At 55.7% G+C, this 53221-nt stretch overlaps 2 protein-coding genes across 4 annotated transcripts in view; one reads left to right on the plus strand and one right to left on the minus strand.

Moving 5' to 3' along the window:
* Positions 1-11204, plus strand: part of PCGF3 (polycomb group ring finger 3) — a 45389-nt gene extending 34185 nt beyond the window's left edge. The window contains exons 9-11 of one of the 3 annotated variants that reach the window (XR_008617946.1): positions 3681-3761; positions 4304-10342; positions 10409-11204. Coding sequence is in view for 1 of the 3 variants with exons in the window: in XM_028492460.2 (XP_028348261.1) it covers positions 3681-3761; positions 4304-4351 (129 nt within the window). In the remaining 2 variants the exon portion in view is untranslated. Of the gene's footprint in view, positions 1-3680; positions 3762-4303 lie in introns of all 3 variants that reach the window. The other 2 variants (XR_008617947.1, XM_028492460.2) reach the window with 2 other exon arrangements.
* An 11611-nt stretch (positions 11205-22815) lies between these two features.
* CPLX1 (complexin 1) lies at positions 22816-29965 on the minus strand. The gene is made up of 2 exons (XM_024119278.2): positions 29798-29965; positions 22816-23013 (listed from the first exon to the last, which is right to left on the minus strand). The coding sequence occupies exons 1-2, from the start codon at positions 29957-29959 to the stop codon at positions 22816-22818; spliced, it is 360 nt and encodes a 119-aa protein (XP_023975046.2). The 5' UTR covers positions 29960-29965.
* Positions 29966-53221: the final 23256 nt, after the last annotated feature.

Here is a 53221-nt window from a genome sequence, read left to right on the forward strand (position 1 = left end):
TGGGGATATATGTATATGTATAGCTGATACACTTTGTTGTAAAGCAGAAACTAACACACCATTGTAAAGCAATTATACTCCAATGAAGATGTCAAAAAAAAATCAGATGCATTTTTGTACATGAGCAATGAACAATCTGAAAAGGAAATTACAAAACTCATTCCATTTATAGTAGCATCATAAAGAATAAAATACTTAGGAATTAACCAAGGAGGTGAAAGACTTGTACAATGAAAGTTACGAAAATTGCTGAAAGAAAGACAAGCACGTGGAAACACATCCCACATTCATGGATTGGAAGACTTAATACTGTTAAAATGTCAATATTACCCAAGTAATCTACAGATTCAATGCAATTCCTATCAAAATCCCAAAGATGTTTCTTGCGGGAAAAAAAAAAAATTCCATCCTAAATTTTTTATGGACTCTCAAGGGACCCAAATAGCCAAAACAGTCTTGAAAAAGAGCCAAACTGGAGGACTTAGAACTTACTCTAAAGATAACACTAATCAAAACAGTGTGGTGTTGGCGTAAAGACAAACAGACTAATGGAGCAGAATAGAGAGCTCAAAAATAAACCCTCACATGTGTGGGCAACTGACTTCTGACAAGGGTGCCAAGACCCTTCAATGGGGAAAGGACAGTCTTTTCAACAAATGGTGCTGAGAAAACTGGATATCCACGTGCAAAATAATGCAGTTTGACCCTTACCTAACACAGTATACAAAAATTAATTCAAGGGACTTCTCTGGTGGTCCAGTGGTTAAGACTCCGTGCTCCCAATGCAGGGGGCCCAGGTTCGATCCCTAGTCAGGGAACTAGATCTCACATGCCGCAACTAAAGATCCTTGCGTGCCGCAATGAAGATCCCACATGCCTCATCTAAGACCCAGCACAGCCAAATAAGTAAATAAATATTTTTTAAAAATTAACTCAAAATGTATCAGGGATATAAATGTAAAACCTAAAACAATAAAACTCTTAAAAGAAAACATAGGACAAAAACTTAATGACATTGAATCTGGCAGTGATTGCTTGGATAGAATACCCAAGGTACGGGCAACAAAAGAAAATATAGACAATTTGGACTGCCTCGAAATTAAAAAAAAAAAATTGTACGAAATGGAAGAAAGTATTTGCAAGTCATATTTCTGACAAGTAATTACTATCCAGAATATATAGACAGTTCCTAAAATTCAACACAAAACTCAAACAACTTGAGTAGACGTTTCTCCAAAGAAGATATCTGAATGGCTGATAAGCACATGAAAACATGCTCAACATCACTAATCATAGGGGAGATGCAAGTCAGAACTGTAATGAGACCCACCCCATACCCAGTAGGGTGGCTACTGTAAAAATTAAGCAAACAAGTCCCGGTGAGGATGTGGAGAAATTGTAACCCTTGTGCACTGTTGATGGGATCTGAAATGGTGCAGCCGCTCTGGAAAACGGTACAGAGGTTTCTCAAAAAATGAAACCGAGAACCCCCATGAGCACCAGCAGTACCCCAAAGAATTGAAAACAGGATCCCAGGGAGATATTTGTACCCCCATGTTCGTAGCAGCGTTATTGACAGTAGGCAAAAGGTGGAAGCAACCCAGGTGTCCATCAGTGGGCGATACATGAACAAAACGCGGTCCCTTCGCACAATAGAATACTCAGCCTTACACAGGAAGGAGATTCTGACACCTGCTACAACATGGATTAACCTTGAGGACACTATGCTAAATGGAATAAGCTGGTCACAAAAGGGCAAATACTGTCTGATGCCACTATACAAGGTCCCTAGAGTCATAATCATAAAGACAGAAGGTAGAATCAGGGTTTCCAGGGGCTGGGAACAGGGGGATGGGAAGTTATAACGGGGACAGAGTTACAGTTTTACAAGATGAAAAGTCTGTGGATGGATGTGGTGACAGTTACACGTTATGAACGTATTTAATACCACTGAGCTGTGCACTTAAAAATGGTTAAGATGGTAAATTTTATGTGTATTTTACCACAATTTTTTTTAACAATAAAAAGGAATGAACTGTTGATACCCACAGAGAAAAGAGTAGAGAGAGTTTTGAGACACAGCATGGAAGGGTCACCTGAGGGTGGAAGCAGAGGTTGGCGGGAACCCTGGAGACTCCAGAGGGTGTGAGCCTGTGGGCTCCCAGACCAAACTCTGAGGCTGCGTTTCTGGAGTTACACGTCCCAAAGTTAAGCTGTTTCCATGGCAGCCACAGGAGACACAGATGCCGGACCCTTCTTCCCTTGCCCTGAGGGAGAAGTTTAGAAGACCGTCTGGGGACTTCCCTGGCGGTCCGGTGGTTGGGACTCTGCACTTTCACTGAGGTGGCCCGGGTTCAGTCCCTGGTCGGGAACTAAGATCCCACAAGCCGTGCGGTGCTGCCAAAAAAAACTAGATAATATAAAAATAAAAGACCATCTGGGTCAACAGCGTTTGTCAACAGGGAAATGCACATTAAAACAACAAGATCCCACTCCACACCTGTCAGAATGGCCAAAATGCAGAGCACTGGCAACCCCGGATGCTGAGCAGCGGGGACCCTCGTCACCGCCGCTGGGAACGCCGAATGCTGCAGCCGCTTTGGGGGGCAGCGCGTGGTCTCCCACAACCTGAGCCCACTCTCACCACGCGATTCAGCCATCAAGCCCCTTGGTACTTACCCAGAGGAGTTGAAAACTTACGTCCACACAGAAACGTGCACGCAGATGTTTATAGCAGCTTTAATCATGGTTGTCAAAACTTGGAAACAGCTAAGGTGTCCTTCGGAAAGTGAATGGATACATAAACAGTGGTCCATCCAGACAGAGAAATATTACTCAGCACTAAAAAGAAAGGACCTATCAAACCATGAAAAGACATGGAGGAACCTTCAGTGCGTATGACTGAGTGAAAGAAGCCAGTCTAGAAGGCCTACCCACTGTGTGCTCCAGTTCTGTGACATTCTGGAAAAGGTAAAACTGTGGAGACAGTGAAAGGGTCACTGGTTGCTGGGGGTTGACGGGGAGGGATGAACAGGCAGAGCCGAGGATTTTTAGGGCAGGGAGACTACTCTATGTGACGCTGTCATGGAGGACACACGTCGTCATACGTTTGTCCAGACCCCCAGAAGGCACAGCACGGAGCGTGAGCCCTCGTGTAAACTACAGGCTGTGGGTGGTGATGGGGGTCATCGGTTGTAATGAACGTTTTCATCGGGGACGTTGATGGTGGAGGAGGCTGTGAGGTGGGGGCAAGAGATACGTGAGAACTCTACCTTCTGTGAAGTTTTGCACAAACCTAAAACTGCTCTAAAAAGTCTTTTAAAACTGAAAAGGAAAAAGCTGTGTGTGGAGCCCGTTACCTTTTTCCACTGAGGTGAAAGGGACAAATCTGGCCAAGAGTGGACTGATGTTGGGGGACAGCGTGCTCTTTAATGAAGGCAGTCTGGGCGCCAAAGCCTCGTGACGGGGGCGCTGCCTTGTTGTGTGCGGACGGAGGCCCCCCGGTGCTCTGGGCCCTCTGGGGGGGATGGGCCTTCCAGGCACTGCTTCCCATCTGTGCTGCCCCGAAAGGAGGGCAGATGGCCCTTCAGCGACTGGCGTGACTGCTGCGGCACCAGAGACCATGTGTCCTGAGCGCCGAGCCCTTGGCCCCACTGACCGAGGTCTTGTTCTCCCACCAGCTGGACATTTTATGCAACGAGGAGATCCTTGGCAAGGACCACACGCTCAAATTCGTCGTTGTCACAAGGTGGAGATTCAAGGTGAGACTTTGACATGATACGTTGTATGTGATTTTCAGAATCTGCTCAGAATAGCAGCTGCTTTTGTGGGCACATTTGTTTCCTGGAGCTTAGGAATAACGACCAGACCAGGCACGGGGTTGTCGGGAATGCAGCCGTTGTGAAGTCGTCGGCCTCAGAGTTGTGTGGTCGGGGAAGGCATGGTCTCCAGGCCCTGACTCGCCCCACCCCTCCTGGTTGAGGTGACCGATGTTCTGGGAGGGAGTGGCCACTGCAGTCAGAGGACACGTCCCCTCGAGCCGCAGCGCCTCTCTCTGGAACAGGAGGCAGATGAGTGGGACCCCATCTTCAGGGGCTGCCTGGGAGCAGGGGAGAGACAGCCCGGCCGACACCCCCAGCTGGAGCCGAGGTCTGAGAGCGAGTGGGGCACAGAGAGAAAGGGCAGGGGCAGGTGTGGGAACCGGGCGTGGAGCTCACCCTCGGCCGCTGACGAGTGTGGGACCGTCGCCAGCCTGTCCCCTTTGGGGTCACCGGTGCCGTTCCCTCGCCCCCTTGTCTTGCAGAAAGCACCGCTCCTGCTGCACTACAGACCCAAGATGGACCTGCTGTGAGCCGCGGCACAGCAGAGACTCAGCTGCCCGGGTGCCCCGCGAGTACGCAGCCAGGCGGGGCCACCAACGCGTAGGATGCTGCCCTGGGCACCGTTTGGACTGGATGCCGAACAGAGAATATTTATCACTTTTGTATGAGAATCGCACTCGCGAGGCGCTGCGGCACAGGGCTACGGACGTGCCGCGCCTCGCGGCCGGGGCCGCCTCTGCTCCAGCGGGAGGGGGTGGCGACGGCCTCCATCCCGACCCGTGACCTTTGCTTGCTTTCCAGGTCTTGAAAATCTCGGTCACTTCCGTTCCGTTTATGAATTAGGTTTCACGATAAGCCCCCAAAATACTTGTACGTTTACTGAATCCTTCCTAAGTTATTGACAAAATGTCTTTTCACGGTGAATGACGATATTTATGTTGCCTTTAGCTTCCTGAAGACGTAGAAGATATATAAAAATTTAATTTAAAAGCATACCAAAAGAGGCTTCCATGAGTATCGTGAGTTAACCATGGTATTTCATTTTCCCCGTCAGGGAACGTGAAGCCGAGGGCCGCCCCGACTCCCGGGGGCCCGCAGCCCGGCTGGGGGGCTGCACCCTGACCCCGATGCGGCTGCCCCGCCCGGTCGGCAGGGCGGACCGTGAGACGACAGTTCGCAGAACGATTCTCGTTCTCAAAAATTGCTTCTTTTAAATAGGGCACAAGTTGTTCAGTGCCGTCGTTTAACTTCCCGCTTATTCTTTCCCGTTTTTGTTTTGCTGAAGAGATTGATGGTGGTGGCGGGGGGCCTTTCCCGAGACGGCGCCCCCGTCCGCGGCGGGGCTGGTACCCAGGGGGCGTGTCTCCACCAGAGCCCCCCGTGTGCAGACCCCGGGTCCCACCACGCCCGCCTTCAGAGGTGGGCACGTCACCGTGCTCTCGTGGAGCAGCTGGCACACTCTGGCCGCTGTTGGCGGGGACGCTCGAGCCACAGAGGGCGGGCGGGCGGGCCCCTACGCGGCTGAAGCTGCTTTTCCGGTGACTTAATGACCTACAGCGCGAGCAGACGCAGCACACCCTCTGTTAGCCCTTTCTCCTCCCAAATGTTAATATTTTTGTGGAATTGGAGAATAAACTCTTTGCCAGCACATCCATTTTTGTTCCTTTAAGATAGTAACTTGGAATGTGTAAAGACAGGAGCAAGGAGACGGGCCTTCTCCGGGTGGTAAGCCGGTCCCCACTCCATGGCCGTCCCTGTCCGCATCCGCTGGCTTCTGCCTGACCTTTGGGCTCCTCCCCCTCTGTCACCTCCTGCATCACCGGGGCCCTGGGGTCCTGGGGCCGCCTCATTTGGTAGGTGGTCCTGACGGTGGCTTGAGAGCCGGTTTTTCCATGAAGAACTTCACCTTGGTGACTAGAATTTTTCTTGAACTTGCTTTGGAAGTGGTGGTTGAGCTCATCGACATTCAAGTTAGTTTGTTTGTTTTCTGCTTCCTGTCCCATACTTAGAAGTGTCAGGAGCAGCTCCTTAGTGATGGGGAAAACAAATGAACTCAGTCCGAGTGGTCTTACTGTGAGGCCTTTCAAAAACATAAAACCGAGTTTTTGTTAGGGATTGGTCAAAATTCATCTCTTTATTTAAGCCCGTTATTCCCGGGACTGTTGGAGTTATTCAGTTACCTGAGCTTGCTATTCATCCAGATCATTTTTTAGGGTTACTATTCAAGGGTTCAGTGAGTAGATGTGTATGACTAAGTATTACCTGTCTACCTCAAATACACATTTCTGCTGAAGCGTTCTGTAAAACCGTGTGTTCTCAATGCAGTTGAAGTGTAACATTAGAATTTAGGTATTTTCCTGTGTGATGAAAGTAAGGAAGGATTAAACAGTATGAGCGTCCAAATTCAAATAAAATTAATTCACAGGTCAGATTAAAATGAACCTGGCTGTATAATCTCATAGTATATATTTGTAACTTTGCAGCTATCTTTGCAATCACTTGAATTTGCTATGGTGCTAAGCTGACGTACTTATTAATACACAGAGAGGTGGAGATGAGTCAGGGCTGGCGCCACCGTCCGCACTGGGCCCTGGCCACCTGCTGACCCCGCGTTGGTATCCGTGTTACCCTGATGAAACCTCAGCAGTACCCATTTTTCTAAGAAGTCCTCGTGCAGACCGTCTTCACCTGCAGGAGACCCCTGTTCCCACCACCGCTGGTCTGACCGCAGCCTTACGGGGACGGAGTGGGGGCCCTGCCCTCAGAGAGAAACTTTCACTTTTCTCTCGTGTCCGTTGAACATCAAAGGCAGAATTTTATCTTTTCCAGCATGAAAGCCAGGATCAGTTAGTGATTGAATCCTATTAAGTTGTTTTTTTTTTTTAACAGATGGAGTTACTGTGAAGTAGTTTTCACAACTATTTTTGCTGGTAAAACGAGTGCTGTCAGTTACCCCGCGGCACCCTCAGCAGCACAGGGTCTCACTAGGTACAGGTGTCATGAAAATAGAAGATTCAGATAGAATATATAATATTGAATTTAAGATTTGGGGGGTTAAAAAGAAGAAAACCTAACTTTATAAAATTATTTATTCTATTTTAAGCCTTCTATCATATTTTCCCATCCAATTGTTTGGTTTCAGTGGTCCAGCTTTATTTACAGGCATATAAGATAAAATTGTGAGGTGTTTTGCAAGCTTCTTCTTTTTACTTTGAGTAGCTTTTAATTTGTGTGTTGTGTGTTACGTGGATGAGGAGCGGTTTATGCTTCTGTGCAATAGGCTCCAGCGTGCGTTCACTAGACTTAGGGTGAATCGTCCGTAGCATCTGTTCTGCTGGATTGAGGCAGCGTAGGCGGACTCTCAGAACGTGTACGTTCAGCTCTTTGGTTTTCCTTTTCCGTCGTTGTTCTCATGAAAACACTGTTGCTGGGAGTGTACGTGGGCCTGTGCAAGGGGCCTCGGCCATCGGTAAGAAAGAGTGAGTGACCGGCCAGCGGCCGCAAGTTGACGTGTGGCCTAGACTGGCCACGTGCCTCAGACCCCGCCTGCTGGTGGCCCAGGACGCACCCCCGTGTCGACCGCAGATATGACGGTGCTACTTTCCCAGGCTCCTGAGCCCGCCAGGGCGTGCGGCCTTGATGCCTCCTCATGGCATTTGAGGTCTTTAGAAATTCGTTTGTTTTTTCTTCAAAGCCCACAGGATGGATTTTACAGTGATTTTGAAGTGTGTCATTGGATTGAGTATTATAGGAACAAGCCAGCTGATTTCTACTTTGTACGTGAATATTTGATGTGCTCTCAAAACACTGAAAACACATTTAGTACAGATAAATCACAAAAAGTTCAGTTTCTCTGTTTCCTCAGGAAATCGTTTACACTCCAGCACAGCACGTGTGACCTTAGCGTAATAAACCAATGTGTTTCTCTGCCTTGGTATTTAAACAAACTAAATAGGTTGGGATAAGTCGATTAGAAAACGATTCAAGCGACACCGAAATCATCACTAAGATTCTGTCCCTTCCTGGGGACTGCCAGGCCCCTCACCAGCTCACTGGAGTCTCCGCATCCATGGGTGCATCTGAAGGGGGCCTGAAGTTTACATGTCCCCTAGAACGTGTGTAGCATTAGCGTAATTGTCTATTTCAACAGCTTCATTGGGTGCAAGAAAACCATTTTTCCCATATGATGCAGCGTTCAGGGGTGAGAGCCCTTGCCGACCCTGGCATCCCGCGTGGAGATCGGGGGCTCTGGGGGATTGTGGAGGTGACGCTGCAGACACACGTTTTTGACTGTTTAGTTTGGAAGTTTACATTTTTTATGCTTTGTGTTGGTGTGTAATTTTTTGTACTCTTGGTGGCTAGTTTTTATCTAAAATCTTTTTTGGAATATTGCTTAACTGTTTTGATTTTATGATAGTGAAGCTTGTATTCAGTGTTTTGCCAATTGCTATTATATGCTTGTAATAAAAGCAAAAGGAAAACCTACCTAGTTCTCTGAGGCTGGACATTTGTTACCTAAGATGTTTGTAAGAGCGTGAGATAGGTTCCCTGTTAGGGTGATACAGCGTAAGGAAGAGTGCCGTGGTATTGGTGAGGGCGCATGCGCGCCACACCAGGCTCCCTCCCCCGCCCCCCGCCCCGGTCTGGACCCTCACAGGTTAATGACTCTGCCCCACATGGCGCTCGTGGCTGTGACCTTGGATGCAGAACTTCATTAAGCTGGTCCAGTGTTGGCACCAGAGGTTTGATGGGAGCTCTGGGAGCCCACACTCATCTGTTTGCTTGGAGAGAGAACTGTCTTTGGTTTGCAGCTGTGTGTGCCAGGGAACCTGTGTTAAAGAAAACCTCTGATTCCCATGAGCGGTGGACCGCCGGTAGGAATTGCACCCTCTCTTGGCGTGTTGGGACGCGTGTGCATACACGTTTCTCGTGCGGGTGCCCTCTGCCTCCCTCCTCCCTTTTGTTCTGTCCAGGCCTTGGTGGGGGGCGGTGAGCGATGCCCTCCCACACGGGAGGTTCTAAGACTCATCTCTTCCGGGAACACCCGCACACACACACCAGCGTAATTTTAATCTCGGCACTGGGGCCCTGTCAGGTTGACACATGCAATCAGCTATCGCAGACAATTTACTGTACCCAAAACTTTTAATTTTTAAAGGTTAAGTAATTTACAGCAATCTTGAAAATCTGAGGAAACTAGGATTGAAAAAATGGGAGAATATGTTGACCAAAATTATGCGCTCGTGGGTTTCAGATCATTAAACTTTAAAGATAAATTTAGTCTTAAGAAACTAATGTTACCTATTTTACTTATTTTTAGTAAGTCGTTTACTCCACCTAACGAATGTCAAGCTGCCGAAGCCACGTGTAAATGTCCGTGTTCACCGAGGCGCTGGGTGAACTGCAGGGATGGCAGGAAGCAGGCTTCATCAGGTCCCGTTCGCTGGGCTCCACGTGGGCAACGAGCCGGGGCCCCGGATGCCAGGAAAAGGCAACTCCAGGAAAGAGTGAGAAGGAGATTAGCCAGGCCCAAGTCTCCCCTGCCCCTCAGCCCCTGAGCCTGGGAGGAAGGGCTGCGAGGGACAGTTGGCTGCGCCCGCCTGTAGCTCTCACAGGAGATTTGCTTCTCCAGCGAGACTCCATTTGCATGAAACATGCAAGTCGCGCTTTAACCGGCAGCGCTGTTACGGATGTGATCGTGCATCCCCTGCCGTGAGACAGAGGCTTTGGAGGCCGCAGGAAAGGAGCACACAGCACGCACAGCCAGGGGCCTCTGCCATACCTGCTGCCTGGCTGAGGATAAACGTCTCCCTTTGACTTTTGGTTCTTACGGATAAAACCCCCAGTGGGGCCAGCAGTCCTCGTTGGGGCAGCTGTGGCCAGGCCCGGGGGATGGGGCCCTCCTGCTAGGTCGGTAACCTCGCGACGCCCACTCCCAGTTGCGCTGGAGTGCAGCCGTGCTCCTGTAAGTAACAGGCTCCTGCAGGGTGCACAGGCAACCGTTCCGTCCAGGCGGCAGGCAACACCCCATGCATTTGGTGTGTTTTTGTTTTACGTGGCGGGTGGCCATGAGATGCTTCCCCAGTGCCTGAGGGCTGTCAGCCTCAACCACCAGCAGGCTGACTGTCTCTGGATTTTATTTGAATGTGAAAATATAAATCATTTGACAATGAATCCTGTGGGCTGTTTTTTTTTTAATGTGTATTGGGTACTATAATAACAAAGTTGCTTCTTTAGGAACATTTTTAGTCAAAAATCTTTTGAAGCATAAACAGATCTGGCCTTTATAACAAACAGACCAAGTATGAAAATGCACCAACTAAGTACGTATTCTTGTTGGTGGCAAATGGCTTTTTCCACTAACATCTCAGGAAGCACGAAGCAGGCATTAATTCCAGCTCAGTCCTGGGAGGCGTTTCTGGTGATTCTACTGTTTACAGGCTGTTGTCTGTAGGACCCCAGGGCTCTGGGGCTGGGGTTGGTGCGGGGGAGTCCTGGGACCCCAGGGCTTGGGCGGGGAGGTCCTGGGGCCCCAGGGCTCTGGAGGGAGGGGTGTGGTCCTGGGACCCCAGGGCTTGGGCGGGGAGGTCCTGGGGCCCCAGGGCTCTGGAGAGATATGGGGAATGGTCCCAGGACAGCCCGGGCTCCTGAGGGTCAGGCGTCCCGGGATCCACACTTCTCTGCCCGGTCCTGCGTGGTGCTTTGGCTGTGCAGGTGTTACAGGTGTTAGTCCTCCTAACCCTCGGCTGTCTCCGACCCCACACCTGGGGCAGCGGAGGGGCCCGGAGCCCATCTCTGGCGAACGCAGCCAACACGGCTGGAAATACCGCCTGATGGAGCTGCGGCTGGTCGGTCCGCCTGCTCCCCCAACGCCCGGTTGGCCCCGTGAGGGTTCCTTTCGGGAGCTTGCTTAGTGACGCTCCCAAGGGTGAAGTGGGGCCCCCGGGACCCACCAGAACCGCAGGGTGTGTGTTCTGTTGGTCGTCCAGCGTGGAGAGCACTTCCTCGCACTGTGGCAGGGTTGCCTTTCACCTGTGACGCTCGTGCGCTCAGACCCCCTTCAGGGACTTGCAGAGGGGCTTCCGGGTTTGCCCTCCCACAGGTCTCACGTATTTCTAGTTTGGCTTCTTTCTTGTATTTCCTCAGGGAGGCGGGGCACCTGCTTCTGTGGAATGGAGAAGACGCTGGTGTTTGTACCGAATCTGCTGGTTCAGAGAGTGGCGGTTGGGTGTCCTGGACGCCCGCCCAGGCAGCAGTGTCACAGCAAACACATGGACCCCTTTGCTCCTCCGCGGGCTGCATCTGCGCGGCTGCATCTCGAAGAATACTGACGGTGAAGGAAGCTTGCTGTGCATTCCGACTGGAGTGGGAAGATGCTTAACGTCTCCATTTAAGCGCAGTTGTGGAGTTTGGATAAATACCGTTGACTAAGTCGAGAAATTTCCTTCTGTTAAAGCTCACTAGACATTTTAGTCTAGAATGTGTAATTTCCATTTTTTAAATTACAAATTTTAAGTAAAAAAAAAAAAATTTAACACTAGACATTTTAGTCTAGAATGTGTAATTTCCATTTTTTAAATTACAAATTTTAAGTAAAAAAAAAAAATTTAACCTGTTTTGTTTTTGGATTTTTAACACATACACAGATTCATGCAGCCACCACTACAATCAGGACACAGAACGGCTCCATCATTCCAAAGACCTCCTGAGTGCAGGTCCTTTTCTGCCACCACCCCCATAACTCCTGGCAACCACTGATCTCTCCGGCATTATAATCTTGCCTTTACCAAGGCCAAGGCGGCTCCAGCTCCCGGTCAGGTCCCCACAGAGGCTCCCGAGTAGAGACCTTTATCTGCCCATGTGAGGACAGAAGGACTAGTGTGCGCCCCGGGCTGCTGTCTGCATGGGGCTGGTGTCCTGTGCTATTTGTACAAATAAACCTGAGGCAGGATCTGTCAAAAAAAAAAAAATGTCGTGTAAATAGAATTGTACACGTCACCTTTGAGACTGCATTCCTTGACTCAGCATACTGCCTTTGACATCCATCCGAGTGGCCAAATAGTTCATACTTCCTGTGATATGGATGGACCACAGTTTGCCAGTTCACCTGATGAAAGGCTTTTGCATTTTCAATTTTTGATGATTGTGAACCTCATGTACAGGTTTGCATGTGGACGTAAGGTTTGTTTCTCTACAAAGTAGGATTTCTGGGTCGTGTGGTGAGTGTATGTTTAAGAAACTGCTGAACAGGATTTCCCTGGTAGTCCAGTGGTTAAAATCTGCCTTCCAATGCAGCGGGCGCGGGTTCTATCCGTGGTTGGAGAACTAAGATGCCACGTGCCATGTGTTGTGGCCAAAAAAAAGAAAAAGAGAAAAGAAACCTCTGAGCAACAGTTTCCAGACTGGCTGCCTGAATTTGCATTGCATTTCCAACTGGGGTTTTCTCCACCCTCTCAAGCTTCCGTGCCCTGTTCTGCCCGCCTTGATGCCACGGGCCAGTGGGATGTCCTGCAGGGTGTCCAGGGGACCTGGGCACTCTTCAGACGACATGGCCACCAGGAGGAGGGTCCGCGCTGAGTGCAACTGCTGGCTGTTGCAGGAAGTGCAGGCTGCCCAGCCCGAGACACACTGACCAACGGCTGCGCACCAGGTGCGGGGGCCTCGCTGACCCCTGGGGAGGAGGCCGCCTCCAGCACGGCGGCCGCTCGGCTTAAACTGTTGGTGCCTCCGGCACCTGTGAGGTCACAGGCTTGGTGAGGGTGCGGTGAAGTAAAGGGGCGTTGGGGACCACCGGCCGCATCATTCTGGAATCTGTTCTGGAATCCGCACCCTGCAGCTTGGGGTTGGGAGGGGCCCTCGCGGTGTTTACTGGGGTCAGCTGCAGCGTCTCCATCCCATCCACGGAAGGGCACTGTTTTCTCCACACTGCACTTTAGGACCAGCTGCAGAGTCCTTGCCGGGACTCAAATCTCGGAGCCGCAGGAGAGCACCCGCCTTGTGCCCTGCCCGCTGCCCGGCACCCTCGGACCCAGATGGCAGAGCTCGGGGTCCTGTGGCCCTGCCCCTCCGACCCAGCCCAGTCTGGCTGAGGCAGGACCCTACTCTCTGGGCAGCAGCTGCAAGAGGAGGGCGACAGCTTGCGCGGAGGCCGCCCTTCACGCTCAGGCCTCCAAGGGAATGGGGTTCAAGATGGCCCCGGGCTCCCTCCAGGCACTTCCACCAGGCGAGCTTCGTCCCCAGCAAGGCCCAACTCAGCGCGGGAGACCTGGTGGCTGCCGCCGTCACAGCCCTGTCCTGGGCAGCTGTAGCCGGACAAACAGGGTCTCTGGATAGGCTGCCCGAGGCCCCTTGAGTCAGGGTGTCAACGCCCTTTAGGACCCTGGTGGCACCAACAGTGCCCAGCTGCCTTGCAGCCTTGCTGTGGCTGTTATGGCCTTGGTGCCGGGCACATCACCAGGTGACAGGTGTGGTCACTGGGTGTAAGCCTCCCCACTGGCCAAAAGCCACCCCTTCCGATCGCATCCTGAGGGCCTGCTTTCTCGGTCCACTTTTGGTGTGGACAGTTCACCCAGAAGTCACCCCAAAGACAAAGGCTGGTATCCAACTCCTTCACCTGGAGGTGCGGGGATTACCACGTGAGCAGCAGGGATGAGATTCGGGGATGGAAAGAAGCCAGTGAGAAAGCAAAGCAGCCCTGACGTCCAGGAACTGAGCCCTCACCCACCCCCAGGTGCTGGCGTCCCCCTTGGAACAGAAGCAATTTCACACGACACACCACCAGGCAGAGCCGTCCTGATGGATCAAGACATAAACAGAGCACGTAGTAACTGCATCTGAACACAGACAAAATGTAAACTTTGACCACAGAAACGACCCAGCATCCCTGCCCTGGCCGTGTTTAGCAACCACAGTGTCACCCACTAGCCCTCTCCCCTCCAGATAAGATGTACCGAGAAGCCCCATCACAGAAAGTCTCCCAGTTCCTGACAGCACCTGATCCAGGGCGAAGCCCGCTTCCTCAAACTCTCCACCCAAATCACCCACCGTCCCCCAAATCCTAGAGGTCCCTTCTCACTGAGACGCCCATCGTGTGTTTTCTCTCCCTAACTTGTTCTGCTGCAGGGCACTGCTGCAGGACGTTGGCGCAGAAGAGGCCGCTTCTTGAGCCAGCCTCACGGTGACCAAAGGTTACTCCAGTGGGGGGAGCTTGGGACTTGGGGGACACATGTGCCTTGGAGCTGTTCCCTGTCTGGTTCCAGGTGGAAGGAGCTGGGGTAGCTCACCTGCATCCCCCCGCCGCGCCCCTGCCAGTGCTACAGCATCAGCTCCCTGGGACTTCTGGCTGCCCACAAAGGCAGAGCCGCCGTCTGGAAAAAGGCGCCAGACGAAGCAGCGGATGCGGGCAGCTGGGAGGTGACCAGAGTGACCAGCAGAGAGTCCCGGGACACAGGCGGCCACCCCGTCAGCTGCTCTGATGGCTGACGTAACTGGATATATTGGGACTCGGATTTGCCACCTTTTTTGTACTTTCTACTTGCTTCTCTTCCCACCTCGTTTCTATCCCCTATTAGATTAATCAAGGTTTTTTCCATTGATTCTTCTACAAGTTGGTGAGTTAAATATACATATTTATATTCTATTCTTTCAGTTTTTTAACCAATTTATAATGACATACTAAAAACACAATCGTCTATTTTTATGTCTTCTCTGTCTTATGGATAATTTAGAAGTTTAATTTCCAAACATGGGGGTTTCTGAATCTCTCTTTGTTGTTAATCTCTAGACTAGCTGCCCTGAGGCTAGGCCACATGTTTGGTTTTGGGGTTTTTTTTTTTTTCATTTTGCCATGCTGAGCGGCTTGTGGGATTCTTAACTGCCCGCCCAGAGATTGAACCCGGGCCGCCGGCAGTGAAAGCACCGAGTCCTAACCGCTGGACCGCCAGGGAAGTCCCCCATGCGTTCTGCTTTATGCCAGCTCCATGATTTGTTGGGACTATAGCTTTATGGCCCGGTCAGCAGTTAATTTTTGTCAATATTCGTGGGACTTGAAAAGAATATGTATTTTTCTGTAGTTTTCAGTTGAGTGCAAAGTTCTATGTATGTTCAATAAGCCGTTTGCTAATTGCACTCTGAATCTTCTGTATCTCTTCCTGATTTCAGCTGCTTGTTCTGTGTTCTGTTTGTTACTGAAGGGATGTGTGAAATGCTTTCCCACAGAACTTGATGGTGATTGAATTCATGTTCTTACGTTGTGTTTCCTGAGTTATTTTTCGTCCAGGGGAGGCCCGGTAGCCGCTTGTTTGTAGCCTGGCTGCCCCTGGCCCTGCGGGCTCCCCCCGTTTTGCTCCTGCCGGGCCGGCTCTGTCGGGAATTAGGTTCCAGCTTAGACGCAGGAGAGGTTCTGCTCTCTCCCCGTCTCTGAGGCCGGTTTGCTTTTCCATCTGCGTTGGGAAGGAGGGCTGCTGGGCTTTCAAGGACCCTGCACACCTCAGTGGCCTGAGAGGTTGGCAGGGGCCAGGCCGATCAGGCGAACCTGTGCTGGACCAGGATGGTGTCAGGCCACCTGGCCCGGTTCACCCCACGGGGCGGGGCTGGGAGGCGTCATCCAGAGCCGGGAAGCAGCCAGGACTGCCCTGTGGCTTCAGGCTGTGCGGGTGCGTGAACTGGCTCGGGGCTGAACCCGCGCTTCCCTCTCCTGGGTCGGTCTTTCATTCAGGGGCTGGTTTTAATGTTAACTGAATCGGATTATGCCTTTTTCAGTAAACTTTTAGAACAGCTTTAGATTTACAGGAAAATTATGAAGATCGTGTGGAGTGTTCCCCACAGCCCGCCCCCAGTCTCCTCTGAACATCTTGTCACAATGAATGAACCAACACTGATACATTTGTATTAACTAAAGTCCATTCTGTGTTCAGATTCCCTTAGTTGTTTTACTTGATGTCCTTTTTCTGTTCCAGGATACTGTGAAGGAACCAAACGTGGGTCCACTCGCCTGCACACAGTAAAGCCAGTCTACTGACACCAGGCCGTGGTGAAGGAAAGGGCAGAGATCGTGGCAGGCGCCGAGCAAGGGGTACAGGCAGCTAGTGCTCGGAAGACCCAAACTCCCCGATGGCTTTCAGGGAAGGGTTTTTGAAGACAGGGTGATCGAGGGGGCGTGGTCGGGTTCCTGATCAGCGGGTGGACATTCTTCTGATTGGCTGGTGGTGAGGTAACTGGAGGCAACACCACCAGCCTCTGGTTCTGACTGGTCTGGAGTCTGCGTGCTGGTGGGCAGCACACGTAGCTTCTCCCACCTGGCGGAGGTTTCAGTATCAGCCAAGCAGCTCAAAGACACGGCTCAGAGCATTACCCATAGCCCTTGAGGAGGAACTGCAGGTGCCTGACTTTGTTTAACGGCTAAACTATTATTACTTTGCCTTGCTTGACTATTTTTGTTTGTCTCTGCATTTTCTCACTTATCTGATTAAAAGTATATTCTTTGGCACTCAGGGAAGGCCTAGGAGGCTAAAGTTTTTCTACAAACAAGAGGCAGGTGGAGGACATGGGGTGGGGGGGGGTCTGTCCCAGGAAGGCCCCCCAGGGTCCTGCTCGTTACGATGGCACATCTCATTAGTCCTCACGTCCCCTCAGGTTCCTCTGGGCTGTGACAGTTTCTCAGACATTCTTTGTTTTTGATGACCTTGACAGTTTTGAGCAGCGCTGGTCAGGTGTTGTATGATGGCCCTCAAATGGGGTTAGTCTGATGTTCTCCTCAGGGTTAGACTGGGGTTACGGGTTTGGGGAGGAGGACCCCAGAGGTAGGCTTCCTCTCTCATCTCATCACATCACAGCCTGGGCACCTGCTACCAACTCGACCTGTCGCTGCTGCAAGTGACCTCGATTCCCTGGGACCTCCATGCCCTGGGGGGGCGGGGTCAGTCGGCCTCCCCTACTGTGCTTACTCCTTTAACTCCTGTTCATACTGTGTTCTTCGACAGGAAGTCACTAGGTGGAGCCCACGCTGAGAGAGTGGGGAGTTCGCTCCATCTCCTTATGTGGACCCCTCTGCATGGCAGATTTGTCTCTTCCCGCCCCCCCCCGACTTACTTATGAGTTTAAACCGTGTGCCCTAGCGGGGACTCATGGGTTATTCTCCAGCACGACTTTATTTCATTGCTCACGTTGGGCCAGGTTTGGGAGCTCAGTCAGTGGCTGCTACGTCCCTTTCTCATGCCCCATCATTGTGGGGTTCGGTTTCTTATTTAGCATTTCCTTATTTCCAGGCTCATCTTGTATATTTCCTGCCCCAGCCATCGGTGAATTCCTCCTGATTGGTGAATTTTGCTTACTTATTGAACTTTATTTCTGCTCACTGTATGAGGAATTAACTGCAGGAGACAGAACCCGTGCAGAGTGTCAATCTCCCATCTGAGCCTGGAAGTTCTGGCCAGGTGCAGCCCCTACTGTCTGGCCCCAGTCCTGGGCGGGTGAGAGAGGGGGCCAGGAGGTGTGATGGGGAGTCCCTGCCCCCCCGTTCTTGGGCCCCAAGGCCCGTGCCTCGTGGACATGTGTGGACAGAGGCTGACTTCTGGCTGACAGACCCTAGAATCTAGGACTCCTTTGAGAGAATCAGAGGTTTGGCCGCCTGGACACAGAGCCCAGGGCCCTCCTGTGGGCAAGCTCTCTCTGCAGCAGCTCTGCTCAGCTGCCGGTGGAACCCACAGACTGAAGCAAATTAAAGGTCAGCACTTGGGCCGGGCTCGACGGCCAGTCGACAACACATTAACATTTGCCTTTCCAAGAAGCCATCTTTGCACTGGGCACTTGGGAGAGAGCGAGGGAGAGGGAACGGCAGGAGCCGTGCGCAGGATCTCCCCCAGCTCCTGGGTCTCCTGCTGCAGCAGGGCGGCAGCCAGGAGCTTCTGCCAGGGCCTCACCCTGTCCCAGCCTCAGGCCTCTCCCCAGCCAGGCCGGGCCCTCCTCTCTTTCCTGGCATCATCGTGCTTTGCCCTCTCCGCAGCATAAATCTCAATGCACTCACTCAAGGGTGCAAGAAACATTGTTTGCTCTGTAGAAATCAAATTCAACTTCACCTCCCATGCCTCATCTTCGGAGCTGAGAAAAGTCACCCTGGGCACCATTGGGGCCTGGGGGCTGGTGCTTAGCCCTGAGTGGGGACCCTGGGGCAGAGCCAGGCCCCACCCTCAGGGACAAGCTATGTAACAGTGCAGGATTCTGGGTGCCCAGGACTCTGATTCTTCCCCAAGCCTCAAGCAGCAGAGTGAAGACCCGCTAACGGCCAGCATTGCCACTGGAGCCTACTCCGTCCCCGAGCCCCCTCAGCTCCAGCTCCCACGGTGCTGCAAGGACCACTGTGTGGGCCTCCCCCAGCTCTGTCCTTAGACAGGCATAAACCTCTGCTTAGCCAGCTTGGGACCACCCGGGCCTCACACCCTCACCTCGGGGGGCCAGTCTGGGGGCAGGGCCGGTGGGCGGGAGGGATGACCCCACCGAAAGCTGGCTTCAGCTCCCCGGGCGAGGGTGGAGACCCTCTGCTGTTCGTCCCAGGACAAGCTGTGCTCACCAGGCTGGGCGCGTCTCCTCTCCAGCGCTGGGCCTCCTAAGCACTGGGTCAGTGCCCCGCCTCGACCTCGCTGCCCCCCACCCCAACAGGCGGTCCTCTGGGACACGGGCGTTCCCCTCTTTGCCGCAGCTCAGCCTGGCCCGGGGAGGGCTCGGAGGACGCGCGGGGGGGGCGGGGCAACTGGGAGGACATTCGGGTATCGAGCCCGAGGACAGTCCCAGACCTGCCGCGGACCACCGCTTCCTGCTTTTGCGTCTCCCGGGCTCCGATTAAACAGGCTTTGGCCACGTGACCCTCTGGGAGCCAATCGCAGCGGCCTGATCCGGCACGCGCTGATTGGCTCAGGCCATCCGGGGCGGAGGCGGGGGACGCCAGGGGTCCGCGCGTGGCCCCGACGCCTCGACTCAGCACCCAGGTCTAGTGACGCTAGGCTGGGTCCTGCCTTGAGGCCCTTCCATCCTCCGGGCCACGCGGATGTTGACCGACACTGGCAGGCCTTGCGGCAGCCCGAGCCCATCCCCAGTCCCCCCCCCCAGCTCGGCCTCTCATCCTGGCTTAACGCTGCCCGCCTCCGGTCCCGCCCCCCAGCCTGACTCCCACTCCCACCCCCGCCCCAGTCCTGTGCAAGCCAGGCTCCACAGTTCGACCCCCGAGCCCATCCCCAGTCCCCCCCCCAGCTCGGCCTCTCATCCTGGCTTAACGCTGCCCGCCTCCGGTCCCGCCCCCCAGCCTGACTCCCACTCCCACCCCCGCCCCAGTCCTGTGCAAGCCAGGCTCCACAGTTCGACCCCCTCAACCCCGCCGCTCGGCCCGAGCGCGAGCCCGGCTCCAAGAGACCCACCCTTCACCCGAGACACTACCCCTCCTTTCGGACCCGACGGGAACTGGCTGAGGCAGGAGTGGAGCAGGTTCTCAATTGTGTGGACAGGTGGCCCAGACCCAGGGTTCACCGAGCCCCGCTGGCTGCGATCGTGGACGGCAGGATTGTCTAGCTGCGGATTAGCACAACTAGACAACATGGTCCTTTATTGCCAGATCTTTAAAAATGTGGCCTGACAGCCCTGATGGTTAAGTGGCTGGTGACTCGTACAGCTGGGCGAGTGCAGGGCGCCTGAGAGGAGAAACAACAAATCCCAGCAGAGTGCTGCCCCGGGCCGGCTGCCCACAGGGACCAGGGCGAGGACCTGCCTGCCTGCGCAGTGGAGGACGTCTCTGGGGGGCCAAGTATCAAAGCGTGCTCTGCTTTGTCAGAATAGAGTTAACTGTCCTGAAAGGAAGGAGACTCTGCGAAGAGGCAGTGCGGTCCTAAAGCAAGCCCAGGGGCAAGGGCACGGTGGGCGGGCGGTCCCAGCGCTACTCTGAAGTGCTCAGCTGGCCCCTGCCTCAGGGCCCTGGCGCTGCTCTTCCCTGCCTGGGATGCTCGCCCACCAGAGGCCCACGGGGCTCCCTCCTTTCTTCGTTGGGGCCTGTCTGCACATGTCACCTCCTCGGGGGTGAAACAGCTACCCTACCATCCTCTCTGCCCCTTATCCTGCTCAATTTCCTACACGGAAGAAACCACCACCTGATTTATTATGCGTCTATCATCTGGCCACTGGAGCAATCAGTCCCAGGAGGAAGGGACCTCAATTACCCCCGGTGCCTAGAACAGAGCTCTGCACAGCATGGGGGCTCAGCAAGCCTGAAGTGAACGAGTGCCTCTCCCTGGAGTCCTGGGACCTGGCACCCAAGGGGTCTGCCCCACCAGGCACTGAGGAAGGGCTGGCTGGGGTCCCAAGGGAAGGGGATCCAGATCACTGGCACACCTGGCTAATTGCTGAAGACTGAGATGAGTCCAGGCCAGGCTGGGGGTGGGGGGGGATGTGTGTGGAGACTGATGATGGGGGCTGTTTGGGGTCCCCTCCTAAGAGCAGCTATGCTGGGGGCGGTGGCTCGCAGATCCCAAAGCCAAGGATTGGCTACAAAGGCTTCTGTGCAAGTTCTGAGGCAGAGGCAAAGGGGCACTGGGTCCAGGGCAGTATTCTGGGCACAGCTCGGCGGGGAGGGGAAGAGGAATGGGGGCGGGGAGGGGGACAAGTGTGTCCTTTCTGTTTGCTGAGACTGGGCAGCTTCTGCTGGAAGGCTCCCGTGCGTTCTCAGCCAGCAGGCGAGGAAGGTCACAGATACCACTTTTCTGGAGAGAGGCCCCCAGAAATGGAGGTCAAACAAGGCCTTTCTGGGGACACAAGTGGCCGTGGCATCTCAGGGTGGGGTCGGGGTCCCCCGGGCCAGGTTTCAGAGCCAGCAGGTCCCACGGGCACCTCATCAGGCCTCAGCCTCGACGGGCAGGCGTGGGACACAGAGCCCTCCCTGAGGGCACAAGGAGGAGGGATGGCACCACCAGACAGACCACGGGCGGGGACCCCAGGGCTGAGCCTCAGCTCCCCGCTGGGCCCAAGGTGTGGCCGCACAGTGGGACCTGGGCCCCAGGGCCCGGTATAGCTGTGCGGCAGGACAGGCCTGGGGTGGGGCCTGGGCTGCAGGGGGGAGCCTTGGGGGGAGGGGCGCTGCGGAGGCCCGGGCTGCATTTCAGGGGGAGACGACTCCGGCCGGGACTGCGTTAGGGAGAAAGGGCGGGGGGGCCCCCCTGCGGGGGCCCCAGCGAAAGCGGAAGGCGCTCCCATCTGGCCGGGTGCGGGGGCTAGTGGGGGTTGTCCAACAGGGCCCCCCTGTTGGCGGGCTCTGGCCCTCCCGCCGTGACCCCGGCTGCACCCTCCACCCCCATCGCCTCCCAGGGAAACCAGGGCTCCGGAGGGAATGGCCGCACGCATTAAATCACTGTGGTGTTTATTGGCTGTGATTCCATCCAGAGAGAACACACGCAGCGGCCCCCGACATGCAGGAGGAAGCGCAGGCGCCGGGACAGACGGACAGAGGACATCCACGGTCTACACTAAGCTCGGCTGCTCGGGCGCCCCACGCGCTGGGGACGGGATGCGGGGTTTCTACGAGACGACGCCCTGTCTGCTCAGAGCTGGCTTTTTAAAGTGTGAAAACAAGCATTTAAAAAAGACGAGGAACCGGGAGGTGTCGGGGCGCAGCGCGGACGGCGGGGCATGGGGGGGGGGGTTGCTGGGCGCCAGGGGTCGGTATTGCCGTCTAGTCGTTATGGCTTCTCTAAGGAGCTGGGGAGGGCCGCGCCCCGGGCCCGCGACACTGGACACGATGAACTTTTGATGTGGACGGAAAGGGCCCCAGGGACCGAGGTGATGGGCTTTCTGTCGAGATAAAACTCCTCAAATACAGAAGACCTCATTTACCTGAGATTCGACACATTGTGATGCAAATTACACAAGGGCAGAGGCCACGGGGGCGCTGGGAGGCCCGCGGTCGTTTCCGTCCAAGCGGGCGGGCTCTGCGGCTGGGACGACCCCCTCGAGGGCCCGCAGGGAGCGGGGCGGCCTTCCGCGCCACACCCTCCTGCCGGTGCACAGCGTTCGGCCCACAGGGCTCTGGGCCTCCTCCCCGGTTCTGGGTGAAGGTGTGGGTGTTCGGAGGGTGAGGGCAGGGCGTCCCCCGAGCAGCCTCGGAGGGGACAGGAGGTGCCAACCAGGGAGGCGAGTGTGCCGGGCTCAGCTGGACTCACGGACGCCGAAGAGCTTGAGCGACAGGGGTGTGTGAGGGACGGGGGTCTGAGAGTGTCCCCCTAAGCCTATCGCTTTCTCTCCCTTCCTGGAGAAGAGAAAGGGCCACCGCAGTCCTAAGAAGCAAAGCCTTCCCGAGGAGGGGGCCGAGGAGGGAGCGGGAGGACAGACACAGGCGGACGAAGAAGGGAAGGGGTGCCGATGGAGGGCGCTGGACGGCACATTCAGCAACCCGGGCGTCGGTGCGGGGTAGGGCTTGGGCTCCAGGCTGACCCCGGGCGGGGGATTGAGCCCAGGCGCCAGCTGCGCGCCTCTCCCAGCCCCCAGCCCGGCCTCACGACCGCGCCCCCTGCTATGGCTGTGCTCCCGAGTGTGGGCCCGACAGGCGCCCACCAACGCAGGGCCGGCCCTTTTGGCGTCCTCGGCCACGGGCCCTGCTGGGTGGGCGGTGAAGGGAGGAGCGAGAAGGGGCTCCCCAGGCTCTGGGGTAGGTCCAATCCAGCCGCTGCCGGAGGAGCCCGTAGGCTAGTGCCCGGGGCCTGCAGCCCGGACCGCGGGGGCCGTGGGGAGCCGGCGCCCCTCCGTCGGAGGCGGTGGCGATGGCGGCGCGGGGATGGGGTGAGAGGCGGGCGGAGGCTCCCGAGGCTCGAGGGGGCCAGGCGCGGATCGACCTAGGGCTATGGCTTATATTGGCGTGTTGGGGGGCTGCTCTCTGCTCCCGACATCCCTTCAGGCGCCCCCGCGGAGGGCAGGACGGGGGTGGGCGGGGGGCGGGGCTCCGGGCTCCTGTCCAGCTGCAAGGGCGTTACTTCTTGAATATGTCCTGCAGCGGCCCGGGCAGGTACTTCATGACCGTGTCCAGGATGCTCTCCTCCTCTGCCTCCGGCTCGTCCCCGCAGCCCGGCGGGATGGCCCTCTTGGGCCGCGTCAGGCTGCCCTCCGAGTTGGCCTCCATGGCGGCCTGGGCCTCGGCCTCGCGCTCCTCCTTCTTCTTGATGCCGTACTGCGGGGGACAGGGCGGGCGGGGTCAGGCGGGCGGGTCCCGGACCCGGGAGGGGCGCTCTCGGGGCCCGGGCGGGCTAGACCCACCCTGCGCTTGCGGGATCGGCCGAGGGGCCTCTGGAGGCAGCAGCTGGGAGGACGACCGCCAAGACCCCCGGCAGGGGCGGGGGACCCCTCGGAGAAGGCGGGGACGACGGCGGGAGCCGGGACGGGGGACCCCGCTGAGGGTGGAACTGCGGGAGACGGAGCGGGGGAGGACGAAAGTCGCGTTTCTCCGTGGGGGCGGGGCGCTGCGGCCGTGACCCCGCCCACCCCTGGCCCCGCCCCCCCTGCGGCCCCGCCTTCCGGGGAAGTGGGCGCAGTCCTCCGCCCGCCTTGGGCTGCGGTCCCGGAGCGGAGGGAGCCGGGGCAGGGCGCCTGCCCACAGCGGTGGAGAAGCCGGTGTGCTGTGGCTGGCGGGCCCCACGCCGCCCAGATCCTCGGTCCCGCGACATGTGGCCACACCCTCCTGCCCGGCCAAGTATCCCCGGATGCCACCAAGACCCCAGTCCCTGGAGGGTCACTCTGCATGCTCCGTGTCCGGCGGTCACTTCCAGGTGGATGTCCTGGAACCCCATCTAGGTGTGCCCTCAGCAACACCCCTGGGCACTGCTGAGCGCCCCCAGTTCTGGTTTCCTGCGTGTGTCTCTGCCCTGAGCCCTCTCCCAACTCTCCCCTCATCAGTGGATTGAATGGTGTCCCCCCCAAATTCATGTCACCTGGAACCTCAGAATGGGACCTTATTTGGAAATAGGGCCTTTGCAGATATAATTAAGGTAAGAATAGAGATGAGTTCTTCCTGGGCCCTAAATCCAAAGAGAGTTTCCCTGTAAGAGAAAGAAAAGGATACACAGAGTAGAAGATGAAAACGGAGACAGGGTTGGGAACAACGCGGTCGCAAGCCAAGGGCACATGCGTTGCCGGAAGCCCCCAGAAACTAGAAGAGAGAAGAATTCTCCCCCGCAGCTTTCACAGGGAGCACAGCCCTGCTGACATCTTGATTTTGGACTTCTAGTCTCCAGAACTGAGGAAGTAAGTTTCTAGGAGACGAACCCCCGCCTCCGCCAGGCCCATCAGCATCCTCAGCAGCCCTCCCCGATGAACAGAGCACCGATGCGTGTGCGCCTGCGGTCCTGCGGCCATGAGACCAGGGAAACACCTCCTGCCTTCGGGCTGGTGGGAACCAGGTGGGACCAAGCTGGCCTGGCGCGTTGGGGGGCAGGTCGCCCATCTGGCGGGCAGAGCTCAGGACCCGCCCAGGCTGGGCCGAGGGGTGCCCCGCGGCCAGGTCTGAGGCGCTGGCTTGCACATTAGGCAATGTCTGGGAGCAGAGGAGCATGGATGAAGGTAAAGAGGGAGCGCGGGGGAGCACGTGTGGGCGTCAGCGACGGCCGATTATCCATTATTGACAGGCTGCAGAATCCTCGGGGAGCACACGGTGCGGGATCGCTGGCCCTGGGAGTGTCCCCCAGGCCCGGTCGTCTCTCCTCACCCCACCCCCCGAAAGAAGCGGCGGGCTCTGCTTCTGGTGCTCGTGGCAGGGGCGGGGGGTGGAGGGGGAGGGCACCCTGGCCCTCCAAGAAGACCCTTCCCTCTGTTTCCAGATTGGGGGTGGGGGCTGGCTGTGTCCCACTCCCCAGCTTAGTGAGGGAAACCTCTGCACCCACCTCCCCCCTCGAGGCTGCGGACGGCTTCAGGCACGGGGGAGGCAAGGCCCACGTTCAGCAGAGTCTGAGAGAGGGAGGCCATGCTCTTGGCCCACCGGTGACCAGAGCGCAGCCTGGGTGCCCTCAGCCACTGAGGAGGGAGGGAGGAGGGGTTTGTCTACCCCTCTTCAGCAGGGGATCTAGGCAGCCTGAAGGCCCCTCTGCACCGTGAACAAGAGCCAGGAGCGGGGAAAGGGTCTCCATGCGGGGTGGGGGGCATAGGGCACCGGAGTGTATTCTCAGCAGCGGCGGCACGCTACCCAGAGGGCCTCCCCACCGAGCACCGTCAGGTCAGCTCAGGGCAGAGAGTGCGACCAGCCGGCCAGACTGCAGCCACTCGGGTGGACCGGCCCTCAGAGCATGGCCCTCCTCCTGGGTCGCCACACCTGCCGCGACCTCCTCACCACGGGGGGCGGTGGTGGCCGAAGCCCACACACACCCACAGCAGAGGTGCACATGCTCGGGGGAACACGCGGTGCTGGCGGAACGGGCGCGTGACAATGGCACACACGTAAGGGCAGGAACATGCGGTATGTGGTCGAGCAGAGGGGCCTCCCTGACTCGGGGCTGGGAAGGGACCTGTGTCAGGGTCCTCCCCTCTAGGGTCCAGGAAGGAGACTCCAGGCCCCAACCCAGTCGCTCCACTGAGGCTCAAGATCATTCCAAGGCTAACGCCACTCTGGGCACACCTGAGGGCCACCTTACCCTCTGGGGTCCCTCCCAGAGCCTGGCTCGGATGGGGTCTGGCTGAGAGCCGGTTTGGACACCCCCCATCCTCCTCAACCACTGAGCCGGCAGGGCCCCACCGCACGCCCTGTGGCCGGGAGGGAGCCCAGGGCGGCCAGCACCCTGGGCAACGCGGTGCTCGTTACCGGTGAGAATCCGTATGTGCCCACACCTGTTATTCTCAGCACAAACCTGGGATGTGGGGGCCGGATCTACTCGGACCCACCAGCTCGGCGCTGGCTTCAGGGTGGTTGTGGCTCGAGGCTGCGGAACGTGGGCAGCTGGAAGCACCAAACCTGGCAGTGCGTGCGCAAACCAGAAGGTGGGTATGCAAATCAGGAAGAGCGTACGCAAATGACACAGGTGGGCCAACCTCCCCTCCGACCTGGACCCGCGCAGCGCAGCGCCAGCGGGTGCGTGAGATGGTAAGTCCCGAATGCAGACGAGGTTGCCTGGGGAGCCGGGCGCCCAGACGACGCGTGACCCCGGCCTGGCCCCTCGGCCCCCATCTGATGGACCACCCCCCGACCCGATGGGGCCCTGTACGGCGCAGCTCGATGGGATCCCGTGCCACGCAGCTCTGCACCCTCTTCTCTGACCAGCCATGAGGTCTGGGGGTGGGTGGGGAGACGTGGCACCAGGAGAGAGCTGGAGGAAGTGGGCCTGGAGCCCCAGGGCCAGCGAGGTCCACTGGGGGAGCCACACCTGAAGGCCAGGGTTCCCACCTGTGGGAAGCAGGAGGTCAGTAGGGGGTTGCCTAAGCATGCTGGGTGGAGAAGGGCTCTGAGGACAGGGGTGTCCAGCAGACTTCGAGGGGGCAGGGCCTGGGGGCGTGGGGAGGGGGAGGGGTCGGTGGGCAGGGGCACCAGGCACTGAGCTCCCCTCAGAGTCAGGACAGCCGGGGCTGGGGGTGTGCTCCGGCCTGCACCCTGCACTGCCGGGGGGACCTGGGGCTCCTGGGGCTCCAGCGTCCAGAATGCGGCAGGCCTGTCCTGAGCTGCCTCTGACCCACGAGTGGGGGCAGCTCACCATCGCCCTCTTCCCTGCACACCCCCAGGCCTGGCCCAGTGGCCACTGCCTTGGTTGGCTCTGCAGTCACCCAGGAAAGGCCCCCACCCGGCGGACTCAGCTCTCTGGTGGCCGGGGGGCCCCAGCAGGCGTCTGAGTGCTCCCCAACACACCCCACACCGTCCCTGCAGGCCGCCCTCCAGGAACAGGCCCTGGCCCACTAGACCCGCCTAACCCCGTGACAGCAGGAGGACCGCTCCGGCAGGGCCGGTTAGGAAACCTGGGCCCAGCCAGTGCGTGGGGCGGGGGCCAGCTCTGACCCCTGCCCTGGCCACTGGACTCAGCGGACACCACCCCGCCCCCTGGGCGGGCCAGATCAGAGCCTGGATGTGCGCACGGAGCAGGCCCGGGCACGGTCGGATGAGGCCTGCCGCTGCGGCTGGTGGAGCCATGGCGGGCCTGGGGGTTGGCGGGGGTACGGAGCAGCCCGGGACCTATGGAGGCGCCTCAGAAGCGAAGGCGCTCACCCACCCAACGCGGGTACCAGATGGCGGGGTGCTCGTCTGGGGAAGCAGGACCCCTGCCCAGGGGACCCACAGGGCACAGGCTGGAGGGCCCTGGGGCTCTGCCAAGGGGTGCAGCCTTCCGTGTGGCCGCCCCGGAAGCTGGGGTCTTGAGGACAGGGGAGCACACGATCCATCGCCCGTCCCTGGCTGGGGGATGTGGGGGGCTGAGGGTCACCCTGCCCCCTGGCCTCACATGGAGCTGCAGGACCTCAGCTGCCCTCAGGGTGGGGCACATCCCCACTTCCACTGGGACTCACTCTGTGACCTTTAAGTCCTACTAGATGTCCCTGAGGATGAAGAGGACCCTGGAGCTGATGCCTATTCACTCACTCATCACTCATTCATTCATTCACACACTCACTCAGTCACTCATTCATTCATTCACTCACTCATTCAGTCACTCATTCATTCATTCACTCATCACTCACTCATTCATTCACTCACTGCTAGCTCAGCATCCAAGCGCCAAGTGCAGGCAGGCAAAGCTCCTGCCCTCCCTGTGAGGGAAGGACAATGCACAGCACACAAGTAAAAAGTATGAGTGCGTCAGATGAAGGCAGGTGCAGAGCAAACTAAAACAGGAAAGGAGTGGGGAGGGGGAGGGGAGGGAGGAGCCTCGGGGAGCTCCAGAGAGAAGCAGTCAGTCATGCAAAGGCCCTGGGACGTGGGAGCCCCGTTAAGGGGGGGGAAGAGGTCACCGCACACGTAGGGCTGAGGCCCTGGGAGAAATGGGGGCCACTGGCGGGTCTGGAGAGAGGAGGGACAGAAGGGCCTTTCCTATTAAAGGCAAAACGAGCGGAGTGTGTTATGAACAGAAAGCCACACTGACAGCACCCGCCCCCACCCACAGCCCGGCTGAGCCTTGGCCCCAACCTACATGCATACCTGAGCCCCTGGATAGCTCCCGAGGCTTGGGGCAGGGGCTCACTGGGCACCTGGCTCCCAAGCGGGGGGAGGCTGGGGAAGCCATGCCCACAGCGCCCCGCCCCCAGGGGGCTCCGACCTGGCCACACACTATGACCTGTTTTGGGGGCTCGAGGGCTGGGGCGAATAAGTTCACCCCCCAGGATTCCCCAGTAGGTGTCCACCTGGGACAAAGCCACGGCCGGCAGGCTGGCTGAACACAGATGGACAGTGGACCGCCCCATCCTTCCCCCGCATCTCTCGGTCTCTGTCCCACCCTCGCGGCTACCCCCGTCACTCCCCTCTCAGAAGACACTCGGCCTGGGCGGCTCTCACTGTCTCGGTCTCTCTCTGTCTCTGTTTCTGTCTGTATCTCCGTCTCTGTCTCTCTGTCCTCTGACTCCCCCCAGCCCTGTCCTCCATTTCCCGGTGGCTACGCTGATGTCCCCCAGCACAGCCCGAGTGGGGTCTGGCTGTCTCTGCTGTCTGATCCCTGGTGCGCGCTGCCTGGCTCTTCCGCAAACAGCTCAAAGAGCCTGAGTCCTCAACTCAGGACGGCAGCAGGGCTGCTCCTGGGGGTGGGGGGCTCGCAAGCTGCCATCCCAGCAAAATCAGCTCGAACTTTCTGCAGGTCCCAGCAAAGGTGTCCAGTGACCAGTGGGGGGACATCAGGGTGAGTGGCCCCCATGCCCCCACCAACGTGGGGGACCCCTCGTGGGCTCAGAGACCTGCAGGCACCCTGCCTGTGCCCCCACCTCAGCTTCTGCGTCAGGCTGAGGTGCTGAGACAAGTAGGTGGGAGGGTTCTGTGGTCTGAGCCGTCCCGTCCCGAAGCCCGGGCATCTTGGCTGGTCCCCCTAGGGCTGGGGACTGTGGAGATCCCCTCGGGAGGCCCCCACTGCCCCCCACCTGGCCCCCTACTCACAGATTTCATCCCCAATGTCTGGGAGCGCTTCCCTCGGGCCTAGAGACGGGGGTGTCGGGGTGAGGGGCCAGGACGGAAGCAAGTGAAGCAGCATCCCCCAAACTGAGTTCCCCACCTGGGCCCCAGGACCCAGTGACTGGAATCGAGCACCTTCGACGGAGGGGCCTGGCCTGTGCGGGGCCAAGGGTGGTGGGCGAGCCCCGAGATGGTGTGGACCTTAGGAGGCCACGTGGCTCAGGGACGCCCTGGGATCCTAGGGAGGCTCCTCTCCTCCACCTGGCGCCCAGCCCAGCCCCGCCTGGACAAGGCCAGAGCTGCTGCCCCACACTTGACCTCTCCCGGCCTCTCCAGCCCTTCTGACCCAGGCGCTGGATGGGCAACTGAGGCTGGGCAGTGGACATGCCCGTGAGGCACAGCCCACCTGTGTGGCCTAGCTGCCCACTCAGCCTCATACACCCGCCCCTGCTCTGGGCCTCGGTTTCCGCACCTGGGACGATGCTGTCACTGCCCTCACGCACAGGGGAAGGTCGCCCAGATGGTTCTGGAAAAGGTCGTGGCCTCCAGCTTGCAGCCAGCCCCCAGCCAGACCTCACAGCTCACAGACCTGCTGCCCCAGCACCCTGTCTGAGGCCCACCCAGGGGTGGTGAGGTGCCTCCCCCCGCCCATGACGACTCACCCGCCCAGGGCCTGCCTGGGGGCCAGCCCCTGACTGCCCTGCCCCGCCCCTCCCCTCCGGGCGGGCCGCCCCGTCGTGTCCTTCGGGGCAGTCCCGCGGGTCAGCAACAGGAAGAGCTGGGTTAGGGTGAACCCCGTCTAAGGAGCCCGGCTGGATGGGACCGGGTCCCTGCCGTCAGCAGGAGGTCCCCGTCTGGCAGCCCCGCCCCTGCCGGGGCGCCCGCCCCCTCCGCCCACCTTGTCGCGGAGGCTCTGCCGCATAGCCTCGCGCTCCGCCTCCATCCTGGCGTGCTTGGCCTGGCGCTCCGCCTCCTCTTGCCGCAGCGCCTCCTGCCGTTCCTCCTCCTTCTTGGCGGCGTCAGGGTCCTTCTCCTCGTCTCCCCCGAGCATCTTCCCCATGTCCTTGGTGGCCCCTGGGCACAGGAGGGCGGGAGTCAGGCCAGGCCCGCCCGCTCCCTGCGCCACCCGCGTCCCGCCCGCCTCTCCCGTCCAGCAGGGCAGCGGCCTCACGCTGTGCTTGTGGGGCGGGTTCAAGTGCACACGCAGGCCTCTGGGCCGCGCTTGTGTGTGCGGCGGTGTGTCTGCGGGAGCTCCTGGGGCGGAGCGTGTGTGTCTGTCGGTGTCCACCCGCGTCCCGCCCGCCTCTCCCGTCCAGCAGGGCAGCGGCCTCACGCTGTGCTTGTGGGGCGGGTTCAAGTGCACACGCAGGCCTCTGGGCCGCGCTTGTGTGTGCGGCGGTGTGTCTGCGGGAGCTCCTGGGGCGGAGCGCGTGTGTCTGTCGGTGTCTGTGGGCGGCTGTGTGTGTGTGTGTGTGTGTGTGTGTGTGTGTCTTCTCTGGGCCCGGAGCGCAGCAGAGGCTCAGCCTCCTCAAGGCGGCAGCGTGGCTGAGTGCACGGCTGTGTGGGCTGAGGCGCCGGGGACAGGCGACAGGCGTCTGGCGGGCTCTCGGTCAGCGTGCAGGGCTGGGGGCCGGCCTTGGCCCAGAACTGCTGGCAGCTGCATGTGGCAGCACCAAGGCCATAATTTCTCGGCCTCGCCAGCCCCACTTTCCTCGTGGGCTCCTGATTCACAGGCGACAACACACACCTCCCCGGATGCCCTCTCCGGCTCGGCCCCCGGGACAGAGATGCGTGATCACTGCCTCAGAGCGTGGTCCTGGCCCGCGGCGGCCCCAGCCCCACTGCACCCGATGCACGGGCATCACGGGGAGGGGAGCGCAGCGGTTAGCGCCGCGGGTCAGCCGATCTCAGCCCCTGCGGCCAGTCCCCCAGAAGCGCCCCGCACACACCCACTCACGGCCGACAGGCGTGAGGCCAGCGCCGCGTCACCCCTGCACACCCCCTGGGAACCAGCCACGCCCCTGAGGGGACCCCGGGCCGGGTTGCTTCCCTGTGCCCGCCGTCCTGTCCCCCGCCTCTCCAGCCACCGGTCTCTGCAGGCCCTGCCTCTGCCCTCTCATCCCGTGATGGTCCCTCCCAAGCGCAGCCCAAGGCTAGCTGAGTCCGCGCCTCGGGAACAAGCCGCGAGGTGGGTGTGTGGGTGCTGACACCACCACCCCTCTACGCCCATATCCAGGGGTGCCCCCTTCCCCGCCCTGGCTTCGAGGCCCGGCTCTGTCCTGCCCGCCTCTCACGGAGTCTCCACTGCGCTGTCCTCAGCGCTCCAGGGACACCTGTTCTGTTCTGAGGCTGCACAGGTCCGTGCAGCACGGAACCTGGAGAGACTCCCTGCCCTGCAGACACCTGCACCAATGTTGCATCTGCCGGTTCCTCGGGAGTGACACCCCTCCCCATTTGGTGGGAAGGCGGCAACTTCTGGTTGAGTGCTCTGGGCTGAAAACTAGACCTCGTCGGGCCGGGCCACGCCTGCACCACGTGGGCCTTCCTAGCTGCCGAAACTACTACAGGGTCGCAGGGTAGTTGCCACCACAGTCACTGCAGGGACGGGGAGCCCGCCTGGATGGGGCTCAGCCGATGGCGCAGATACAGACGCTAACAGAAAACCAAGAGCCTCGTGTCAGTTTCCACCCACATCTGCAGAATTCTGCAAAGGAGATTTCAAGCCAGTGGCTCAAGGAAACCGGTCATGAGCAGGGCTGCTGATACACTGTCTCATCGCTCCCTGGACGAGGGGCCGGCACCCCCCACCTCTGGGGCCGCCGTCCCCGGCAGGCGGTGGGGGAAGCAGGAGCAAGCCCCAGTCCCTGAGCAGCTGCAACCTTCCCAGCCTCCCTGGCCGGGGGGCCACAGCTTCTATGCAAACCTCCCCCTTGAACAAGCGCGTTCACGCTAAAGTGAGAGCGACCGATAGCTCTTTCTCCCCCCTGGAAAGTACTGGCATCTTAAGGCAGAGGTGGGTGAACCAGTCTCGTCTACATCTCTCTCCCAAGAGGGAAAGTGGGTGGGGGCTGCGGTGGGGGCTGGAGGGGCCTCCCTGCCTGGGTGGTCTGGGGCCCCAGACCTGCTCCTGCAACGTGCTGTGTGGGCTCTGGGCCTAGTGGTCCAACAGGCGTTTACTGAGCACCCGCTGTGTGCTGAGCTCTGCACACCAGGAGCCCCACCCCAGACCAGGGGCCTGGCCCTGCCCCCACTGGAGCACCGGGCTGGCCCCCCGGAGGCAGAGAGGGCCCGGGGGGAGCTACCCCAGCACGCAGAGGGGACTCTGGAGGCCGATGGTCTCTCCACGGCCAGGGCGGGGCACCAATGCTCACTCTACCGCGGTGTGGACACCCCGGCACCAAGATTGGCACCGATGCTGCGGGCCCTCCCCCGCGGCCCCTGCCCTTCATCCGACCCCGCCTCTGCACGCGGCCACCGCACCGTCCCCACACGGTGCCCAAGGCTGGACCAAGAGCCGCAGCCCAAGCCTCCCGAATCCCAGGCGGGGGTCCTGCAGCCGGCCGCGCCGGCCACGTAGGGCTGCGGGCACAGGGCCTGACCCCACCCCTGCCCTGGCTCTTCTCGGAGCCTCAGCTTGCCGGTGACTAGCGGGGAGGGGGGCGCCGGGTCCCAGCCCTCCCTGACAGTCAGACAAAGCGCCGGGGACGACCTCAGTGCAGGATGAGGTGGCGGCACCTCTCTAACCCTGGAGCAGGCCCCATACTTGGGTGCGGGTTATGCAGAAACCCAACAGCTAGAGAGAGCTTGCTAGAACAGCGCTCGCGGGGTGCCCGCACAGGGGGAGACGGGGTCTGCCCACAGCCCGGCCTGTGGATGGTGGACAGGAGCTGGCCCGGGCCTGCCCTGGCCTCCGCCTGCCGCAGCTCAGCCCAGGGCCCCTCTGTCCACGGCCCCCAGGTCCTCCTCCCTCCCTGGCGTAATACCCACCCCGACTCTGTAGGAGATGAAGATGCTAAGATTTCTCTGCAGGCCTGCGGGGCGGGGGGGCGGGCGGCGACGTGGAGTGAGGGGCTGTGATGTTCCTACCTTGGGGCCTTTGCACCTGCCGTTCTCCCTTGCGCTGAATTCCCGAACCTCCTTCTACTTGCTCCCAACCCAGGGTCTTTCTAGATAGGTTTTCCTGGGACTCCTTGTGTGCACTGGTGGCCCCTGTGGTCAAAACCCTTCTCAGCATTCACCACCTTGGCTGCATCCGATTACGCTACCTCATACTTGATGGAAACGATGTCTATTTAAACAGTACGTAAATTAAAGCTGATCTCGAAAACTTCATTTTGAAATAATTTTAGGTTTACAGAAGAGTCACGCAGGTAGTCCAGGGCCCCTGAACACCAGTGGCCAGCATCACCCCGTGTTAACCCTGGTACGTTCATCAGAGCAAAAATAACCTACATTGTGCTGTCAACCAAAGCACAGGCTGTATTCAGATGCCACCACTTTTTCCACTAATGTCCTTTTTCTGTTCCAGGATCCAATCCAGGGTACCATGTTGCATTTAGACTAAAGTCAATTTTTTAAAAGAGAAAAACACTATTAAAACTTGAAATAAAACTATGGGAAAAATTACGACATTTAATGAAAAACTAAAAAACACCTAAATAGAGAAAGATACTTGTCATGCTTATGGATGGGGAGACTCCGTAATGTAATGTGTGTTCTCCACAATCTGAGTCACAGATCTGTGCAGTCGCACTCAGACTCTCAGGAGCTAGAAAGGAAATTCTGTGACAATTGGCAAGTGAAGAGTGTTGCATAAAGAAATGCGAAGGCCCCTGGTCAGGAGACACCGCAGGGAGAAGCAGAGGAGGTGAACCCGCCAGGGGCCACCATGCGTGGGACCCAGTGTGCAGTTCTGCAGGGGAGGGAGGCAGAGTGACCGAGTGGACAGACTGCCTGCAGACCCACAGACACGGGGCTCAGACATATGGCCAGTGACAGGAGGGGCCTCAGAACCCTGGAGAAGAGAGCCATATTTCCCTGGGGTGATTGAGCTCCTTGTGGGAAGCATGACTCTCACGTAACGCCACAAATTTTTATTGATTATCAATCTGAATATGAACCGAAAATAAAGTGGGCAAAGAGAAACAGCCCTCACCACCCGCCGTCCCATCACCCAGCTTTATGGTCCTACATAGCCCGTCTCGTTACCTAAAGTGACACTGTATGCTTGCTTGCTGCTTTGTGTCAGTCTCTGCCAACAGAAGGTAAGCACCTTGAGAGCAGGGTCCCTGACCAGCGCATGGCTGTCCTCCCAACACCTGCAACAGTGCCTGGCACACAGTAGGTGCTCAGTGAATATTTGGCGAATAATGAGTTTTAAACATTTAACAGCTATGTATTATGTACTCAGCCACAAACAAAACCTTCGCAAACCCTTCAGCTAACGTCGTAGTCTGTGAAATACTGAACACTTTCCTCTACTCAGTAACGAGCAAAGGATGCTCCCAATCCCCTTGTACCGGAGGGTCTGGCCATTGCACTAAGACAAGAAAAGAAACAGAAGGCATGAAGATTGACAAGGAAGAAGTAAAACTGTCTTTGTTAACAAACAACATATCATCTGTGGAGAAAAGTCGAAGGAATCTATAAAACCACTACTAGAATAAATAAGTGAATCTAGCAAGGTCACAAGATTAATAAACAACAAACAAATAGATTGTTATATATTAGCATCTAACAATTGGAAAATGAAATTTAAAAACAATTCCAGGGCTTCCCTGGTGGCGCAGTGGTTGAGAGTCCGCCTGCCAATGCAGGGGATGCAGGTTCAATCCCTGGTCCGGGAGGATCCCACAAGCCGCGGAGTGGCGGGGCCTGTGCACCACAACTACGCTCTGGAGCCTGAGAGCCACAGCTGCTGAGGCCCACGTGCCTGGAGCCCGTGCTTCGCAGCGGGAGAGGCGACCGCAATGAATGGTCCCCGCTCACCACAACTAGAGGGGGCCCGCACACAGCAGCGAAGACCCAACACAGCCAAAAATAAATAAATAAATAAATAAAAACAATTCCATTAGCAATGCTGACAATCGATGACTATATTGTTAATAGATGTGCAAGCCTGTTTTACCTAAGACTATAGAATTGTTGAGAGAAATCTGAAATGACCTAAACGAATAGAGAGATACACCATGTTCATGGGCTCAGCACTGCTATGAGATCAGTCTTCCCAAACGCTGGATTCAGTGCAACGGATTCAGTGCAATCCCAAACAAAATGCAAATAGGCTTTTTTGATCAAATTTACCAGCTGATTCTAAAGTTTATATGGAAATGGCAAAAGACCTAGAATAGACAAAACAATTTTGCAAAAGGAGAACAACTTTAGAGGACTTACCCTGCTTGCTTCCAAGGTCTACTATAATCCAGACAGTATGGTACCGACAGGAGAATTGACATGTGGACCCATGGAATGGAATAGACAGTCCAGAAATAGACACACTCATATATGGTCAAGTGAGTTTTTGACAAAGTTGCAAAGATTATTCAGTGAAGAAAGGATAGTCTTTTCACAAGCGGCACGAAAACAATGAGATATTCCTACGCAAACGCACAAACTCATAAATGTCTTCCCTAACCTCACACCTTATACAAAGCTCAGTAATAAACCTAATGGAAAAGCTAAAATTATAAAACTTCTAGAAGAAAGCATAAAAGAAAAATCTTTGTGACCTTGACCTAGGCAAAGATTCCTTACGTAGCTGACAAAAAGCATGAGCCTTAAAAGAAAAACTGATAAATCGGACTTCATCAACAAAAACCTTTGTTCTTCAAAAGACACTGTTAAAAAAAAAAAGGCAAGACTGTGAGAATATATTTGCAGACCATACGTCTGATAAACTCTTATATCCAGAATACATAAAGAACTCTTACAACTCAAGGACAAGAACACAAACCACCTGCTTTTAAAAACAGAAGATCTGAGTAGACATTTTACCAGAGAAGAGATACAGATGGCAAGCAAGGACCTGAAAAGACGTGCCTGATCTTACAGAAAGCTGATCAACACGCTCGGTCGTTAGGGTGCAAACTGAACTCACGAAGAGAGACCGCCAGGCGCCCACACGAGTGTCTACGATGAGAAAGACCAAGCACAGCGTGTGCTCGGAAGCCGGGGAGGACCCAGGACCCTCGCCCGTGGCCGGCAGGGCGGCGGGGGTGTAGCCGCTTGGGACGGCAGTTTGACAGTTTCCTATAATTAAACGTGCACCTCCACCGCAATCCCACTCCTCGGCACCTACCCAGAGAAATGGAGACGCAGTGGGAACGGCATGTGCAGCCCAATCTGTAAGAGCCCAAAAGAGAGGCCCCCCAACGCCCTTCAGGAGGTGAACGGACACATGAAGGCTGGTCTGTCCACCCGAGGGCACTGATGCTCTCGGCAGTGTGGAGGAATCTCAAAACCTTTACGCTGAGTGAAAATAGCCAGGCACAAATTCTATGATTTCACTTATGTAAACAGAAGTGCAAATCCGTGTATGGTGACCGCAAACACGTCAGGGTTGCCTGGGGCCCAGGGCAGGTGGGGGGCTGCGGGTTGCCAAGGGGCCATGCAACCGTCAGAACTCAGGGAAACACACTTTACCCAGGCAGTGCTCACCCGGCGTCAATCACATCACAACCAAACTGATCTAAAACCCTAACAAACGAGCAATGAGATATGTTATACAGGCCAGCTTCCCCAGTCATCACCCGGTCAAATCACAAATAATGAAAAGACGACCAAACCCATAACTTTACAAGTTTGAGCTTTAGAAACATGTCCGTAATTAACCCTTAAGTTGAAGGGGAAATAAAAACTGAAATTGTAAAAACTCTAGAAAGCAAAGAAAAATAAGCACTTTCTGTCTAAACTTAGGATCCATGGCTAAAACTGTTTTTGGAGGTAAAATTATAGCCTTCAATTTTAAAGAAGAAAAAGAGAAAGTTTAGGAACTTCATTATTACCTTTAAAAAACTGTTTTGGAGGGTCTACTGAATTTCATTAGGAGAAAAATTAAGGGGTATTAGACTATAAAAGGAGATATCAAATTCTCTCTCTCTCCGCACCCGCCTCTTTTGCCAGTGACATGATCATATACCTAAAAAACTCATGACACTCCAGTGAAAACCAACCAGAACCAATGATGGAATGTGGTAGAATGACTAAGTGCAATATAAATATAAATATATAAAATATAATATATATACATATAAATATTAATTTTTAAAATTTGCCTCATACTATCAATACCAAGCTAGAAACATAAACGGAAACAATGGTCCATTTATAATAATAATTATAATTATAAATGTAGAAAATAGGAATACGTTTAACAAAGAGACCTAAGGCACCTGCGTGTAGAAAATATCTCCTTAAATGTGATGGCTTTGCACAGACTCTTGAGGTTCCTGATGGGCTGGCTCAGTGTCACGAAATGCCAGTTCCTCCAAAGTTAACACACGATTGCACACAACCTGGTTACGCTTCCAATGGAAACTCCAACAATTCTTTCTTTTTTCTGTTTTGGGGGTTTAGATAAAGTTAGGGTTCATGTGGCAGAATATATGTCAGAGGAGATCTGATCCAGGTGCCTTATGGATGGGAAATGGCATCCCTGCTGTGGGTCCCGGAAAACACCTGGTGAGTAACAGCGAGAAAGTCACTGACTGGAGATTTTTTTTTTTTATTATTTTAAAAAAATTTATTTTATTTATTTATTTTTGGCCGCGTTGGGTCTTCGCTGCTGCACGCGGGTTTCCTCTAGTTGCTGAGAGCGGGGGCTACTCTTCGTTGCGGTGCGCGGGCTTCTCATTGCGGTGGCTTCTCTTGTTGCGGAGCACAGGCTCTAGGCACGCGGGCTTCAGGAGTTGTGGCACGTGGGCTCAGTAGTTGTGGCTCGCGGGCTCTAGAGCGCAGGCTCAGTAGCTGTGGCGCACGGGCTTAGCTGCTCCGCGGCATGTGGGATCTTCCCGGATCAGGGCTCGAACCCGTGTCCCCTGCCCTGGCAGGCGGATTCTTAACCACCGCGCCACCAGGGAAGCCCTGGAGATGTTTTAAATGCGACCATGTCTATTGCTGGGGCGCGCAGGAAGGTTGCCCCCATAGTCTGGGCGGGGTGTGCTCCCAGTGGGTTGGGCCGCGATCACTCTCAAGCGCACTCACCCACCCACCCACCCCGCGGCGCCGGCCCCTCCCTACATCCATCCCAATAAACCACACCCGTCCCTGGAGGAGCCCGTGCTGAGGCCGCTGACTTGGCCTGTTTGTTTCGGTTGCGGCCCCTGCAAATGGCTGGAGACGAGCTGACCTCTAGGGCACAGGGCCACGCGGCCACGATGTCCCCACGTCAGGGAGTCCCAGGCGGCCGCGTGCGGGAGGCTCCACCACACACTACGAGGGCCAAGTGCAGACAAGGCGAAAAAAACCCCTGTGTACGTTTTTATGATTGTCTGAAGACAGAAAACAGATTGGCAGGTTACAAACCAGGTTCATGCCAAACCTAGATCCTAAAAAACACAGCCCGTGTTTTTTTCAGACTCACGGAATGTTCACAAAGAGCGATCCAACGTTCGTCCACACCACGGAGAGGCTCGCCACACAGTCATCACGATGGCCATTATTTAAAACACAAACAAACCAAAACCAACCCAGGGAACACGTGTCGGCCAGGATGTGGAGAAACTGGAGGCCTGTGCACTGCTGGTGGGAACTTAAAATGGTGCAGCTGCGTGGAAAGCGGTATGGAGGTTCCTCAAAAAATTAAATATAGAATTACGGTAGGATCCAGTAATTCCACTTTGGGGTATAAACTCCAAAGAACTGCAAGCAGGAACACTGAGAGAATTGAAAGTAGCTGTACGTGCCCCGTGCTCACAGCAGCAGAATCACAATAAGCCAAAGGGGAAACGACCCAAATGCCCACCGACAGATGAGGGATAAACAAAATGTGGCCCATCCATACAATGGAATACTACGCAGCCTTTAAAAGGAATGCAATTCTGACACACGCTATAATGCGGGTGAACTTTAAAAATATCATGCTAAATGAAACAAGCCAGACACAAAAGAACAAACACTGTACGATTCCACTTACATGAGGTCCCTAAAGCAGGCAAAATCAAAGAGACAGAAAGTAGATGGTGGAAGCCGGGGTGGGGGAGTCAGTGCTTCATGGGGACAGAATCTCAGTTTGGGAAGATTGAAAAGTTCTGGAAACGGATGTTGATGGCTGCACAGCAACGTGAATGTGCTTAATGCCACTGAACTGTGCACTTAAGAATAGTTAAGGGACTTCCCTGGTGGCGCAGCGGTTAAGAATCCGCCTGCCAGTGCAGGGGACATGGGTTCGAGCCCTGGTCCGGGAAGATCCCACATGCCGCGGAGCAACTAAGCCCGTGAGCCATGACCGCTGAGCCTGCGCTCTAGAGCCCACGAGCCACAACTACTGAGCCCACGTGCCGCAACTGCTGAAGCCCACACACCCAGAGCCCGTGCTCCACAACAAGAGAAGCCACCACAATGAGAAGCCCGCGCACCACAACGAAGAGTAGCCCCCGCTCGCCGCAACTAGAGAAAGCCCGCGCACAGCAACGAAGACCCAATGCAGCCCCACTTCCCCCCAAAATAGTTAAAATGGCAAGTTTTATGTCATGTACGTTTTATCACAGTAAGAAAAGAGAAAATTTAAATCGATTTATAATCCCATGTCTCAAAAAAAATGTCAGGCTGCAGAGACAACCTCAACATGTTTTTTTCGAAGTAGGAATGAGACCGAGTGTCTGATGGCGTCAGGAAAGCAGACAGCACGACAAACAGGGAAACTGGGAACAAGAGCCCTCCTCCCAACCCTACAGACGCGAAGTTTCTCGTATGCGTTAGAAAGCACGGGTGAAACTACAGTCACTGCATTTCTGGGAGCTTGAGTACGAAGTGATGCAAGATCTAGTGAGATCTTCGGGGCAGCCAGCCTGCAGAGCTCTGGGACCGAAGGGCCTCACACCGGGGCTCCGGCCGGCGGCGGGGGCGGGGCGGGGGGCGGGGTGGGGGGGGAGGGCGAGCTCAGCCAACAGCAAGGGCACCGCCAGAAAGAGGTGGAGCTTCAGACACCATGGACGTGGACAGGCAGGCTGCTCGGGTCGAGGGGACGGGAAAAGGGCACAGAGATACGCGAATTCAGGAAAAAATGAGGGAGAAACAGCTGCCTTCGACATTAGACGTTAGAATGATCAAGTAACACCTTTTACACTCTATCCATACACTTGAAAACCTGCGTGACGTAGATTTTCTAAAAAATGTTGTCAAAAACTCAGAACTATGTCTAAGAATTCACAGATGCATTCTTTCAAACAGTCAAGAAACAGATAATTCCTACGATATTTAGAATGTTCTTGGAAGGGAGGAAAAGAAGGAAATCCTCCTGGTTATTTCTGTGAAATCAGCACAAGAACGATGCCAAAACTCGGCTGGGCTGGGCCAGGCTCCCACGGAAACAGCAGCGCCAAACGCTAAGCCAGAGATGGGACTGAAGGTTGGCATTTCTTACAGAATTCTACAGAAAAGGTTTATTTTAGGGAGGCAAAGGTGGCCCGATCAGACAGCAGTCACGTGCCGACGCCGTCGGGGGCCCCCAGCCCGCCTGGTGCGGCAGGGACCGTGCGCCTGTTCCCAGCCCCCGCCCGGCACGGCCTCTCCCTTCCTCTCCTGCGGAGGGTGCTGAGCTGAGGGGCCGCCTCGCAGGCACGAGGGCAGGGCTGAAGCCCTTGTTGTCCCCGGCCTGCCTGGCAACCGGCCTCAGGCGCCGTGGTCCACACTCTTGACCATGCCAACGGCAGGCGTCCCCGGTAACACACTGCCGAACTGTTTTCCAAAGCAGCTGTACCGTTTTCAACCCCGCCAGCGTGTACGGGGCTCCCATTCCTCCGCGTTCCCGCCAACACGTGCTCCTAAGCGCCCCTGAAGTTCTAAGCGCCACGGCCGGTGTGAAGCAGCCACTGCCTTCCTCTCCTGAACAGGGATGTGGGGCATCTTTCTATGTGCGTAGTAGCTATTTTTATATCTTTTTTGATGGAATCCCTATTCAGATCGTTTGCACACTTTCAAAAATGCACTTTTTATTTTAGAACAATCTTAGATTTACAGAGAAATTATGAAGAAAGGCAGCGCAGAGAGTTCCCACGTGCCCCGCAAACACGTAACATTAGAGTAGCGCAACTGTCACAATCGAGGAGCCCACGTCAAGAACGTTATTACTAACTGATTTTCCACAGTGTCTGCCCGAGGTTCCCTCTCTGTTCCGGGATTCCGTCCAGGGACCATATACGTCAGTCATCACATCTCCTTAGGCACCTCTGGGCTGTGACAATTTCTCAAACTTTCCTTGTTTTTGATGACCTGGACAGCTTTGAGGAGTGCTTTTGGGGAATTTTGTATGTCTCTCAATTAGGATTTGTCTGATGCTTTTCTCTTGATTAGACTGGGTGATGGGTTTGGGGAGGAGGACCCCAGAGGATGCAGTGCCCTTCTCATCCCTTCCCATCCCATCTAGGTCATGCTCTCGTTGTGACCTGCCACCTTGATCTCCCAATTTGAGCTGAGGGCTATGGTCCACCTCCTTGAGCTTCTGCCCATTTCTTTCTTTCCTTTTTTTTTTTTAAAGTCATGTGCATGATACATATATATTTAATAGATTTATTTTATTTAGTTAGTTAGTTAGTTTTGGCTGCGTTGGGTCTCTGTTGCTGCACGCAGGCTCCCTCTGGTTGCGGCGAGCGGGGGCTACCCTTCGTTGCGGCGCACGGGCTTCTCACTGCGGTGGCTTCTCTTGCTGCAGAGCACGGGCTCTAGGCGCGTGGGCTTCAGTAGTTGTGGTATGCAGGCTTCAGCAGTTGTGGCTCAAGAGCTCTAGAGCACAGGTTCAGTAGTTGTGGCGCACGGGCTCAGCTGGGGGGAGGGCGAGCTCAGCCAACAGCAAGGGCACCGCCAGAAAGAGGTGGAGCTTCAGACACCATGGACGTGGACAGGCAGGCTGCTCGGGTCGAGGGGACGGGAAAAGGGCACAGAGATACGCGAATTCAGGAAAAAATGAGGGAGAAACAGCTGCCTTCGACATTAGACGTTAGAATGATCAAGTAACACCTTTTACACTCTATCCATACACTTGAAAACCTGCGTGACGTAGATTTTCTAAAAAATGTTGTCAAAAACTCAGAACTATGTCTAAGAATTCACAGATGCATTCTTTCAAACAGTCAAGAAACAGATAATTCCTACGATATTTAGAATGTTCTTGGAAGGGAGGAAAAGAAGGAAATCCTCCTGGTTATTTCTGTGAAATCAGCACAAGAACGATGCCAAAACTCGGCTGGGCTGGGCCAGGCTCCCACGGAAACAGCAGCGCCAAACGCTAAGCCAGAGATGGGACTGAAGGTTGGCATTTCTTACAGAATTCTACAGAAAAGGTTTATTTTAGGGAGGCAAAGGTGGCCCGATCAGACAGCAGTCACGTGCCGACGCCGTCGGGGGCCCCCAGCCCGCCTGGTGCGGCAGGGACCGTGCGCCTGTTCCCAGCCCCCGCCCGGCACGGCCTCTCCCTTCCTCTCCTGCGGAGGGTGCTGAGCTGAGGGGCCGCCTCGCAGGCACGAGGGCAGGGCTGAAGCCCTTGTTGTCCCCGGCCTGCCTGGCAACCGGCCTCAGGCGCCGTGGTCCACACTCTTGACCATGCCAACGGCAGGCGTCCCCGGTAACACAACCCATCTTAGAGCAGCTGAATGGAGGCGTAGCGGCCGTACCATAAATCGCGCAATTAGACAAACACGCACATCCAGGACGCCATCGCCACAGTCAGGACACCGGACACACCCGTCCTCCCGAAGTTCCTGGCGGCCCCGTGTAACTCCTCCCGTCAACCCACGTGCAGACGACCTCTGATCCCCTTCCTGTGCCTGCAGGCCACGCCCCAGAATCTTATATAAACACAGTCACGGCACAGGCGGCCATCACGGGGAGGGGCCGGCTGTTCACCGAGGTGATGCTTTGCTGAGTGCCCACCGTTCCTTCCCCTTCAGGGCGGAGAGGCTGAGCACCGAGGGTGTGTCCAGTCCCCCGTAACGGACACTGGGTTGCTTCCAGTTTGGTCTCTGTGGATAAAGCCGCACGGACAAGCCTTTGTGCGTGCGCCTGCTTCATTTGTCGTGGGGGGATACCCACGGGTGGACACCGAGTTGTATGGCAAAGCGAGGCTCCACTTCTCGGGAACTGCCGAACTGTTTTCCAAAGCAGCTGTACCGTTTTCAACCCCGCCAGCGTGTACGGGGCTCCCATTCCTCCGCGTTCCCGCCAACACGTGCTCCTAAGCGCCCCTGAAGTTCTAAGCGCCACGGCCGGTGTGAAGCAGCCACTGCCTTCCTCTCCTGAACAGGGATGTGGGGCATCTTTCTATGTGCGTAGTAGCTATTTTTATATCTTTTTTGATGGAATCCCTATTCAGATCGTTTGCACACTTTCAAAAATGCACTTTTTATTTTAGAACAATCTTAGATTTACAGAGAAATTATGAAGAAAGGCAGCGCAGAGAGCTCCCACGTGCCCCGCAAACACGTAACATTAGAGTAGCGCAACTGTCACAATCGAGGAGCCCACGTCAAGAACGTTATTACTAACTGATTTTCCACAGTGTCTGCCCGAGGTTCCCTCTCTGTTCCGGGATTCCGTCCAGGGACCATATACGTCAGTCATCACATCTCCTTAGGCACCTCTGGGCTGTGACAATTTCTCAAACTTTCCTTGTTTTTGATGACCTGGACAGCTTTGAGGAGTGCTTTTGGGGAATTTTGTATGTCTCTCAATTAGGATTTGTCTGATGCTTTTCTCTTGATTAGACTGGGTGATGGGTTTGGGGAGGAGGACCCCAGAGGATGCAGTGCCCTTCTCATCCCTTCCCATCCCATCTAGGTCATGCTCTCGTTGTGACCTGCCACCTTGATCTCCCAATTTGAGCTGAGGGCTATGGTCCACCTCCTTGAGCTTCTGCCCATTTCTTTCTTTCTTTTTTTTTTTTTAAAGTCATGTGCATGATACATATATATTTAATAGATTTATTTTATTTAGTTAGTTAGTTAGTTTTGGCTGCGTTGGGTCTCTGTTGCTGCACGCAGGCTCCCTCTGGTTGCGGCGAGCGGGGGCTACCCTTCGTTGCGGTGCACGGGCTTCTCACTGCGGTGGCTTCTCTTGCTGCAGAGCACGGGCTCTAGGCGCGTGGGCTTCAGTAGTTGTGGTATGCAGGCTTCAGCAGTTGTGGCTCAAGAGCTCTAGAGCACAGGCTCAGTAGTTGTGGCGCACGGGCTCAGCTGCTCCGTGGCATGTGGGATCCTCCCGGACCAGGGCTCGAACCCGTGTCCCCTGCACTGGCAGGCGGATTCTTAACCACTGCACCACTAGGGAAGCCCCTTCTGCCCATTTCTTGATTGGGTTGTTGATCTTATTATTGAATGGTAATTGTTCTTTATATATTCTGGATACAAGTCCAATTTTATTAATCTTCTTAACTAACTTTTTTCATCCCCACCCCCCATTTCATTAATTTCTATTTTGATCTTTATTTCCTTTCTTCTACTTATTTTGGGTTTCATTTGATTTTCTTTTCCTAGTTTCAGGTGTTAGAAGTTGAAGTTAAGGGACTTTCCTGGTGGTCCAGTGGCTGGGACTCCGCACTCCTAGCGCAGGGGGCCCGGGTTCAATCCTTGGTTGGGGAACTAGATCCCACATGCCACAACTAAGACCCAACGCAGCCAAATAAAATATAAATAAATAAATATTTTTTTAAAAAGAAGTTGAAGTTAATCATTTGAGACTTTTCTTCATTTCTATTGAGGTGTCTAGTGATATAAATTTCCCTATAAACATGACTTCCCTGAATTCCACAAATTACCTTTTTTAAATTTCCATTCAGTTTACAATAATTTCTAATTTCCCTCTTAATCCCTTCTTGGCCCCATGGGTTGTTCAGAAGTGTGTTGTTTAGTTTCCAAATATTTGGGGGGATTTCCCAGATATCTTTCTGTTATGTGTTTCTTGTTTCATCCCAATGTGGACAGAGAACACATCCTGCATGACTGGAATCTTTTACGCTTATTGAGGCTGGTTTTGTGGCCAAGAATCAGGTCTATCTTGGTATATGCTCCGTGAGCTGCCATCTGAAGTGTCTGTAGAATCAGTCGGCCAGGTCAGCTGGCAGTTTGCTCAGGTCTGTGCGTCCTTCTGAGTGCCACCACCCGAACCTGCAGGTTGTCTGTTTCTCTTCTAAGTTCTACCGGGTTCTGCTCACATGTCTTGAAGCTCAGTTATTACTTGTGGAAATGGTCAGGACTGTGGTGTCCTCTTGATTAAGTGGCTCCTTTCTCACTAGGATAGGGCCGTCTTCACCCTTGGTCACAATCTTTGCTCTGAAATCTACTCTGCCTTATGTTGATGTGGCCCCTCCAGGCTTCTTTTGATTAATATTAACATGGCTTCTCTTTTTCCATCTTTTTACTTTTCCTTTATTTGTGTCTTTATATTTCAGGTGGGTTTCTTATAGGCCTCATAAGGTTGGGTCTTGATTTTCTACCCAAACCAACGTCTCTGCCTTTTACGAGAATGCTCCCAAGAGGCAGAGCAGAAAAAGCCACAGATCACCAGGCATCCCTGAGAATGAGAAGAAGGGACAGCCTCAGTTGCGGGGAAAATTATCCCGACTAAACATGGCTCTGACCCCACCTAACAAAGCTTAAAGACAAGACAGGAAAGAATCAAACTGTCTCTGAATAACCTGATCACATACTGAACAAAGTGAGTATAGTCAGGAAAACAAAAATATCCAACAGCGACAGGGTGAACTAACTCACAATGTGTGGCATCCAGTGAAAATCTTCCAGGCGTGCAAAGAAGTGGGAGAACACAAACCATAACGAGGAAGCACTGACAGAGCTGACTATATAAATACGTATGGTGAAAATATCTAGACCATCATAGAGTTAAATGGCAAATGACAAACATGGAATGGTAAATCACAGAAAATTCACCTAAAATGTGTAAATCATAAATAATGGCAAATACTGGGTATTCAAAAATTTTGCTGAGCAAATGAAAGATGTTAAATCACACTGTTATCCCCCAAACGTAATTAAAAATGAGATCAACTTTATCCATCCAATCAGCAATAGTTTGACAAAACCCCATGCTGGGGAGCGTGTGTGTGATCTGCATGATGGAGCCTGGCCGTGGCATATTTCAGCGAGATTTACTTAGAGGGCAGTTTGGAAACATGTGGCAGAAGATTAGCCGTGCACATCCTTCTGCCGTATTGTATTCATGTCAGCAAAGATATTGCGTGCTACTGATACCACGTATAAAATAGGTAACTAATGAGGACCTGCTGTAGAGCTCAGGGAACTCTACTCAGTGCTCTGCAGTGACCTCAATGGGAAGGAAATCCAAAAGGGAGGGGATAAGGACTTCCCTGGTGGCGCAGTGACGAAGAATCCGCCTGCCAATGCAGGGGACACGGGTTCGATCCCTGGTCCGGGAAGATCCTACATTCTGCGGAGCGGCTAAGCCCGTGCGCCACAACTACTGAGCCCGTGTGCCACAACTACTGAAGCCCACACGTCTAGAGCCCATGCTCCACAACAAGAGAAGCCACTGCAACGAGAAGCCCACGCACCGCAACGAAGAGCAGCCCCCACTCGCCACAACCAGAGAAAGCCCGCGCACAGCAACGAAGACCCAACACAGCCAAAAATAAAGAAATTTTTTTATAAAGAGGGGATATATGTATACGTATGGCTGATTCACTTTGCTGTACAGCAGAAACTAATACAACACTGTAAAGCAACTACACTCCAATAAAAATTAATTAAAAAAACCCCAAACACAAGGATATCGTGGTTTCCTGAAGGCCACCCTCTGCAGCCACAGCACTGCCACCTGAACACAAGAAAACGCCTGAAAGACAAAGCTCCTGCTTGACTTCTCTCCCATGCGGCACCTCTTGAGGCCTCACGTTTAGTGTTTGTTTACCTGGGTTTTGTTTATCTGTTTCTGACACTAGAATGTATGCTTCATCAGATAGAGACTCTCTGTCTGTGTGTCTGGCTTATGGTTAAGAACTCAATAAATATATATTGACTGACAGGATGTAAGTGCAGGAATGCCCACTGCAACATTGTTTATAAGCGCAAACAGGCTGGATGTGTGACGCACAACATTAGGTACATTAGGTACTGGTTAAGTCAATGGTAGTGAATTCATTCAAGTGCAATGACAGGCGTCTGAATACCAGACGTCCCAGTGCCAGGCGTCCCAATACCAGGCGTCCCAATGGCAGACGTCCCAACGCTAGATGCTGTAATACTACTTATCCTAATACCAAGCGTCCTAACCAGGTGTCCTAATACCAGGCATCCTAATACCAGATGCCGTAATACTACTTGTCCTAATATCGCCGCACCCCGTTCTACTGTGATTTGCTTTACTGTGCTTAACAGATACTGTGTTTTTCACAGATTGAAGGTCTGTGGCAACCCCACATCAAGCAAGACTATTGGCGCCATGTTTTCAATAGCATGTACTCACTTCATGTCTCTTGTCACATTTTGGTAATTCTCACAATGTTTCAGACCCTCTACCAGCAGAAAAGATTATGACTCACTGAAGGCTCGGATGATGGTTAGCATTTTTTAGCAGTAAAATTTTTTAATCAAGATATGTATACTTGATGTATCTTTTTTTAGACATAATGCTATTGCACAGTTAACAGACTACACTGTCGTGTAAACACATCTTTTATTTGTACTGGGAGACCAAAAAATTCACATGACTCACTTTATCGCGACGGTCTGCAACCAAACCCGCGATACCTCTGAGGTCTGCCTGCACCGGTCTCCCCGACAGCCGGCGGGCTCACTCCAGCTAACCCTGTGCTCCATGTCCTAATTCCGGGAGGTCTAACAACTGATGGTACCGAGTTCTAGTTAAACATGCTGGATCGAACGCACGTGTTTATCTACACCGCTTTCCACAGCCCCACTAAAACTGGAGCAAGGAAATGTAAAAGTATAATTCCACAAGGGCAAACAGAACAGGAGAGGAGAGAACAAGGTAGCCAAGGTCCCCAGTTTGGGGAAATGGAGAGCAGACGTGCAGGTGGCACCCAAGCAAGAACAGGGCGAGAGGCTGCTGTCGGGCTGTTACTGTGTGGGGACTCAGGGACCCGGCCGTGTCTGCTCCTGTGCAGGGCGGGCTCCGCCAGCAGGGTGTTGGCAGACAGCAGCCCGTGGACCAGGCGCAGAGCGGACCCATTTCCAGAGGCTTCCTTCTGAAGGACGCTAAGTGCAAGATGGTCCCCGCCCCCAAACACCCTCCAGGGCCTGAGGCTGGCAGTTTGCTGGGGCTCCGCCCTCCCCTTCTGTTAAACTGTTTCTATTCTCCCTGCTTCCTCCTCCTGCTGCAGCCTCTTCCTCTCCCAAGAGGCCCCCCGCCTGTGGCCTTCCCGCCAGTTCTTGGGCCGCAGGGGGCCAGAGGGTGAAGGCAGAGGCCTGGGGCTGAGGCGGCCTGGGGTGCACGCGGTGGACGGCACCCTCCTGGTGAAGCCCCCCTCCCAGCCCAGGAAGCAAAGCTCAGCAGGCGGCTCTGATGTTTCCACTCGGACAAGGCCACGGCTTTCCCGGGGAAATGTTAGGAGCAGCCATTAGCACCGAAAGATGCAGACCCCAGCTGCCCGACCCCAGGAGTCCTCGACCTTCTGAGTCTCAGTCTACACTGGCACCCAGCACCCAGCACTCAACATGCTGCACTCAACGCCCAGCACTAGCACTCAGAATCCAACCCACAGTACCCTCATCACCCAACATGCAGCACCCTCAGAACTCAGCACAGAGCACCCAGCACTCGACATGCTGCACTCAGCACCCAGCATCAGCATTCAGCACCCAGCACTAGCACTCCATCCAACCCACAGCACCCTCAGAACTCAGCACAGAGCACCCAGCACTCAACATGCTGCACTCAGCACCTAGCATTAGCATTCAGCACCCAGCACTAGCACTCAGAATCCAACCCACAGTACCCTCATCACCCAACATGCAGCACCCTCAGAACTCAGTGCATAGTACCCAGCACTCAACATGCTGCACTCAGCACCCAGCATCAGCATTCAGCACCCAGCACTAGCACTCAATGCAACGCACAGCACCCTCAGAACTCAGCACAGAGCACCCAGCACTCAACATGCTGCACTCAGCACCCAGCACTAGCACCCAGAATCCAACCCTCAGTACCCTCAGCACACAACACGCAGCACCCTCAGAACTCAGAACATAGCACTCGGCACCTGGCACTCAGTACCCAGTACCCTAAGCCTTCCACTGGCCCCCAAAGAGGGGCCTGGCCTCAGACACTACAGTTCATGGTCTAGTCCAGGGGACCAAAAGGGACCCATAGGGTGGGACAGGGGCTCTCCCCGACCCTGCCGGGCTGCCCCCCTAAGAGGCAGCCAGAGGTCCTGACTAACCCCTGCAGGGGTGAGAGAAGCCACATTCTACCCTGTCCAGGAGATGAGAAAAGTGAGGGCAAAGCTGGAAAACAGTGATTTGTACAGAGCCCAAGCACAGGCAGGCCAGGAGGAGGTTCTGGAGGGACCCCAGCCAGAGTCCCCCGCCCTCTGCCCAGACAGGATCGGGGGGCTCTGAGCAGCCGACAGTCAACGGCAGGGGCCTCAGAAGGACCCCATTCTCCTCTCCTCTGCCCAGTGGGGCAGAAGCCCCGAGGGGGGCCGCCTAAGGGAGGGGCCGCTCGGAGCTGCCAGGAGCCCCCTCCCCTGATCTGTTTTGACCTGGGTTTGGGTTCACGAGGCTGAGGTCTCTGAAACTTGTCAGCATTGGGATTTGCCTGGACTTGATGCTGGCTCTGAGGTTTTCATTAAGTCCCTGCCTGCTCTGTAAAATGTCCCAGCATTAAATGCAGGGCGACCCGGAGCCAGCCTGGCAGCCTCCGATGTCAGCACAAGATTACTGAGAGCTCATCACGCAGGAACTGTTCAAACAAGCGCTTTAACCCCAACCAGAACTCCTCGCCAACCAAGGCAAAAAATAAACGACTTTATGCGTTGAAGTGCATGATATGCAGTTTATTCCCTGGTTGGGGCTAAAGCATTTATAACTGAGTGGCAGCTGAATCACCAGGAGTGCCCTCTCCTGAGGGAAGGGCTGTCCAGGGCTTCGGGAGAAAAGGCAGTTTCTCTGAAGTGCCCTTCCAGCCTCTACGAGACAAGGGGTAAGAAGCGTCTTCACTGAGCCCCATGAAGTAAGCCAGCACTTTCTCGATCCAACATGGCATCTGGGAAACCCATTCTGAATGAAAATTGGTATTTTATCTTCAAGTATTTGCCAGCCGCCTGTGGAGGAGGAGCCCGGCTCTCAAGGGTGAGCAGGGGAAGGATGAGGCACCTCTGCCCTCTGAGAGCTCGTGGTCTGGGGCTCCTGCACCTGGAAATCCAGGTTTCCCAAGCTGAGGCAAGTTGCCTTGTTTGGAGGGTGATGTGCCTCCTTGGCCCTCACCTTCCCAGACCTTCTTGCCCATGACACATAAATGGAAGCCATCTACGAGATTCCATAGACACACTCGCCAAGCAGACGAAGGGACTGTCTCCTTCTTCCTCCCCTAACTGTATACGTGATGCTGGAGCAGCAGCAGCCACTTTGTGACGGTGAGGAGCAAGCTGACTGCTCCACTAGGATGACAGTAGCACAGTGAAAGCCAGAGCCAGGTCCCTGATGGCACCGCTGAGCAGCTGAACCACTTCCTGATGCCCCATCAGGTGAGAAAAACAAGCTTCGATTCAAATCACTCTCTGTCAGGTTCTCTGTGATCTGAGTCAAAAGCAGTTTCCCCAATGCAGAATTCTAGAGTTTCCCCTCCCAATCTGCTCCTTTCCCTGCAGTACAGTTCAGCTTGTGATGCTCATCCTACCAGATGCCAGAGTACCTGGCCTCCCCTGGCCAGTGTCCCAGCAGAGCAGCCCTGGGCATGTGGGAGGCCCCTGATAAACAGAGTGAACCCTGACACAGACAGATAGGGCAGGGGAGCCTGTGGGACCAGCCCAGGCCTCAGGACCTGGGTCTGGGACAGGATGGGGACGCCTGGCCTCGCCCTTGATGTAGAGTCCCATGGGTGGACACTGGGGGCCGGGACAGGACTGCCTCTGCGGCCCTGACCTGAGGTCCTAGGAGGCGAGGCAAGGGAGGGTCTGGGGAAGAGCCACGTCTGACCGGCAGAGACCTCAGGAGCCCCAGTTCTGGGCCCCCCAAGAAGCTGCAGACAGGCCTCAGCTGGGCGCTGTGGAGTTGGCAGCAGGGAAGGGGGGCTCCGGCTGCTGCACAGAAGAGGAAGGAGGCCCCCAACAGCCCAGAGGTGGGGGAGGTGCTGGCCCTGAGGGAGGGGCTCCCCTGCCCAGGGCTTCTGGCTCACAGAGGGGGCTCTCCCTCATGTGAGCCCCGAGGTGGGCGCTGCCCTCCCTTCTCCTGCATCTGGTCCCCGTGGCCCCTACACATTTGGGAACTGATCCCCGCAAGACCCCCGAGGTGTCCCTGCCGAGAGCGCATAGCCCACCACCAGCAAGGTGTGGAGGCCCCCGGCCCAGGCTCTCCCTGGGGGGAGTCAGTAGAGCACTTTCCCTCCCTCCGGGGAGGTCTGGGTGATGGAGCTCCTGCCGCCCGCACACGCGCAGACGTGCCGGCCGCAGGACCGCGGCTGGTCATTCCCTCGTCCTCCCCACGCACCAGGCACGGGCCCCCTGCCCTCCCGCTCGAGAGAGGGCAGCCTCTCAGCCGAGCCCAGACCAGCCTCCCTGCCTGCAGGACGGGCCCAGGGCCAACTCACCGCAGGACACCATCCACACTGACCGAGCCCCTGGATGTGGCCAGGGGCAGACCTGAGCTCGGGGAGAAGACCCCTTAGGCTTGGGCACTGGGCTGCCTTCCAAGCCCGTCCCAGCCCCTATGGCCCCTGGACCTTTGCATGTACTGTGTCCCAGTCTGTCTACTCCTCCTTAGAGCCCACCTCGGACATGCCCTCCTCCATGAAACCCTCCCCTACCCCTCACCAGCCCTGAGGACCTAAGCATGTGCCAGACACAGAGCACGCCACACTGAGCAGAACAATGGGACAGACAGCCACGAACCGGGTCACTTGGGCCAAAATAGACACACTCCTCCTGATTTAGCCTGATGAGCGTCTACAGGGACCACGTTAACCCGACAAAACTGCCCACGCTCTTGTCCACGAGGTAAATATAGCTCCAGGGCCATTCGCCACGTCCTGGTCTTGGGGAAAACAGTTTCTTCAAATTATACCCTTGAGGACCCTGAGTCCCAGATCTGTGCAGATGCGTCCGGAGCGCCTGGCCCTGGCTCAAGGCCACTTTGCCACAGACAAGCTCCCAAGCCATCACGTGACAGTGCATCAGTGTTTTCTTCCCTTGGGGACGGAACGCTGGCTCAGTTAAACATGGGGGTGTGTTGATGGACCTCAGGAGGCCCAACACATGTCAAGTCCTCCAGGACGTTTCTCTCGGGGAGAACAAGTTTGCCAATAGCTGCTCACTTTCCTCCACTACTGGGCCCCAGAAGAATGCTCCCTGGCCAGCCCTGAGTGCCCCCAGCTCCCCGGCCTCAGGGCAGAGGCCGGCAGAGCCATGTCCCAGGGATCACGTCTTCTGAGTCTGAAGGAACCCAGGCGCCCTGTCAGTCCACGGAGAACTCAGCCCCTAAGAGCAGACACTCCAGGGGCCCCGCCCGGTCCCACGCGGGCTGCGTCGAGAGAGAGGGAGAGAGAGAGGTGGGCCCTGAGCAGAGCCCTCCAATGTCCACTCCAGGGTCCCAGAGGCCAGGCGTCTGCGCAGACCCTGCCATCTCACCTGTCCCTTCCTCTGTGGCCCACGCCACCCACCTGCCCTCAGAGGAAGAGCTCGAAGCCGGGAGTCTGCGTGAAGTCACGGTTTGGGGCCGCTGGCCTTGCTGAGACGTGACAGGCAGGACAGCTGATGTGTCAGCACCTGAGTCCCCCGTTCAGCACCCACAGCCGGGCCGCGGACAGTCCCCGCCCCCATGCCTGCAGCTTGCAGCCCACCTGCCGGCCCCTCCCAGCGGCCCGCCCCGGCCTGCCCGCACCGCCCCCCGCGGCCCCTCGTCACCGCGACGTGACACCCCGCGGCAACCCCCCCCCCCCCTCCCCCCCGCAGTAGGGGGCCCCC

This window comes from Physeter macrocephalus, chromosome 7 (assembly GCF_002837175.3).
Source record: "Physeter macrocephalus isolate SW-GA chromosome 7, ASM283717v5, whole genome shotgun sequence".
Taxonomy (NCBI): domain Eukaryota; kingdom Metazoa; phylum Chordata; class Mammalia; order Artiodactyla; family Physeteridae; genus Physeter; species Physeter macrocephalus.

Coding starts and splice junctions, on each gene's coding strand:
- CPLX1 (XM_024119278.2), bottom strand. CDS start 29,959: ATGGGGAAGATGCTCGGGGGAGACGAGGAGAAGGACCCTGACGCCGCC. Junction 23,014..29,797: donor GGCAGAGCCTCCGCGACAAG/GTGGGCGGAGGG, acceptor TGTCCCCCGCAG/TACGGCATCAAGAAGAAGGA.